Source organism: Chanodichthys erythropterus, chromosome 1 (genome assembly GCF_024489055.1).
Source record: "Chanodichthys erythropterus isolate Z2021 chromosome 1, ASM2448905v1, whole genome shotgun sequence".
NCBI classification, from domain to species: domain Eukaryota; kingdom Metazoa; phylum Chordata; class Actinopteri; order Cypriniformes; family Xenocyprididae; genus Chanodichthys; species Chanodichthys erythropterus.
Window position 1 is genome coordinate 8643071 of NC_090221.1, and position 60948 is coordinate 8704018.

Genomic DNA, 60948 nt, shown 5'->3' on the forward strand with positions numbered 1-60948 from the left:
CAGATCTGGCCAAGGTTACAAAAAAAAATTCTGCTGCACTTAATGTTCCTAAGAGCACAGTGGCCTCCATCTTTCCCAAAAAGACTCATGGCTGTATTAGATCAAAAGGGTGCTTCTACTAAATACTGAGCAAAGGGGCTGAATACTTAGGACCATGTGATATTTCAGTTTTTCTTTTTTAATAAATCTGCAAAAATGTCAACAATTGAAAACAGTGTTTTTCTGTCAATATGGTGCTGTGTGTACATTAATGAGGAAAAAAATGAACTTAAAAGATTTTAGCAAATGGCTGCAATATAACAAAGAGTGAAAAATTTAAGGGGGTCTGAATATTTTCTGTACCCACTGTATTTCTCTGGATTTAAACATTCTTGGAAACATTTGGGATAATGTACGTATCCCAAGATTTTTGGATATTTTAATCCAAAAATCCTACATATTGTGCCTTTAACTACTTCCCAGAGCTCTGAGCTGCCTGTATATTTGTAACTGGTGATAGTGATCCTCACTGTAGAGTCCACTCTTTATGAAACATATTTATTGGTCTGCAATGGTTTTAATTCCTAGTGCAAATTGTTTTATTTGGCTGACCTGAAAGTTATGAATTTTTTTATCAGAGATATATAAGGTTATAAGGTAATAAAAAGACATACGATTAAATAACCTTTTATGTAAGGCTTGTTTAAGGTTTATAGGTCAGTAAGATTTATATATTTTTTTTAAAGAAGTCTGTTAAGCTCACCAAGGCTGCATTTATTTGATCAAAAATGCAGTAACAGTATTGCGACTATTATTACAATTTAAAATAGTTTTTCTTTTTTTTTTTTTTTAGTTTTTCTGTTTTTATCTACCATTGTGTTTTCTTTAAGAATGAGGGGCAGCTGAAAGACGACGACTCCGACCTGATCCTGAACGACGGCGACATCAATCTGACGTACGGTGACATCACCGTAAGCACAGATGCTACAGGTGCTCACACGAGCGGTACGGCCGTCGGAGGAGTGGCCGTGAACTCTGACGAGGCTCTGGATCGAGAGCTGGCATTCGGCGACCATGAGCTGGTGATCCGAGGCACCCGATTGGTCCTGCCCATGGATGATTCGGAGCCCCCGCTGCCTGTTGACTCCCACCGCCACCGGCACAAGTACGAAACGATGAGTTGAACGGGGCAAGCGGTGACCGAACGAGTCTCTCTTCTCTCTATCATCTCTCATCCGGAGCGATCTCTCTCAGCACCTCTCCTGTCTCTGAAGTGGCTGGTTTGATGTCTCTACCTCATTCGTCCCTCTTTCTTTTATATCATCACAGAAATGTAAATTATTTATCCACTTCTCTTCTGCAAACCATTATGGTTTTTTTTTTTCTTCTCGTTTTCAGCGACTCTTCTGCTAACCAGACCACTTAGCATCTTACATCACGGATTGGAAGCATGCTTTGGTTTCTCTAAGGTTATCATGACAACAGAAAAAGCATACGTTTATTGTCTGTATAGCAAGGCGTAAAATTGCCGTGACCTGGCCTGCATGCTTATTTGTGTCCTCTCTTGACGTGTGAGCGCTTGTTTGGGAGATGTGAAAAGAGTCTGTGGCACATTCCTGTGGGTCTGAAGCTTTTTACTGCCTTCTCTCGTTGTGATGACAGAGGCGTGCTGACCGGTGGCTCTGCGTTTGCTGTGCAGTTCCAATCAAGTGCCTGTCGAATGTAGTTTTCCCCCTTAGAGCAAAATGACACTCTTTGTCGTCCACTAGAGGGAGGCCTTGTATTTTCATACTGTTTTGTTTGTGCGGCAGACGCCATTCACTCAGAGTAACTTGTGATTGGCTGCAGAGACATGCTTGGATCTTATATTGTGACCTTTGACTGTGAATCTATGGAGGTTTTTTACACCTTGTTGTTCGTGTTATTGTTCCGCCCAGTCAGAAGATAGAGAGCCATTCACATAGTGCAATTTCTTTTCTCTTTTTTTTTTTTTTTTGATGATGTTGTAACATTTTTCTAAGACAACTAATTGCATATAGCTTTAAGATATTATTTTTCTTTTTTTTAATATAGTTAAAAATGTTTCCTGTACAAATGTCATGTTTAACTAAGAATATTTTGACATCTAATACATTGGCATTACCCAAAATATAATAATAATAAAAAAAAAAATTGCCCATAACTTTTGAAGTTGGGCTGTCTAGCATAATGCATTAAGAACTGGGTGATCAGTTTAAGAAAAAAAAAAAAGTAAATGGCAATGGGATTTTTTTTTTTTTTTTTTTCCTAATTTGTGCATGACTTGTTATGTGGAGAAGCATAACGCTCCACGTTTCTTCCCAAAGTTGTTTTTGTGTGTTAATGTTTTCTAACAAACAGAAAACACTTTATATATATATATATCTTGATCAGTGTAGAGCGTCGCACCGGCACTGTTGTGACTTTTACATCGGTTGAAATAAGAGTAACTCTGTAGCTCTTCAGATTTTAGATTAATTTTAAAAGGGCTGAATGAATAAAAGACGTTTTAATGTTCACACCTACATAAAGAAAAAACATTTTACGAGGCATCTAGTACGGTCTAATAGGTTCAGGCTTGACAACGTGACAAATTGAAAATCACATATTTGGATTTGTATGCAGTTGGAAACGCAGTGAAATCAATCTGCGTTAATGGTATCTTTACATTTAGACCTACATCCCAATTTGCATACTTTCCATTATCCCAAATAAGTATGTGAGTGACTTCACATACTTGCAGGATTAGTAAGACGTTTAGCGTTTTTTTTTTTCTTTCTTTTTTCATCTGACGGATAAGGAGCTACAAAACTTATTTTTAAGTGTATTCCACTTAAATTATACACTAATTCTGTTCAGAAGTCTACATTCCCTTGATTTGTCATATTGTTTGTTGCCTCATTGATCAACAGTGATGGATATACTTAAATCTGTTATATCAGGTAATGCTAATTAAAAAAAAAAATATATATATATATATATAATTTCAGATTCTGCAATGGGGCGTATAAACTGCAAATAATTATTTTTAGGTTATGAATTGAATATTTGAATGCAAAAGTAAAGGGTACATGTAAAGGGGTCTGTGATATTAACACCCAAATTTCATGATGTCCAAAAACTGTACTGTTTTACTACAGACTTCATAACGTACTTTCCCATCATCAGTGAAGTATATACATCAAGTGTGCACTAGAAGTATGTAAACTGGGATGCTGCAAAGATGACGCAAGAAGGCAAGATCCAACACGATCAGAAAATGAAGGAACAGATCTTTTGTAAAATTCAGTCTGTGTGTTTGTTGTTTCTCTTTTGCTTTTTGGCAGTTAGTGGACTGTAGAAACCGCCGTTGTTTGGATGAGGGCCAGGGTGGCATCATTAACTGTGGAGCAGGAAGTGTTGATAAGACACCGCCCTGCCAACAATGTCTGTGCGCTGGAAAGTTGTACACGCTCTGGAACGAGAGGATGGCGGTTGGTCATGACAGTGGCACTGCACAGATATCTCCTGCTGTGCAGGATCATGTGATGAGAGGCCACAGTATTGTAATAACAGTGTGTGTGTGTGTACGTTTGAATAGATGCGGTAGAGTTAAGCATTATTAGCAGATTTGCACTTTTAATTTTTATTTTGCATTAAAAGAGATATCTGAGAAATGTCTATTACAACTTTATATTGTTTGTCAGAGCATCATAATGTCACTGCTTTTTGTCCTTTGAATAAGAAATCCAGACATCCTGGTAAATTCTTCTTTTGGGGGAAACAAATGATGTCAAGAAAAAAAGTGTTCAGTATCTGTAAACAGCAGCAGGATTTCTTAAATGTTTATATTTGTCGTACTGGAGAATGACGCTTATTCCTTTCGGACAGCAAATGAACTTATGAATATGTGAATCTATGAAATTGGAGTGTTACTAAATGGTACAGATGCACTAGTTTCTGTGCGTTGTGAAGGTGTTGTTACAGTAATGACTCTCATATATTCAGAGGTGTGATTACTTTGATTAAAACATTCTTCTTTTTTAAACACTCAATGCTCCTCCAAAAATACTTCAAATCCGAGCAATGAGATCTTCAGTGTAAGAGTGGACAGAACTGTGCATCCCAGCTAGTCCAAAGTAGCAGAAGCAAGTTGAATGGGTTTTAATGATGGTAAATGTGCTGTTTGTTCTGGTGCGTAGCTGTGTGTTATTCACACTATGTGCAGCTCTAACTCTGTTTTGCAGGTACTGACTGTTTACATCTGTGTAAATATTCTCATCTGTTCATGTGCGTGCAATGGTTAATAAACAGAAGCCTGTGCTTTCAATTAAATGATCATGTATTACTGTTTTTTTTTTTTTTTACTATCACCATATTCCTCTGACATTTCAAAACTGAAACACTGCTAAAACTCTTCTTTGGCGTTGACATCATTCCTAAAGCAGCTGTTTGGAAGCTGTGTAAATGAAATATGTCTGATACAACAGGACTAATGGTCCCTAGTTAAAAGACCCTTTTGATTTATTTTCTTCTACAACACTAAATAGCAACAAGCACCATCACAAAAGCTTTCTATATACACATTTTCCTTAAATTTCCTTTTAGCGTGTACCATTTACTTCAATGTCTGTTGACTTATCACCATAGACCCAGAACAGCTCTCACTTGTTCTGTCCAGTGTGAAGAAGGATCAGGTAACGTGTTCCTTATATGGTCAGAACTCTTAACAAGAGCACATCCTCACTGGAATCACATCCAGTCCAACATTTACATCATAGTCCGAGAGCATTGCAGAAAAAACTGATTTCCGTCGGTTTATAGGGGAAAACAGCAACACTTTCACCCAATCACATTGTTATGCTTAGCAAAGTTTTTGCAAAGTCAGTTTCTATTCTTACATTAAAGTCATCATGAAATGAAAATGGCCAAATATTTTTCTTTCTTCTTCTTTTTTTTTATTGCAGTATAAATGATTTATCCATGCACATCATTCAATTCATGTACCCTCAAAATCTTTAATCAAGATAACTTCCCTTCCAACAACATCTGTTTGATGATGAAGGCGGGTCACTCACATGACATCACAACAATACACTGTAAACTCGAATGCTCAAAATACTTTATTGGTTTGAGTAGGACAAACTTAAATTGAAAAAATTAGTTTAGTTAAATTAACTGCTATGAGTATTTAGAGCTTTCTTTTTCTTATGAGTTCACAGCACTGACATATCTCAAGTATACTGAACTGGTTCATTGTTTTGAGTTGTATGGACACATTTCTTTTAATTTAGACTAACTTAAGTTTAACAGAATCTGGGCTGTGATTTCTATTTCCTAGCATGCTTTGCCCATGGCACTCAAAAGGGGGAGTAAATGTTGAAATTAAGTGTTATATAATGTTATAATGTTAAGGGAGATTTAATAGTGATTCATGTTTTGTTATTCTAATTTAGAAGAGTTTCTGTTAATGTGGGTCTTTGGAGAATTACCATCATGGTGACTCTTCTCACCATGGTGCCGCTTGTCACCATGATGGTAACTCTCCAAAGACCCACATTAACAGAAACTCTTATAAATTAGCATAACAAAACATGAATCACTATTTGAGAACTAAAAATGTTGTTAATTGCTATCAAAATGTATGAGTTAGATAACTCAGTACTTCAAGTTAGGAGAAATTAACAGGCATGAGTACTACAAACTCAAAACTTGATAGTTCTGTTTACTTAAAATTGGGAACATCATAACTCAAAAAAATTGAGGTTTACAGTGTAGCAAAGCACAACCATCAATCAATCTCAGTGGACCAAATCATGTCCATGTTTCATGCTGACTTTAGTGTCTTAGTTACAAAAACTTTTGAACATATACACTGCTATTGCACAGGAAAAAAAGATGCTGTTTCTTGTCCTGAACACACAGTTCAGCCTTTTAAGTAATCATGTAATTGACTGAATGTATCTGTGGTTTTATTATTCATTTCTTTACTTTATTCAACAACTTCTTTACTCAAAAGCTGTTATGAAAAGTGCTTGTTTGGAGATAGATTTCACAAAAATGTATGCAACTGAACTTTTGTTTGACAATCTTTCTGGGATATTGCTTTTGTGACAACTAGCCCCTATCTTCCTATCAATAACTACTAATCAAAATATGGCAGAAGTGTATTTATTGGCTCTGTGACATGCCAGGACATAAATAAGCATAAATGTGCCTGCTGATGCCAGACCGTTCACAGTGTCTGTTCTCCATGTCAATGATGTCTTTAACTGTTTGGAGGCTCTCCAGGGACTGGAGGTTGTCTAAAGGTGATGATATTTGTGTGCTCTGTTAATTCCACAACACTGTATATGTCACTATAGTGTCATATACAAGAATGTAGATCAACTGTCGAGGACTTACAGCAGTAAAAACTTCATCATCTCTGAAAGCTATGAAATCATCTTAGTGGTCTGGGTCTTTTTTCTGGCATGTAAGGAATGTGTTCTAGCATAAAGCATCTGAAGTGATGCATTAGAAGTCTGAGCTATATCATATAAACATACTAGATTATTTATCACTACACACTTCAATAATTTGACATTCTCTGTAGGCTTTTATACACAATTGGTTAAGCACAAAGAGTGAATTCCAGTCTGACGTCATTGTTGATATGAACAAAGTATTTGGATCATATCCTGATTTTTTTTTTTTTTCACTCCCCCTTGTGGATCTTTTTAAGCCCAGTGATCCTGCAGACGAGGAGGAGACCATCTCTCATCACCACTGCGGAAAGCTGCCATCCACACTGCTCAGTGCATACTGGTAAGTGTGATCTAGGGTTTATGGTAGATAAATGCAAATAGCTCTTTCTGAGGGATTCTTTAATAGAAATATAGTAAGTGATCAGGTGAAAGACTAAACTCCAATGAAACTGTGTAACAGGTAAACTAATCTTACTTATGTCACATTTCTTTTTTTATGACACAGTATAACACAAAAAATCTTCTATTGTCAACAAAATGTATGAATCTTTTTGTTATGGAAATGAGTTTGTGCACATGGGTTGTCTTATATGTTACTTGTATCCAAACAAATGCTAAAATTAAGCATTGTTCTTAATTAGACTTTTCCCTGAGCCACATGTATAGAATTGTACTTTTATACTGTAAAGATATTATCCATTTTGGGTAACGATGAGGCGTTTAATGCTGTTTGTCCCATGTGGAGTGTTTTGAGTGCCAGGAATGCTGATGGAATTCTTATTGGGATCAAATTCCTTTACACAGATAAGATCCTACATGCTAAAGGGACAAAAATGAATATTTTTTTTGGTCGGAATTTCAGTTTATCCAGTAGAAGACCATTTTATAATGTCATTAGGATATTTTAATATTGTTTATGATTAAATGAAATGAAATTTTTTTTATGTTTATTTATTTATTTTAAATATAGTAGTTTTTTTTTCTTTGGAAACATATTTCTCCTTTTCCATCTGACTCATATCCTGTGCAACTTATCCACTGCATGCACATTACATCCTCGGTTTTGTTTTCAACCTGAAAGTGCCAAAAGTGAAGTACCTTTGCAGAATGTTAGTGTCAGTAGAAATCATCCTGCCATATAAGGACAAAGTCTTTTTGGATCTCACACACCATATAATCGGATACTGAAACTCTTCAGCTGAACAGCCTCAGCCTCAACACATCTGCTGTAATCCACTAGGTGGCATGAATATGTCTAAAACGCAACATTTGTAAGCTTTGGAGGTCCTAATTAGGAAATGTGTTGCTCTGTGTGCTCATTCTGTCCACTGTGGGCGCAGTTGAGCGGCTGATGCTCTCCTGTCCTCCACAGCTCTCGAGAGGCTACTCACTGCAGAGGCATAACCTCCAGCTCCCCCTCTCTTGACCTACTGTGAGCATGATGGGTGGAGCTGCATCCCCCAACCACACCCTAATCCTACCCATAACCCCATCTCTCCACCCATTAAACAGGTTAAGCTCCACCCTTGAGCTCCAGAGAGGTGGAGCTGGAGGTCATTATGCTCTGCAGCGAGCACTACTTGCAGCTCTTCCTGATCTCTCCAGTTGTGACTGGTGTCACAGTTCAACCAAGACTGTGAGCATATTTTAACCCTATGAAGCCTACTGGATCATACTCTTACTGTTGTCTAATTGAGTTTGTAAGTAAAAGGCCTTTTATGTATAAAAACATCCACCTTCAGGTTGTGGCACAAGTGTTTTTAGCTTTACTAATTTTTATAAAGTAAATGTAAAAATGACTTTTCCATTTTTAGAAAAATCATGTTAAAATGTAAGTATCAAATCTAATTTGAGGAATATCAATTACAAGCTATTATTATACATTACAAGCTATTATTATATTATAGGTTAGGGTTAGTACTAAGTAATTAGCATATTATTATTCTCTTGTGGAAATAATATAGATGCTCACTCTTGAGATTAATTTCAGGTCATTTTAGCAATTCTTAACTTATTAATTCTCAGTCTTGTTCTTGAGAACATTTAAAAATGTTGGTCATGACCCTCTAATAGTGATTTCACATTTTATTTAATATTCATTCATGTTTATTTTTAATGTTATTTAAAAAAAGATTCAGATTATTTGATAGTTTGCTGTTAAATTTCGATTTCAGAGAAAGTTGCATAGAGTAAGATAGGCACAGACTCAGACTGATTCATCCACTTGAAGGATCAAATGGTAATATTTTGAGGCAAATGTAGAACACACATTGTTTTCATTTGTCATGTGTCTCCTAACAACAAGGTTCATTATTCTGCATGAGCTTGTTGTGTGCGAAATGACCTGAAAGTCTTGTAGAGTGTGATCCTTAGTCATCCCCAGTGGGTAATCCACAGGTTTTCTTTTTAATCATTTTCAAAGTCTGCAAGTATATAATACCAATGTTTTAAAAGTTGTGTAGTGTATTCCAGCATTTATGTAGTCTGGCTATCTCCAGACCAAAGCTCAATTTAAAATTGAACATTGGTCTGGGGTGTTTCCTATGTATTTCCTACTGCACAAGAGACGTGATCAACGAACATTATTCACGCAATTGGATAGTCCTTCAACCAATCAGATCAACAATCCGGGTGACGTCTACTTTGAAGAGCGATGAGAAAACTCCAGACAGGTTTACCAAAAAAAAAAAAAAAAAAAAAAAAAAATCCAGACACGTTTACCGTGTGTCTCAATCAGCTCCCTAGTTCAGTAGTCAGGGCACTGATCAGGGGATCAGCCACATTCACTTGCATGATATACTGCACGACCTAGGGAACTAGGGAGGTAATTGAGACGCAGGTTTAGTTTGTATTGGTTTGTAGCATTGATCCGCGGTTTGCAGAAGCAGCAATGGCATCAAGCGATTTTTGCAGGTTGTGCAAAAAACATGAAAGTGAGTGGTATTTACACCCACTCGAGCAATTTGTTTGCTAACTAAAGAAGTCATTCAGCATCGCCGAGAGTTTAAAAGGCGACTCTGATACTGTTCTGGTTCAATGTAAATGAACGCGGAGTATCCGCTTGTTAAGTCGTGACGTAAAGAACGCCGTTTCCGGGTCCAAGCCTCGACTCGTTTCACTTAAGAATGACATCGACGGCCGTTTATGAGCGCTATTTATTCATATTAAACATCAATCATTTAAAAAAGTTAAACATTTTAAATACTTACAGTCTACACAACAGTCTCCGTGCTCACAGCGTCACAGACATTCATATTTTAATGATTTATAAAAGATGAATCACTGTCTGGCCATCTGGAATTTTGATATGGAGATAAAGGTTGTAATTATATATATATTTTGTAGTATTACACCACATTGTGTATGTATATTAGCACCATTTGTTGTTTTCTTGTGGTATGGATAGAGCGTTTTTTTATTTTTTTTTATTTTATTAAATCTGTAGGTATGGATAGAGCGTTAGGACCCGGAAGCGCTGCTGCGTGACGCCAGACTTAACAACCGGATAGCTGCCCTAAACTACGTCATTGTCAAGACAACCAAAAAGAATTCCAGTCAGCTCAGGCGGCGCGAGATTCAAGAAGCAGGGAAACGAAACATATAGAGCAAATATTAATATTGTCTACCATCAAGGGGCATTGAAGTAAAAGAGTCCTGTACTCACATCGTGAAGCAAACCACCAAAATAACAGCAGAGAATCATTGTGTCATTAATCTCTGTTTGTAATCTTCCTTTGAGGAGACTGTCGGATCAACGCTCTGCTACATTTCTTTCAGATATGGTAAATGCTTAACACAATCGGCGTGACTCTGCATTATTATTTTGGAGAGACGGGTACATCAGATAGAGTTTGAAAGTTGCTTGCCGTCGCTTCTCTATCGTCATCGTGTTATACCCACCCGTGTTATACAAGGTGGATAAGCCAGTCTGTGATTGGTTCCCGCAAAAGTGTAACAGCGCAGCAGAAATGAATGCACGGGTTTCCAGACTGAGTTGCCGAGCGAAATCAAATCGCCGGCAGATCAGGCTGGATTTACCCAAACTAGCATTTATGTACATTTTATAAACCAGAATATTGACTTAAAGGTTTAGTTCAGCCCAAAATGAAAATTAATTCATTTATTACTCACCCTCATGTCGTTCCACACCCGTAAGACCTTCGTTCATCTTTGGAACACAAATTAAGATTTTTAGAGAGGCCTCTATTGCCAGCAAGACAATTAACACTTTCAGATGCCCAGAGGAGAAATAAAATAATATTTAAAACAGTGGTTCAACCTTAATATTATAAAGTGACGAGAATGCTTTTTATGCACCAAAAAACAAAATAATGACTTTTCAACAATATCTAGTGTTGGCCGATTTCAAAACACTGTTTTGAAACACACTTTGGCAGTTGAATAAGCGATCTGAACCACTGATCTGTTCTGCTAAGTGGGACTCGAACCCGGATACGCTGGCATGGGTGTCGGGTGCTCTAACAAGGAGGCTAAAGACTGCAGTCTCTATTGTCAGTCGCTAGAGCGCTTCTTGAGATCAGGGGAGTGAGGTTTATATGCACAGCTCTTACCGGCCTATGTCCATTACAGATTCATTATCAGAATATGAGCAATTCTGCTGTTAATCCCAATTTTCATGCTCACTAAACAAGGTCAAATTGTATAACGGTTACAAGTTCACTTGTGTTTCACAACTCCTCACCACAGAGACATGAATGTGGAAATCTCTTGTCTAATCTCAACATTCTCAATGACAATGATCTGTTATGGCACTCACTTAATTGAGTGAAATGGATGTTTTCTCCAGAACCGGAGAAACCATGTGATCTGAAACTTGTCTGTCAACAGTCAAAAATTGCATGTATTTACACTTAAGAAGAGTTGAAAATCTTCCAATGCGCTCTACTAAGTACATTGTACGTTGTTGATCAATGAGATGGAAAACACTGGTATGCTGACCTTCACATCGCTGACCGCACACGTTGTCATGTTCCCTAACTGTGTACACTTGAACGGTCATCAGATGAGTCACTAGCCTGTTAATAGTATTCTGATAAATTGAGTGGATTTATCTTTGTAACTGAGAGGCTTTTAAGAAACATTCCTGGAAAATCTGAAAGTGCAGATGCCTATTTTGGTTACATTTAATTCCTAATGAATAGATTTGATAGATTGCTGAATCCAAGTAATAACTGAATAGCGCAAGATCTCTGATGAGAGATGAACTTAATTGCTTGCATGTTTAGGAGAACTGGTCCATTCACTTTTATAAACCATAGTGCTGTTTTGTTTTTTGTTTTTTTCAGTTCGCCCCAGACTTCCTAATATAACTTGTTTCCTCACTGACCCATTATTTACTCAAAAAAAAAAAAAAAAATGCTGGGTTAAAAACAATCCAAGTTGGGTTGAAAATGGACAAACCCATCGGTTGGGTTAAATGTTTGCCCAATGTGCTGGGTAGTTTTATTTAACCCAACTATTGTTTAAAAATTACTGTATGGCTGGTTTAAAATGAACCTAAAATTGGTTGGAAATTAAAAATCAATCACATAATTACTAGAGGCGACAGTAATAATCAAAAGATTTAATAATAAATGTCTGCAAATTCCTGTGGCAGACCTTCAGCTGTGATCTGCTCTCTAGCAGAGTTTAGATAAGAGAAGAGAGGGGGTTGTTTTAGCGTATGATGCCAGGTTGTTTAAACAGGGCTATTTTAGGCCTCCCACAAGGCAGGATCTTAGTAAAGGACAGGTGGATCTGTTTCCATTGTCCACCATGCCTCAACGCTGACCACCAATGAGTCATTTTCTCAACATTTCATCCAGACACACAAAAACACTTTTTCTCTACATATTTCTCTACATATAAAGTGTCCCCAAAAGTATTTGGACACTTTCTGAAGTGCAGATGCCACTCTTTTCCATTTAAAAATGGCTGGATGTAACCTAAAATAAATATCAAACCAAGTGACATCTGCAAGAAAAAGCAATTCACTTTTCTCAAGACTTTCTGAGATGTTTTAAGTGGTAAAAATATGCATTAGTTTGGTGTGCATGTGTCTAGAAGCCATGTCGTGTTTATCTTCCAGGTGAGATGTTTGTGGATGAGTTCAGACTGCTTCGGACCTTTCATGGAAATCATATGTTCTCGTAGCCTTTGCTCAACTCTGTCTGCAATCATTAGTATATGCTTTTGTATAATATCATACATAGTTGTTCATGAGTTACTCCAGGAATGTTGGCTGGATCCAAACGAAGCATAGTTTTCTTCATACATTACTATCAACAAACCCAAGAACTTTCAGAAATGAGAACAGAACGCTCCGTTTTATTCCAAACATGGTTTAGCTGAGATGGTCTAAAGTCCAAGTTTATTCTTAAGGATCAAATTGAGAATCAAAGAACACTTTTTTGTGTTCTTGAGAAGCAATGAATCTTTTAACGTCCACTTTTCCAAGTTTTAACACAACTATTGTTTAAAAAGAGAAGCCAAATGCAATACGAAGTGTACTTCACAATATAAGCACAGTTGTTCTTGGTGAACTCATAAAGTTTATGCCTTTATTCTGCTCTCTGATATCACAAGCAAGGAATTCAGATGAATTCAGTTCCCTCTCTCTGGCTCCCTCCCCTTATCTTTTGCAGCATAACCTAACATGGAGAGGGCAGCTGATGCTTTGTTTGGGATTACTTGGTTTGTGATTCAGGAGGAAAGGCCATGGGTGTGGTGGACAACTGGGGGGCAGGGTGTAGGCTGGGGTCGTATATATGACAAATACCTAAAAGAGAAGAGTGGAGTTCCCCTGTAACTCTTTGGCTGTTTGGTTCTCTCCATCCACCCTTCCATCTCTTTCATTACCTCAAGGCTTTCCTGTATATCCCGAAAGCAGACATGACTTTCTACAAGCACTCAGGTAAAGATACACTGTGTGATGGACAGGGAGTCATGAAAAACTTTTGGTGGATTCTCCTCATTGACATTCTCATTGCTTTACTTATCATGGGACCTTTTTGCTGGATATGATTTATAGCTGAACTTACTATTTAAAATTTTAGCGTCAGTAAGATTTTTATAATAAGAAATTATTCTTAAGCACCAAATCAGCATATCAGAAGGATTTCTGAAGGATCATGTGACACTGAAGACTGGAATAATGATGCTGAAAATTCAGCTTCGACATCACAGGAATAAATTGCATTTTGAAATATAGTAAAATAGAAAACAGCTTTGTAACATTTCTCAATATTACAGTTTTACTGTGTTTTTGAGCAAATAAATGCAACCTTGGTGCATAAGAGACTTCTTTCAAAAGCAAAAAATCTTACTGATGGTTAATGGCCAATAGAACGCTTTGTGGTTTGTCCATGAAAATGGCGGCATTGGTTTTGCATGCATGGCTTCTAGAGGATTTTCTGTAAAGTTTGCTTTATATTTCCAGTATAAATCAATATTAATCTTAAAACCTGTGCAAAACTAGCCCAGTATAACCCAATGTATCAAAAGCAATCATTTCATTATCTGTGTAACTGTGATGGTGAGCTGAGGTAGCAGCTGCAGTCAAGACATAGTGCTCAAGCTAATTCATGGATTTAAGTGGTACAGAGAGTCTGTTCTTGTGACTTTTTTTGGACTACATTTGTTAGTGTCAAATTTAGGTGCCTCAATCAATGTTTGCTTTAATGTGGACATGCTCTCTTTGGTTACCGTTCTCCACATGGCTGAATTTGATCTCGTGTTGACCTTTCAAGCAGCATTTGCTCTTCGCTTTGGGACAAAGCGCTCCATTTGATAACACTCTGACAGAGCTAGCTAAAAATGAACAGCTGATGGACGGTATCCCAAAAGGCTTAGGGACTGGGCATACTGCTCAGGTCAGAAGGATGTTTTAGTTCACAGAAGCCACAACACTGAATCCGTCTGAAGTCAGGAAAAAAAAAAAGACTTTTCAAAAGATTTTTTACAAACCTGGTCAATTTTGTTGGAAGTTTCACCTAGATTGTCTTATCTCTCTGGTAATATCTTGTCATATATATTAGGATGTATAGATTTATTATAAGGTTTTTAGGTCAAGGCTTCATCTGTGGATTTTCTGTGGCATCATTCCCAAATATCTGTTTTTAGGAATGGTGGAAATGACACTAAAATATTACAATGTAAAAAACAAACTTTTTCACTATTGTCAAGCTGTTTGTCAGTGTTGGCATTTCTCTTGATGCTGTGATCAGTCTTTTGTGGTTCTGACCTTCAAGAATCAAGAATCATATTGTTGTTTTGATAAAAATCTGTGGAATTTAATGAATGTAACCATGGAGACAGCTATTTACCTAAGTGCTAACAATAGGATGTTGACAGAGATAAACTCCATTGGGGAGAATGAGTCATGTACTTCTAAAAATACAGTTTTACTTGTCAACGGCCAGAAAATGCAGCTCTGGCACTATCGGGGATGAAGTGTGGCCACATCTGTGGGGTGATTTGGCATCTGTCTTTTCAAGCACTTTCCTAAGTTGATTGTTATGTGGTTGCTAGGTTGTGTTTACAACAGATGCTGAGGTGCAGACAAAACATTTATCCCAACAATATTTTACAGTCCAGGGGACAAAGCAAATATCAATACGAGAAAGAAGTATATATGTGCCGAATCTGATCTATGCTAAGTGCAACACTTTTTATGCCCTGTTATAGAAGAGTAGCTATCCACATGTCCTGTTCATTATTCCAAGAGTATTTAGATGTTCTTCTGTAATTGAAACAGGAAATGCCTGAGACTTTGTCCATTTAGAAGCCTTTTAAAGGGATAGTTCACCCAAAAATGAAAATTACCCCATGCTTTACACACCCTCAAGCCATCCTAGGTGAATATGACTGTGTTCTTTCAGAAAAACACAATATGAGATATATTTAAAATATCCTTAGTCCTACGTCAAATGCATATGGCTGTCGTGCCGGAAACTCATTATTTTACTTTATAAAGTTTTAAATAAGGATATTTGTTTTACACAAACGCATCGATTCACTTCAGAAGGCCTTTATTAACCCACTGGAGTCGTATGGATTCATTTTTATATGGATTGGTTTTTGTCTTCAAAATTTGGGCTGCCATTCACAACCATTATAAACCTTGGAGGACTAAAGATATTTTTTAAATATATCTCTGATTGTGTTGGTCTAAAAGAAGATATTCATATTCAATTAGGATGACTTGAGTGTGAGTAAATCATGGGATAATTTTCATTTTTGGGTGAACTGTCTCTTTAAGTGTCCAAGGCAAATCAGTCCCTGAATTTACACAGATTCTTGTTACGTTATACTGGTCCCTTGTGGTGGCTTGATGTATTGCATAAATCGGGAGGCTACTGTATGTTCACAGCGCTGAAGAAAAAAATGATGAATGTTGAAGTGTTATATAACAAATATAAATCCCTGTTTCAGTTTGGGTCAGTTCTCCACAGGTTTGATAATGTGAATAAAGTATGTGTGGAATGGTGGGGGATAGAGACCACAAATTTGATCTATTCAGTTTTGTTAATGGAGTTAAACTGTAGCCAATGAACAATTCTCAAATTGTTTGTAAGCTCATAATAAAATACATACAAACAGATCACACATTTTCCATCAAATCCACAGCATATCTATGGGAATGAGAATGACCCAGGTGTCAGGTGGTGTGACACTCACAACAGTGAAGATCAATAGTGAAGGCTTCGCTCGGTGGGTGTCAAGATGGTGTCCAATTCAGCGTCCTGCGGGAGTGCTGACTACAGTAATAATAACAGGCCTAATAATATATTTTGCAGCTGAGCGATGCGGGCGGCGACTACAAGTCGAAGTACAGACAGTGATCTGTCCTTGATATGTTTAGATACAGCGTAAGAAAGAAGATTGAAAAGAAAAAAGAAGATGGAGAAGGAGAAGATGAATACAAAATAAAATAATTTTATAAAAATAAAATATTTTAAAATGAACTGCTTTTGTGTTTGTCGTTGTTATGTTGAGTTTTTGGCTGTTTAGCATCTCATCTACTATGTTCACCAGTGATAACACCCTCTGCTAATAGCTCCGCAAATTGTGAATATATTTCTGTTCTTTAAAAACTTTATTTTTACAATAGCCTGACTTCGTCATACTCATATTCTAGGCAGAATGTGAGTCTGATACTGCTCTCCCAGATCTGTCTGTGGCATACCAATCAAAGATAAGATCACTTATCTAGGGATTACTATAATGAAAAATGAGGAGGAGAGATGCTCTGTAAACTTTAATTTGATTATTGATAAGACAAAGAAAAAGCTTAATCATTGGCTGCAGAGGGATTTATCCTTGAAAGGACAAGTATTGTTGACAAAGGCAGAAGGTTTATCCCGTCTTACATATGCAGCTATCCCCTTGTTTGTCAACAAAAAGCTCTGTAATTCCATTGACAATTTACTTTTCAATTTTATAAACAAAACACATTATGTGAACAAATCTGTTATCATGAACACCTTTGAACGTGGTGGTTTAAACTTTATTGACTTTACAACCCTTAATAATACTTTTAAAATTAATTGGATAAAGCAATTTCTAAATAATCCCACATCTACATGGAATTTTATACCTAACTATATCTTCTCTAAGGTTGGTGGTCTAGAATTATTACTTTTATGTGATTATAAAATAGAAAAAAATCACTTAATTTTATTTAAATTCCATAAACAAATGCTCTTAGCATGGTCATTAATTTACAAACATAATTTCTCCCCACAAAGGTGCTTCATCTGGAATAATCGGCTTATTAAATTCAAGAATAAATCCTTATTTTATAAGACTTGGTTCAATAATAACATTATTTTAGTGTCCCAACTAATAAATGATAGTGGATCATTGCTGAATTATTCTGAATTCCTTAACACTTTTGGCATTCCAATCATCCCAAGAGAGTTTGCAATTGTTTTGGATGCCATCCCATCTGGTATTTTAACTCTCTTAAAAGGGGCTGGAAAACCAGCTTGCCTACCAGATCTGGACCCTAAGTTGACCTCAGTTGGTAAAGTATGTTTTGCAACAACAATGAGGAATAATAATCGTAATATTCGCTCTTTATTCCAGAGAGATGTCACAAGCATACATAATGTTGTTTCCTATTGGTCTAACTTTGTTGACAACCTAAATTGGGGGAACATTTGGAACCTTCCTTACAAATACCTCCTTACGAATTCTAAACCTTCTTTTATAGCTTTTGGTAAGGAGACGGAACAGTACATAAATTCCATTTATGATTCAAAAAATAAGAAGGCTGCTAAAACCATTCAGTTATGCTCTATCTTTAATGTATTTATTTGAAATTCCCCCTGGCTCTGCTCTTATCTGATATTTCTGTATTAATGACTCTATTTGTTGTGTTCTTATTCTTTGTATCGTACAGATTTAATAAAAAAAAAAAGAGTCTGATACTGCTCCATTGCACTTGAATTATGGGGCGTGTCTTATCCGAACCAGTAAAAAAAAAAAAAAAAAACCCTCTGCACTCAATTGGATAGACCTACAACCAATCAGAGCAACGCAGTAAGTGACGTATGTTGAACTTGTACTTAAACTTTTGCCGAATCCCGTTAGAAGGACGGCAAACACATCTTTCCCATCGACAAATGCCTTGATTGCGGTTCGTATGTCTTTTAAAATGAATGCGCTGTCGATTTCTTTTATTACAGACGTGATTTATTACAGACATCTTACTTCTCCAGCAGTCATCGTTGGTGAAAACCAACCCTGCGTTCCAATGTCCATACTATCCATCCTAAATAGTATGTGAGATTAAAATAAGTGTGCCCCAATTTAGTATGTTGAAAAGAGTATGCCAAAAGTCCCCGGATGGTCTACTATTTCCGGTAGATTTTCGAAGTGTGGATTCGTGCACACTATAGAGGCTAATATTGCCCACAACCCATTGGGCGTTGGACGAGGATTCAGTTCAGAACTACAAACACGAGTAAAAAGTGTTAAAAAAACTACAAAACATGGCGGATATACACGATCAACGCTGAGAGATTTGAGTGACTAATAATCAGTTTAACCTGATAGAAAATATATATTTAATGTTACCCGTGTTATTTTTCAACTGCAAATACCAATGTGGACTTTTATAAAGATCCGAATGGCAATTAACTTTTAAATGCATCATTATGCATTAATATGAGGAGAGTTCTCCACATGAAAGTATTCTCTCCGATACGGTAGGAAATTAACTAAATGAAATGTGGAGGATGTAAGATGATTGACAGGCCAGTTTACGGTGACAGGATGCGACAGAGAGAAAAGACGCGATTGTATGACATGTTAGTATGTCCCAAAGCTTGTCTACTCTTTTACTACACTCTCAAAAGTAAGTACTTTTTGTTAACAGAAAGAGTACATACTTTTAGGGCGTAGTATAAGTAGGCGAATTGGAACGCAGCACAATTCAACCCAAGCGCTCTTTGATGACGTAGGTGGTTACGTAACCGCAGATAGCCTGTCCATCATCGATTAAAGCCCGCCCTAGCAATTTGATTGGCTCGGCCTTCTGGGAGCCGAGCATAATTACTCCACAATGGATCGAGTCCAGACCGAACTTCCCGTCCAAAAAATGTTGTGGGCGGGGTTCGGGCTGGCACCCAGGCTATTTTTACAACATACGTATACTAGATTGCTATGCTCAGACTCTGGAGTTTAAAACATCTCACAGATCCCTCATTAGTTTATTTCATTAGTCTACTAACAAGGACTGTTACCTATAAAAAACAAACTAACGTTATAATAACGCTCTGGGAACATTAGAATAACGTTCTACAAAACAAAAACTAACGTTATAATAACCTTCTGGGAATGTTAGAATATCATTATTATAACGTTCTACAAACCAAAAACTAATGTTATAATAACATTAAGGGAACGTTAGAATAGCGGTCTAAAAACCAAAAACTAACATTATAATAATGTTAAGGAAACATATTTTTTGGTTTGTAGAATGTTAATCTAACATTCCCAGAAGGTTATTATAACGGTAGTTTTTGGTTTGTGGAACGTTATAATAACGCTATTCTAACATTCCCAGAAGGTTATTATAACATTAGTTTTTGGTTTGTGGAACGTTATGATAATGTTATTCTAACGTTCCCCTAGCGGTATTAAAACGTTAATTTTTGGTTATTCTAACGTTCTCTTAACGTTATTATAACATTAGTTTTTGGTTTGTAGAACATTATTCTAATGTTCCCATAATGTTATTATAACATTCCACAAACCAAAAACTAATGTTATAATAAGATTAAGGGTATGTTAGAATATTCTAAAAACCAAAAAAATAACGCCATAGTAACGTTAAGGAAATGTTATGATAACGTTAGAATAACCAAAAAATAATGTTTTTAATGTTAGTTTTTGGTTTGTAGAACATTTTTCTAATATTCCCAGAATGTTATTATAACACTAGTTTTTGGTTTGTAGAACGTCATTCTAACGTTCCCATAACATTATTATACCGTTTGTGGAACGTTATACTAACATTCCCTTACCGTTATTATAATGTTAGATTTTGGTTTGCAGAACGTTATTCTAATTTTTATCTATAAAAATATTTAGATATTAGAATAACATTAATAGAACATTAGATTAATGTTAGAATAACGTTTTACAAACCAAAAACTAGCGTTATAATAACGTTCTATATACAAAAAAACGAATGTTATAATATTGTTCTGGGAATGTTAGAATAACGTTAGAATAATGTTCTACAAACCAAAAACTAACATTATAATAACAATAAGGGAACATTAGAATAACATTCTGGGAATGTTAGATTAACGTTAGAATAACGTTCTACACACCAAAAATTAATGTTATCATAATAAGAAAACGTTCCTAATTAAACAAAAACTAACGTTCTAGGAACCAAAAATTGTTATCTGGGTTTGAATCCTTCAGTCTTGTTCCCGGGACCACTGATGCTCTTAATTTGAACATTTTAATCTGACTTCATTGTTTAAAATACCAATTTGGCAGTCCTTTTTATACTTTGTTTTGTCTCTGCAGGCCCCCGCAGCTATCTGAGCTCCACAATGACTGAGCGTTTTGACTGCTTCTACTGCAGAGACAACCTGCAGGGCAAAAAGTACGTCAAGAAAGATGACAAGCCCGTGTGCGTGCGCTGCTTCGACAAGCTCTGCGCCAACACTTGCGCTGAGTGTCGCAAACCTATAGGCGCTGATGCAAAGGTGGGGGTGAATTAAGTTCATTTAAAGAGCATTTTACATTGTGCAGTGCTCACAGTGGTCTCTCTATCCAGGAGCTGAACCATAAGAACCGCCACTGGCACGAGGACTGCTTCCGCTGTGCCAAGTGCTACAAGCCGCTGGCCAATGAGCCCTTTGCTACCAAGGATGATGGCAAGATCATGTGTGGGAAGTGTGGAGACCGTGACGGATCGCCTCGCTGCCAGGGCTGCTACAAAGTGATTACGCCAGGTGTGTGTACAGTTGTCACAGCACACAACAGCCTTTTTCGACACAAAATATCTTGGCCACATGCAGGGTGTTGAAAATGAAAGACAAGTTTTTGTGTTTCTCTTTTAGGATGTAAGAATGTGGAGTACAAGCATAAAGTCTGGCATGAAGAGTGCTTCATCTGCTTTGAGTGCAAGCAGCCCATCCGCACCCAGAGCTTCCTGACCAAGGGTGACGATATGTACTGCACTTCCTGCCATGAGAAGAAGTTTGCTAAGCACTGTTTCCGCTGCAAAGAGGTCAGTTAGGAAAACAACATTATACTGTCAAAAAGCTTCACGGATTACCTGAAACATAACCTGAACTCTATATGTGCGGTTATTAAAGTGCAGTACACAGCAAAATCCCTATAGTTAAATCAACTCTGCTCAGATTGCATATGGTCCCTCTCTATATAGTGTTACAGTAACACTGAAGCAGAGTGAAAGTTAATGAGATAATTAAGTGATTGAGCATTAGTGATGAACACCTGCTGTTAACAAGCATAATCACTGAAAAGAAACACAATAACTACAAAGGACTTCCAGCCACAGCCTTAGATGAAAAGATAAAAGACATTAAATTTCTCAAGAACTCCACAAACAGCATGATCTCATTAACTTTAACTCTGCTTCGGTGTTATTTTAGCTCTATGTAGAGAGGGACCATATGTTCTCTGAGCAGAGTTGATTTAACTAAAGGGATTTTGCTGTATACAAAGTCGTTATTATAAAATTAAGTGGCATTACGTCACAAAAGTGTGAACTTGGAGGAAGATTGCGAGGGCTTAGGGTTCCATTTGGGACAGGTCCTAATTGGACTGATAATGTATCATCAATTAGCCAATTAAATTAGACCAGAAATTCCTATCAGGCACGTTCTGATTCCTCTGTTTATGTCTAAATCAGGCCATTACCAGCGGTGGGATCACCTATCAGGACCAGCCGTGGCACTCTGAGTGCTTTGTGTGTAACACATGCAGGAAGCCTCTGGCTGGAGCTCGTTTCACGGCCCATGAAGATCACTTCTACTGTGTGGACTGCTACAAGACCGATGTGGCCAAAAAGTGCTCTGGATGTAATAATCCCATTACAGGTATACATGTGCGTCTGTCCCAATATTAAATGATCATTCTTTTTCCCACAATTGCAGAAAACGTACACTTTTATGTGTACAACTTCAAATTTATTCAGAATCAGATGAATATAAAGCAACACTAATAATTGCAATTATAATGGAAAAACGTCCATAATTACACCTGTTGTCTTTCTTCGTCCTAGGATTTGGCAGAGGGACCAACGTGGTGAACTACGAGGACAAATCCTGGCATGAATACTGCTTTAACTGCAAAAAATGCTCACTCTCCATGGCCCACAAGCGCTTTGTCATCAAAGGAGAGGACATCTACTGCTCTGACTGCGCCAAAAAGCTGTGAGGGCCTGATGGGATGTTACAAGGCTGATTAACAAAAGCAATTAGGATTGATGATGTGTCGAAAACTAGCAAAGCTTTGAGTGTAAAGAAACCAAACTAAAGAGAAACCAGTGAGGGTGTTTGTGCTGAGAAATCACTGGAAGTTTGAGATTATTTTTATAAAGTTATTGGAGCAAATAGCGAGTGCTATGTGAAGGGCTTTTCTTATGCAAAACATGTAACTGCAATCGTAAATGTAATCGCTGGATTTGCAAACCTAACAATGCATTTTAAGCTTCAGTTATTGCAACGCTATGGTAAAACTGTGTGATGCCATAATAGGAATACAACATACATTGCAAGATTTAAAGGTTTAGTTCACCCAAAAATGAAATTTCTGTCAAACCCCTTAGACCTTCGTTCATCTTTGGAACACAAATTAAGATATTTTTGATGAAATCCAAGTTTTTTTTTTTTATTATCACCCATAGAAAGCAACATAATTACCACATTCAAGGTCCAGAAAAGTAGTAAAAACATCATTATGAAGTGACAAGAATACTTTTTGTGCACAAAAACATAAAAATAACTGTTTTTGCACACAAAAAGTATTCTCATCGCTTCATAAAATTTTCAGACCTTAAATGTGGTAATTTCATTGCTTTCTCTTAGGGATCAGAAACCTCTTGGATTTCATCAAAAATATCTTAGTTTGTGTTCCGAAGTTGAACGATGGTCTTACGGGTTTGGACATGAGGGTGAGTAATTAATAACAGAGATTTCATTTTTGGGTGAACTAACTCTCTAATGTGTTAAAATAATTCAGTAAATTCATTTTTGCTTTGTGGAAAAAAAAAAAATGTTTTGATTAATTTTTTTTTCTGGATAATTCCTATGAAATGTTGCGATGATGTGTCATTTTATTAACACAACTGTAAGAAACAAATTGAGCATGAAACAATAAATGACTCCAAAGAACATTTTCTTTTATCTTCCAAAACTTTATTTTAACAATTTATACTTTTCCAGTACATTTTTTAGATATATTTACAAATATAATTTGTGGTCAGGGCTATTTCAAGACAAGAAACTGCTCTAACAAAAGCAGATCCTATTCATGACCCTGGTCGAGTAGAATGATTGTCATGGCCGAGGTAAGCTCACGTGACACGTTAAGATATTAATATATGAAAATAATATACAGCCCATTCTGCATCTAAGGCACCGTCCTATTCTACCCCTGTATCGTTTACAATTGACATTAAACAGTTTCAGTTCTGATGTATACAGCACAAAGGGCTCCAAAGGTCCTGTTAGTGGAAACAACATCTGCATCGGAGTGAACTCGTCTGAAAGTGGCTGTGCTAGTATATTACAAAAGCAAACGTAACTAACACATACACACATGCCTCAATGATTGAGTCTGCAGCAGCTACAACACAACTTGAAGCAGTTTTAGAAGTTTAAAATGAGTTCATATTAAAGGCCAAACCAAGGGGTCACAATGATCTCAAACCCATTTCTGAATCGCACTGAACATGTACACAAGTCTCATGCCAAGCGCTTGTCATTTATAACCTCTGCAAACACTTTTCCACTGAAGTCTAAGAGCCTGAGTCAAAAAGAAATCTGGAAAGTGACTATTATACAACAAAAGATAAAAATAACAAAGCGGATGCATATAAAATAAAAGAAGAAACACATTGAGGGATCTACAGTATTTCTAAACACGGATGGAATGATATAAATAAGGAAATTTACTTATCAATTGACCAGCTGTGGCCATTGAACGGTAAAAAAAAGTCTGTAAATAATATTTTAAAGGATACTCTTTAGCAATTTACACAACTACAGTACACAAAGCCAACTGAACTCTTCAAGCATATATAGACCAATCATTTATTACAAACGTCTCGACATTTAATTCAAGTCAAACGCTCAATGGACGAATGCCAAATCCTTACAGATAAAGTCTAGTGCACACATCACTTAAACGTCCCTGAAAGTCCAAACGAGAGGCGACATGCTCATCGGTTTCTCTGCAAACATCCCTGTTCAACCTCAAAGCAGCTTCACAATCAAAAAGCCACCCTTGACTTCGCTTGCGCCCTCAGTCCACATTCTTTTTCCCTACTCTCGTCACTTTACACTCTGCTCAAAAAAAGATAAACATGCACTGCTGCTGTAACTTGCTGTGCACTAGTAGTTAGACCAGGCCCATAAGTGTGGAACATCATTTCATCTTATAGTATACTACACTATACAGTACACCAACCTGCAGCCTAGCTCTTATTCCCATCCACAAGCATGGCTAGACAGCCTAATACTGATTTACATAATACTTAGAAGAGTTTTAACTATATATTTATGCATTTTCAAAGAGAGAACCAAATTTAGTGTGGTTATTTATTCCATGAATGAATGGTGAGAAGTGAACTAACAGTAACTGTATACAAAGGAAAACATCAGGACTTGATAGTACAGTACAACCCTGAGGGGACGTTTGGGAATTTGAGAACATTAAGTCATTCAAGTTTAGTTACAGAAACACGTTTCTTCAAACTCCAGGGAACAGACATCAGAAACATGCAAAAAGTGTGCAAGGATGAGTTACAGTAATTGTATATTATGCAATAGATTCATGCAGACATCCAAAGTTATTGAGGGTGCACTTAAATTAGATATTTGATAACTAATCATACTTATGTACATGTTTATTTACTACAAAACAGGAACGTACAACATAAAAACCTCATTAAACAGAAGCCACAAGTGTTATGCCAGTCTGCATTGAGCTCCATCATCCTTCAATCTCAGAGCTCAAGGCAGTATGAACACGTTTGCACTCAATTTGAATTAAACAGTCTGGTAAACGGATTTAATGAAACATCTTGAGAGGGATTTGCTATCTGCAAGTGTTACACAGTAGGAATGCTTCTCAGCGGGAGTTCTTTCACAGGGAATATGGTGTTAAACACTATACAGTGGTGATGTTTATTCCTTTGGAGCGGAGAAACAGAAGCTCAGATGTAAATATCCTGAGGTCACATTTAAAAGCACATCCGAACTCGAGTGTTGCTGCACCAGCAGGTCACATTCCTGAGCTCCGCTCACAGTTCAGGCACAGGGTTTTAATTATTAGTATGTCTGTGACTGGAACCGCCATGTCAGCTGAAAATATGCAAGATGTTTCCTTTCTAAAACACTCTGCACTGACTCAATAACTAATCAGATCCTTCTACAAAACGCTTAAGATGAAGTTATAATGAATTTGTATGTGCCACGTGAACACCTGAACTGGAATTTAGCAAAAAAACAGTGCACGTGGTAACCGTCATGAGACAGCAGCCGTTTAAATGTGGAGAAGCCACATGAATAAATAAAGTTGTCTCCACATTTAAAAGACAAAAAAAAAAGAAGAAATTCAAATGACAATATTATAAAGGTGAAGAGCTGCTAAACAAAGATGCAAGCACACTGAAGGAATCTATCAATTTCCCTGAAGCATTTCTTTAGCTCGTTTCTTCCAACTTGTGTTTATTTTCTCTTGCTTTATCCGTCTATTATCTGCAGAGGCTGTGCGGCACTGTGCGCTTTCCCTGGCTGTCCAGACGAGTCTGAGCTCTGAGGCTCAGCTGGACGTGACTCGTGGAGTGCAATAATCAGCAGGCCTTAAACAGACCTGCGCATTCACATCTCTGAGAGAACAAGAGAAACCAGGTCAAATTCATATAAATACATTCAAATTTAACAGACTTAAAAGAGAAAAAAAAAAAGCTCTCACCAGACAGGGTTTCAATAGACTGGGCTGGATGAATTGAGCTGGTTTTCTCTTCAAAGGCCACTCTAGGCCCCTCAGGGCCCCCATCGTCCATCAGGGGTTTGCTCTTCGCATGAACACCCAGATCGATCAGCTCCTCAAAGCTCCAGGGTCCTCCTTTACCATTCAACCCAGGCACCAGGCTCACTTTAGAGTCCTCGTTCACAAACTCAGAGCCCTCCACCAGACAGGACTTGGGAGGCGGGCTGCTGGAGATAAAAGCACAAAATTAAAAGGTGAAGTTTTTTTATGCATCACTAACCTCAGAGTAAAAGAGGTGTTTTTTTTTACCTGTCCACTGAGGGATCCTCTGAGCTGGGTCCATTGCTGTTCTCCTTATTATCTACATCTGTTTGTCTGTTCATACTAACATCTGGCTCCTTTCGTTCAGCAACTGGCTCCTCCACGGGTGAGTAATGCTCCTGAGATGGCTCGGTCTCATAGGCACTCTGCTCTGACTCATCCTGATTCTCTGTAATTTAATGAGACGGAGGAGTTATTCCATCCTATATTAGAGCTACACGATATATCAAAATAAAATTGAAAGTGCAATAAGGAAGAGTACAATTATCAAAATGTGAAAGTTGTTATTAAATTAAATACATGCGTAGTGTGTTTCAAAGTGAAGCACATTTACAAGTATTTTTAACACTTTTAACACTTATTCAGTAAATGTTGTGTAAATAAGTGTTAAATTTCATTTCAGCAATTCGCTTGTCACTTCTCACTTGCTTGTTTGTGAAACATCATTCATCCGCTATAAATAAACTCACTATTGTTGTCAACAAAGCAATATCCTGCCAATTCTGGCATAAAGATACTGACCCTTATTTTCACAGTTTATTTGGTCCTCAGCATCCTCTCCATTTTCATCAGGAATGTCTCTCTCATCATTACTCTGAGAGGACACACACAGACACAACATATGAAACTTTTTGGGAAAGGAAGTGTTGCACAACATGCATCAACGCTATATAATATTGAGCTGTGTGCTATACAATTAAAAGTTGTTAAACTTGCCTTAAAATCTATTTGGTCTGTTTTTCTGGTTCTCTTCATAATTTCTTCAATTCTCTGCAGATGGAGAAAAAATATTTAAGCAACTTGTATGATTCTTTAATCTACAGCTGTTACCTGAAATGCAAACTGTGTAAATGTCAGTGTCATGTGATGGTGTCCACCTTCTTTCTCTCCATGCGCTCCTGTTGGTTCTGTTGCATAATGCGTTCTCTCTCCTGACGCTGCTTCTCTGCCTCCTCTAGGGCCTTTGCTTCAGCCTCCTCGCGCTGCCATTGGATGAGAAAAGTTAATTACTCAAACTAAAAAAAAAAAAAAAAATCAATATCCGTGCAATGGGAGAGTCAAGTAACCTCTTTCTGTTCCTCAGCCTGTCTTTGTTGCTCCTCCAGCTCTGTCCGCTGTCTGTCCTCCTCTGCTATACGAGCCTGCTCCTCCTCTTCTCGCTTCTTCTCCTCCGCAAGCCTCTTCTCCTCCTCAACGCGCCTCAAGCGCTCCTCCTCTGCCAGCCGCTTCTCCTCCTCCTTCTTCAGCCTGTTGAGAGAAGATACCTCAGGGCCTTTGACACTTCAAAGGTAAATAGTTTTAACACAGATGCAGGGTTCACTTCAGCTTAATGACTGCTTAACGAACCTGCTCATACAAACAAGAAAAACAAGAACATGACTACAAACTTATGCCAGTGTGTTTGTTCCTGATTTTGCTGATTAAATGGGGGTTAAAGATAATAATACATACTATATTAATGGGCTAGTATATTTGGAAGCAGTTAAAGCGAAAGACTTATTGATACAATTGCACACTAAAGTGTCAAAGCAGACTCCTGATGCTAAAACACACCACTGAAACTAATCAAATAAACCCACCGCTCCTCTTCTTCTTTCTGTATGCGGAGTTGTTCTTCTTTCTCCTTCTGCTCACGTGCCAGACGACGGTTCTCCGCCAGGATCTTGGAAGCCTCTGCAGCCGAGTTGGTTCCTGCGATGGCTTTGGAATTAGATTCTGAAAACACACACATATATTATGATTATTAACATCAAAAGTACAACATTACCTCAGTTATTACAGTAATACACAATAAATTGAACTGTAAGAGCTAAAGTGCCTCTTAAAAGGCCGGATTAGTGATTAGTAACGCCCAGCAGAGGGCACTGTGTCTCAAGGATAAACCAGCTTGGCACTGTACTGTATACAAACTCATTAAAGGTGCCCTAGAATCAAAAATTGAATTTATCTTGGCATAGTTGAATAACAAGAGTTCAGTACATGGAAATGACATACAGTGGGTCTCAAACACCATTGTTTCCTCCTTGTGTAAATCTCATTTGTTTAAAAGCCCTTTGAAGAACAGACGAATCTCAACATAACACCGACTGTTACGTAACAGTCGGGATCATTAATATATATATACCAATATTTGCATATGCCAGCTCATGATCAAAGCATTAGACAAGGGCAGCCAGTATTAACGTCTGGATCTGTGCACAGCTGAATCATCAGACTAGGTAAGCAAGCAAGAACAATAGCGAAAATTGGCAGATGGAGCAATAATAACTGACATGATTCATGATAACATGATATTTTTAGTGATATTTGTAAACTGTTTTTCTAAATGTTTCGTTAGCATGTTGCTAATGTACTGTTAAATGTGGTTAAAGTTACCATAGTTTCTTACTGTATTCACAGAGACAAGAGAGCCATCGCTATTTTCATTTTTAAACACTTGCAGTCTGTATAATTCATAAACACAACTTCATTCTTTATAAATCTCTCCAACAGTGTGTAATGTTAGCTTTAGCCACGGAGCACTATCAAACTCGTTAAGAATCAAATGTAAACATCCAAATAAATACTATACTCACATGATCCGAAGCATGCATGATGAACATCGTGTAAAGATCCATTTGAGGGTTATATTAGCTGTGTGAACTTTGTAAATGCACTGTATTATAGTCGAGAGCTCCGGGGGCAGGGAGCGCGAGATTTAAAGGGGCCGCAGCCTGAATCGATGCATAGTTAATGATGCCTCAAAATAGGCAGTTAAAAAAATTTATTAAAAAAAATCTATGGGGTATTTTGAGCTGAAACTTCACAGACACATTCAGGGGACACCTTAGACTTATATTACATCTTGTGAAAGAACATTCTAGGGCACCTTTAACCCCAACAGTACTTGTCCTTGATAGTACGTATCTAAGAAGGCAATTCATCGTTCATCACAAAAATGGTGCTGGTTTGCTGTAGTAATAACTCAAAGGCTTTGTTTTAGCCAGACATTTGGCAAGTGGTTAAAATGAGCTTTTCAAAGTTTATTTCATATTGAACAGATGATGACGAAATAAATACGCTTTAAAATCACTACTACAGCACATGGCAGAGGATTGTATATGTATTGAAAGGAACATTAATTATAGAGCTTGAAAAGCAGTACTGTACCGAAGTCCTTCACACTTCATATTCAACAATTATTATCAATTGTACAAAATTGTAATTGTAATTATACAATTCAACTCTAAATGCATCATTCAAACTTTGTTTAGCAGATATTTCAGCCTTACACGTGTTACGTATTACACACTGTTGATAGACTTTACATGTTTTAAAGTTTGGAAACCTCCCATTGATCCTGATAGAAATGTCAATTAAATTTCACAAATGTTAGAATTTAAAATCTAACGGCCAGAGAAGGCATTTAAAGTGTGACTATTTAAATCGAGTTCTGAAAGTAAAATTCCCATTCATTTTCTCCATAGGGGAATTGATTTTTAACTTTAGGCATTAAAAACAGACATACTGTGAGTGGTTTGTGCTTTTATTAAAGCCATCGGTCCTCATTATTTAAGCTTATTTTTTCAAATTTGTGTTTAACAGCAGAACTCATGGTAAAAAAACAACTATATTATCCATGATTCTGCAAAGACACATCCACCAATCAGAGAATTGAAACAAGAAAGTCATGCATAAAGAACTCCGTAGCGCCCGCCCACTACCAAGTTTGTAGATTTAATTGAACATTTCAATGAAATTTCCAGATATGGAAATCACAATTTTAAAAATCTCTTACATTTTCATCTCTGTTTCTCTATACTTGTGTTTTTGAGTTCACTCACCCTCTTTGGTCTTGGGTGTAGGTGTGGGTGTCGGTGCGGGTGCCGTGCTGGTTTCTGGAGACTGTGGCGCGATAGGTATCATGGGAGACATTTCTTTTGGTTTGGAATCCCTCCTGCGAAGGGTGGGTGGGCCGGTGGGGGTTAGAGCAGGTTTCTGGATGGGTGGAGGTTTGGATGCGGCAGAGAGCTGAGGGGATGGAGGACGCTGTTTCAAGCCACTGGGGGAAGGAGGACGGAAGCGTGGACTTTGCCTGAAGGAGACAAACATAACAAAATATAGGCTTGTAGTAAATACAATGGGAGATTCATTTTGAGCAGATTTTAAAGGTTTGAAATCAAACTATCAGTTTAAAGTGAAACCACTGTAACTAAAACTGATCTCAGGGGTCTTACTTGGCTGCTCCAGGTGAGGGCGCTCTTGAGGTGTTATTAGCAGCAGGAGCAGGAGAAGGGGATCGGTGACGACTGGAGGGTGAGGCAGGGCGTTTCCCTACTGGTGACGTGAAGCGCTTCTCCTTCTCACCCTCCTGCTTTAACAAATGCAAAAAAATGACAAAATGAAAGATGACATCTCATCCACACTAAGAACTAATAAGTAACACCCTAAAACTAATTTTAAAATTTAAATTAGATTTTGTGGTATCAGACTTTTGGACTAAACAAACATTTGAAAGGCACTTTGATCACTATATAGTGACCATCAAACAATGTTCAGCCTAAATCAAAGCATGGTGTATTTATCACTCCATTGCAGCTGGGAATTTACTGCTATCATCAATCTGAACCAGACCAGAGTAAACATTTTCAATCTATTTTTAATCATCTGTCCTCATGATCAGGATGTCAATGGGACAAATTAACTAAATGTGGGACAGGCTCATAAATGTGAAGATGTCTTTTACTGGAAAACCTCCACCGCATGAACCCAGTGAAGCAGCTAGCAGTGAGTTCACCATGTTTTCAGCTCTGACCCTAGACCAACTCTTCAAATGATTATCGAGTAGATCAGATATAGTGAACTATAAGGCCAAGCCACTGGAGAAGCTAGAGCACAGTATGACCATAAGAGGGAAACATGTCAGTTTCAATTTACATTTCTCCAGTGAATATACCAATGCAAGCCCTCCTTTCTCTCTGGGACACACACGCTCAGGCTCGCCAAGCGTTCATTATATGTAGGGCAATGCTACAAATTAACTGTGTCTGAATGAATCACTGAAGTGGGCATTTCTAAACCTCTATATGAGGGATCAGACTGTCACATGTAGTTCATATCTGATTGTACGGTGTCCACCAGTCTCGGGAAACCGTGGATCAGATGAGGGTCACCGGTGCAGCATCGGTTGTGACTCGAAAATCCAATTTGGGAGGGGCAGTCTCTGCCGCAGAACTTGAGGCAGGTTGGATAGTTCGGCTCCTAGCCTTTTTCCGTAGCCGCTGATTGCTTTAGTATAAAAAAATTAGAAGCTCTGTGCAAGTTAAGAGTCTGAATATTTCTAAAAACTTTAAAGTTAATCATGGTTGTTTGGAGCTTGGCAAGCACACTGCTGTGATTGGGACTGGGATTTGCAGCATTGTTAAGAAGCGACAGAAAAATCAGAATCAAAAGTGTTACCGCTGTGATTTTAACATACGAGTAGGATTTTTTTTTTTGGTACTACTTTTTAGAACTGAATGAAGCTGAAATGTGTCCAAATGCAATTGTACTATGGAACTTTGGTCATAATGAACCAGGAGTTAAAAGAGAAAACTGACGCAGCTGAGCAAGTTACTTAAATGTTTGACATTTATAACGAGCTACCTAAATTACAACATGTCGGTTAAATGGCAAAAACATTTGAAGGTTACTCTTTTGACGCTTTGTGTACTGAGGTTTGTTACAGCCACAGTAATGCAAGAATATATTAAGTAGATCCAACAGGACTTTCAATGCTTTGGCCAAGCATGAGCATCTGCAAACTTGCAAACAATATGTACCTGGCCTTGGATGTTTTACTACCCCTTCATTTCTGAAGTGAGGAGGGCTTGGTATTGGTGTCTCTTCAGTACACGCTGCTGCTAGAACGGACTTAAGCTGGGATCAGATAGTGTTATTCAGAACGAACAGCTCACTGATTAACATCAGGGATAAATCCCATCTGTTTTGCAAAGCAAACCATAATATACGGACATATAAATGTCTGAATGAGTACATATTGTTTTAAGGCAATACAACTAACGAAGACACAGATAACGCACAGGCACTGTAGTTCCGTTAATCTTATCCTGGTAATGAGATTATTGAGGACGCTCGAGATCAAATTATATACATACACCATGCAGCTCTCCTATAAGTTTTTCTTTAATTGTTTTTGTGGGGTCTAAATATCTGAAATACTAGTGAAAATGTATAAATTGTGTGTTTTTCTAATTTAATATTTTTTTTCCCAATCACAAAGTACACTACTGTTCAAAAGTTTGAGGTCAGTAAGAATTAGCAAGCATAAGAGACAAAGATACAAACATATTTCCACCCGAGAAGAAAAAAAAAAATTTCATCCATTTCAAAGTGCAAGTTGACATGCATTATCTGATCACCTGTGTCATACTGGAGATGGCATCCGCAGACACAGAAGTAGGCGGGCCTTTCTTTCGGTCACTGCTGCGACTGCGTAGGGGTCCGCGGCCCGGCGGCTGCATGGGGCTGGCAGATGCTGAACGAGGACACAGGTGAGACTCTGGTAAAGCACACAGTCAGTGGTGCACAGCCAGGGACAGCAGGGAAGGGACGTCACAAGCAGCCGAGTGGGTGAGCAAAGCAAAGGTAGAGGTAGGGACAGAAAAAGGGGGATATAAAGAGGAAGAGAGAGAAAGGGAAAGGGATGATAAAAGCACAAAACATTGGTGTATGTTAGATTAGTCATACTGGTTGATGGGGAACTGTTGCTGATAAGCACTGATGGCCTCAGGAAGACTGGGTTTAATGGGTGGGTTGGTGGATGTGAGACAGAGAGAGACATGGCAGGGGACAGACAGCATCATGGACAAACAATACACTGGTCACCAATACACTAAAGCACACCTTCGTCTGCACCAAGCAAGCACCTTAGGCTGCAGTTTTAGTCAGCTCAACAATACCGCAAATTTAACAACATTCATAGCCACATCTAGCACATTACACAGAATAACATCATGTCAAATCTGATGTTAAACTGCCTTTTCACCATCTACAACATTGGCATACAATTGTTGCAATTCGCCCCCATAGTGGCAGTCCTAGGAGCAAATCCCAGTCGGTTCCCAAAGTAAAAATCCCATTCATTTCTCCATAGAGAAATTGTCAATAACATTTCTCTCGACACAGATCAATAATGAGCTTTGAGGTTGCTAAGCATTAGTATTTTTCTGCAGAAAGCAATCAGTGATTTTGAATACGTGTTTCATTTTTAAACTGAATTTTTTTAATCAAGTTTAATTGCAAAATTCTCAACAGACAATCAGAGAACTCACTGTTACCATGAAAATGTAAATTGTAGCAAATATACTAGAGCATTAAACTTATAAATTACTGACAATAAGTAAATGGTTATAAATTGAACCATCATTCTGGCACATTATTGCTAGTACCTTTGTTTTTTTCCAGTTTTCAAATACTTTTTTTCCTTCAAATTGAAGTTTGTAATGTTAAGCTTCATCTTGAAGCTGGTTGGTTTAGTTAATGGCTTCAAAATAAAAAAATCCCTAGGAAGAAAACCAATGGGAAAAATACTTTTGATATCAAAGACGATGAAAATGTGGTTGGTCATTGTTGTGGTCTATAGAGAGGGTAACTGAAGGGATGCCCAGTATTTGTTGGTAAAGCCCAGGTGAAGTGAGGTGAGCAGTAAGGGCTGACCTGGCGAATGGGTCTGCTGTAACAGTGGGACTTCTGGGCTAATCTCCACCCACTATAATTAACTCTGACTGTTAGCATCATGGAAAGCCTATAAATGTAATTGATCCATAAGCTGCTGATTCATAATAATCTCTCTGTCTATATTAAGAAACAAATAATGCAGTTCAGATACTATCAGACTCAGCAATGCTGATAGCATCTTTTCAACATCAAACCCCATCAAACAAGTTACACACATGACCTTCAGCCTTTACAGGTTGCTGGGAATTTAAAGTGAGTTTGGTAGATGTTTAGGTTTAGGGTGACGCTGCTGGTCGGCAGGGGCCGTGAGCTGCCCTGTGTGGATCAGCTGGGGATTGAAGCAGCAACAGCAGGGCGCAGATTCACTCTACTCATTCCCTCTCACACACACAACCGCTCGGCTAATCAGCTTATAAAAGATCCCTCAGCAATAGCCCTGAAAACCTTGCAAATGTTGATGTGTGCATGTGTGTTTGTTTTTGAGATTGATACGTAAAGACCAGTGATGCACCGAAATGAAAACTTTCAAGTGACTTCATACATCTAATGCTTGAACTGATATATAATGGAGTAATTTGTACAACTGTATACATTATGGCATTACCCTAACTTATCCATCTGGATTTCTCCATGTGAATCATGCAGAGAAGGTACAAGTACCTCGTCAACTGTAAATGCTATCTAATTTCCAATGTCATCAGATGGCATCTACATTTAATCCAATTAAACCTGGATCAATTCTCGTGCACTGCACACTGCTTTGATTAACATAACAGTTTATGTTAAATGTTTCAGCTTATTATTCCTTTCGAATGAAAACGGTCATGAAAAATTAAATGGCATTTTGGTAAAAAAGTTCAATGATAAAACATTTCTGTGCATCTCTAGAAAAGACTGCTAAGCTTGTAAATTTAACATCACCAAATTTGTTTGTAAAACTTGATGCATGTGATTCAAGTAAACTTCCAGCATGCCCAATATTACACGCCAACCAAGCACCCCTGCAGAGCGCCTTATATCTACACACAAGTGGAGGGTTCCGGTACGAGCTGGGCTTCCCTTTCTCTCTAGTGTTACCTTGGGCGTCGCCTCCTTCGGCGGAAAGGGCCGCGGCACTCTTGCTTCTAGCTAGCGAGGACTGGGTGGGTGTGAGCAGCCGACTGAGGACACCGCTGTCCGCGGGGGCCAATGAGCGGCGAGCTATAGACACGGTGTGCCCAAACAGACACGAAAAACAGAGCAGACAAAAGGGAAAAGAAATAAGCGGTTGAGGAATAAACAAAGGAGGAAGGTGAGAGGAATGACACCAATGTGATTTAAAATGCAAGAATCAACACATAAACCAAAGAGAAAAGTGATTGTGGTTCAAACATAAATGGTGGACACCTGATGCAATCAAGGTGAGACTCTCAATGCTGGAGAGACAAAAAGAATATTAGTGAGATAAGGGAGAGCTGATTGGGAACAGGACCAGGGCTGTGGAAGTGGAGGTGAAAACAAAAGGGAAACATAAAGCCAGAACTAAAGAGTAACTTGAAGAGCTTTTTGAGATCCTTTAGGGGAGTCAAATGCTTGCAGTAAGACATTTTAAATTTGAGGTATACATCAAATTTAGTATTAGCAATTTAATTCAGTTTGGTCTCTACTGCACTTTTAAAGAATGCAAGGAAAACAAAAATTCTGGTGAAACTGAACTAATTTGATTTTGTATACCGCAAAACTGTAGCAGAACATGCTAACAGGCGCAAAAAGCTCTTGCTGTCATGAAATTATGTTTGTAAACCGAGTTACAAATTCACAGTTGGGAAAAACAGTTGGGAAGGAGTAAAACTTAAAGTCTCTTTTGAATGATCCTTTTTTTTTCCCTTTTCCACTCTGGCATTGTATAGATTCACTCAAAGCTATGAAGAGAGGGTGAGGCTGTGAAGCTTTTGATGATGTGGCTAAGTGAGCTCAGTAATGAGGAAGTGCTCTAAGAATAGAGAAAGATGGTGTCTACCTAAACAAGTGTGCACTGATGGGCAAACTCTAAAAGGGTCCATCACAACACAATTCAGGAGGTCATTTAGTTTTCAAGAGTGACTATATAACCAGGAGTTTAAAGATGTCCTGCAAACATATCTAGAAGTAAATACAGCCTTCCTGTAAAACCAGTCAACATTCTGCAACACTCACACACTGAAAACAGCCATTGCACCAGGGGCCAAACTCATTGGTTCATGTCATATGGGATGAAAAACACCACAACAAAAACACATTGTATTAACATACACAAAGAGCTCATTCCTGGTGAGTAGGTCAGTTAGTGAGAACTCCCTGAGAGAACGAAGCAACAAGGAAATGGTTAAGATGAATTGGAAGCTCAAGGCAGCAGCAAGCACCAACTGATTTGTGGATAAAAGAGCATCAACATTAGCGGATTGTTATGTTTCTTGATGCATGATGATTTGATGCACGAGTAGAAGGGCGAGGCAAGCAAAGAATGTAGGGAGAGAGACGCAGCACGTTTACAACCGCAAACCAATTCTTTAAACCCCATGCTAGCCCCAACATCCCTTTTAAACCCAACATCATGTTCTGTTGGTTGCGGCTCAAACAAGAGCAAGGCGGATCATAGAAACAAACAGCGTTTGCGCTCATTTATTAGTAAACAGCGAACAGGCACATGTGAAATGTCCCAGTTGGGACTTAAGCACCTGATTCATCTGCTGTGGATTTCTCTGGTTTGGTGGCAGGCTGTGTTTTAGCCCCTACTCGAGAGAGGGAGGAGCTTCGCTTCTTCAGGTTTGGGCCTACAGACAGAGTGGACATGTCAGTGTTAAAATCAATCAGGAAGCAGGGCTTTTTCTGCCTCAGCTTACACGTGCCGTTTGCAGTGAATGAGGAAATAGTTATTTTGATGAGGACAATGCAGCTAGACTCTGCTTTATAACTGTGGCTCTATTTACAGGAGGTTTCAGTGGATTTGGAGAATAGTAATTGTAAATGTTTAAGAGGTGCATGCTTGCGAATGCCTGTGTAGTCTCCTTGTCTATGCCTGCTTAACTGCATATTTGCATAGAAACTAGATTTTCAGAATGACAATGTGCAAACAGCTGAGCTAAAGCAAGTAAATAAAGGCTCACGCCCTTTATTTCATTAAAAATGATGTAGGAGATTGTTCTCTATCTCTGAGCTATGTGCAGAAATATGTTAAAGTGATAGTTCACCCATCATATTACTATCATAATATTATAATATTACTCACCACTTCAAACCCATATGACTTACTTTCTACTTTGAAACACAAAAGAAGAAATTAAGAGAAATTACTGATATTTTCATAGTGCTAATGTTCCTTCTTGGAGCTTGAAAGCTCCAGCCCACATTCATATAATTGAATGGGGAAATTAATTGAAATTGATTTCTTCCTTTTGTATTTCACAGAAGAAAATAATTAAGGTTGGGCATGACATAAGGGCAAGTAAATAGAGACAATTTTAATTTCTGTCTAATCCTTTAAAAGAGGAGCAGCACTAGTAGTTAGGCACCTGTCTTTTCCACCTGAGGCTGCTTATGAGCTTCTTTATTGGCCTGAAGAGCATTGCTAGGCCACCGGTTCAAAGATGAACTTCTCCGCTTTGCACCTGAGGGACAAAAGAGAGCTCAGCTCCTGAGTCGAGAACATGGGTTTCACTCATGAGAGACAGAAGACAGACTTCAAAGATAAAACACACGAAATTGACACAAAAGTGATCTAAAAATTTTTGGCACCATGCTAAAATGTGCCTGCACAGAAAGAAATTAAGAGGTGACTCCATCACAAACAGTGTCTGTTGTGAAAACGCCTGAGTCATGGCTGGCTGCTCCTGTTAGAGGAAAAGGAAACTGTGGGGAGAAACATCATGTCTGCAAGTATTATAAGCTGCCGAGATGGCAAAAAACACTTATGGCCCCTTCAAACAAACACAATGCTGTATTTGCATTTAAATAACACTATAAAATTAAAATCACCAAGTGCACCACAGGGAGAGGCTCCTGTGTGAGACATGACTTGTGATTAAGTTCTGCTTAGAACACATGACCAGTCCAGCATTAAAGAGTATGTACTCATGTACATGTATAAAAAGGATAAGGAAAAGGCAGGAGAGGGCAGGGAGGACACTTACTTTTATCAGGAGAATTAATGAGGGTGGCAGAGGATGAGGAGAGACGCTTGCTGATGACTGAGTCAGTCTGTTTCAGGTTCGTAGTAGAGGAAGAGCGCTTGTCTACAGGGGATGGTAAATACGCACACAGACAGAGACAGACAAGGAGTGGAATTAGAGTTACAGGGGTTTGCACGTGCTAAGCTATTGTTAATTACTATAATACAAGCTGGTTCATCTACATTTTAAGGACGGTGTAACACCTGGACATAAAAAAAATTAGTATGCTCAACAGCCAAACCTGTAGTCATGGGGTTGCCTTACGTGTGTGCATGTCGGTAACATGCACATACAAAACATTTTAGAATGTGTGTTTATATATATAAAGTCTTTTTGTACCTGCATCAGCAAATTATTTGCAGAAATTAAGCAAACAAGTTTAAGTTTGCTTGTTACTTGTTTATTTACTCATTTATTTAATAACTTGTTAATTTTATTCTCAAGGGGAATGACGAGCACGAAATGTGAATCAATGCCCATAATTTTGCGAGCAACTGGTGATAAAGAAAAATTGCAATATTTAAAATATATCCATTTTAAACCATGAAGGCGAAGAAGTCTCAAAGGTCAGTCAATTATTCACTACAGAAACTGAAATTAAAAACTGACCGAGCGTCCGCCATCTGATGCTGCATTAATGGTGCATATTCTCTTAGAGACAATGACAGATGAGTAATTTATTTTCTTAACATTTTTATTGTGGCCCATAGTGAAAAAATGATTATTTTCGTGAATCAAGAAGTATTTTGTGTTAAATAAGTTGTTTTTGAAATGAATAAGTTAATTCTTTTATTATCCTCTCTGCGCGTAAATCGGTTAAGAGCTATGAAATTATTGCAGGACGAATTAATTGTAATATCAATTTAATAATAAAAGGTAATATAATAATAGTAATAATAATTATTTAATATGGCCTGCGCACCATAAATATACCCTTGTCCCCCACCCCACCCCACCCCACCAATGACACCCATGTATATATAGCTCTCTCTCTCTCTCTCTCTCTCTCTCTATATCTATCTCTATCTCTCTCTATATATATATATCATAAGCACTGTGCAAAATTTCGAACTACAGCGAACCCAATCTAAAAAGGCAGGCATAACATAATGTTAGTAAACATCCAAACAGTCAATACATCTGGATAAAAAGGAGGAAAATCAGGTAATACGCAAAGCAACATGCATTCCCAGAAAACAAGTAGGTGTTTTGGAGAGAAGCCTCTTTGTTACAATCCCTGGCAAGTGAAAAAAATATATTATTCTAAACAACTGAGTGAGTGAATGAGAAACAGCAAGTACAGCCCCAGTCAGATTAGTGCACGAGCAAAGAGGAGGAGTGGGCACTTTGTGTCAAGTCACGCCATGGGCAGGCAAACAGTATAAAACCACCTTGTGACGTCTGATTCCTGGGTGGCTTGGCGACTGGAGAAGCAGGGGAGATTACTATAGCAATCGGGGAGGAGGTGGAACCACTGTCACTCTGTCCTGTGGGAGGGGCAGGGACAGACAGGTCGCTATTGGAAACTGACTCTCTCCATGGAGAGGGTGAGAGAGTAGGAGAGGTGGAAATACGCAGCTGACAACACACTGATTTCCAGTGATTTCCATCCCTAAGTAGTGTTTCGCAGAACCACAGCACACAGATCAACAAACAAACATGACTTATAAAAGGTGAAGTGTGTAATTTTTTGGATGTTTGGGAAATAGTTTCTCCAATCCCAGTTCAATATATTATTACATTAATATATATTGTAAACACTGTGACTCATATATATATATATATATATATATATATATATATATATATATATATATAAAAAAGGCATGTGTGTATTAGAGGCATTATTTTTGCAAATCGGTTTGTTCTATCTAGTGGTGCAAAAATTCCACACTTTACCTTTAACATCAAATAAGAGCAATAAAGATTGTCAAAAAATGAATATTTATAGATAGATTCATAGGGCAATCAGTGAATGAAGGCTGTTGAATGTATTATCAGGTGCTTCTGATGTTCTGGCATTTAGGAAAAGCACTCGTACCATTTTTGTTGTCAGAGTCTGAAAGTCCACCCCAGGACCATCTCTTCTGTCTCTGTTCTACTCGGTGGCTGCGCTCCAGGGTACGTCTCATCACAGCCTCATAGTGTTCCTACACACACACACACTTTGTTAGACAAATAGAGCCATGATACATCCTCTAAGCTTTGTAGCAGTGGACCGTGGCAAAGGTGTGGGTGTCAATGCTAAAACAAAGTCCATGATTCCTGGCTCTTTTGCATGTCAGGGACTGAACAGTGCACATGACTTTTGCTGTGTGACTGCAAGACTAACAAAATCATTTTCATTTCGTTTCATTTCATCCATTTAAGAGTGTTAATGATGCCATCACACCCCAAAATAACAGGCAGGGGATTAAAAACATTGACATAGCCCATCTCTTTCAGTCAGTAAAGAGGCCAGTGAAGCTGTTGACTCTAGGGACGTACAAAAATACACATCTTCAGAACAGACTAGTTGGTGGGCTGTCTGAACATCTAGTCGATCTTAAGAGAGTCCTGTATAATTAGGCTGTTTTGGATTCAGACTTGGCATTTAGCATGGCTTTAAAAAATTACACTCTGTGTGTATAGGATTATACAGCCTTTAGGAAAAGCCTCTTTGGCATTTTAACTGATATACATATACTGATACACACATAAGCATAAATCGCAGGGGTCGGGGGGGTCAGGAGTCCAGGACCCACACTATCTGAGGGTTGAACACCCCCCCCCAAATATCATAAAAAAACACGTTGTGTATTGTAAATAATATAATATTGGCATTTTTGACACATAAGTGTAAGTATTTGACTGTTCAAGCTCAATAAGGTGGAAAAAAAGAAAAACTCACACGCTGTATGTGCAGCACCTCTCAGAAACAGTCTCTAAGACAGCACACACATATACCGAAATGAGTTCTATTCCGTTACTTATTGTGCTTCAACTTAAGCAACTTAAAATGACGCATTCAAACAATACACTTTTTTTGACAGCACAGCGCGGCAACATGTCAGTAGACACAATAAACTGGTTGACATTTGTCAACCGGTAGAGATTTTATACTATCGTCTCTATCACGGTGAACCAGTCAACCAGTTTATTGTCTCTACTGATATATCGCCCACCCCTACTGAATAAAATAATTTATTTCTTTCAAATAAAATATTACACTGATCTGAACCTCGACTTTAACACCGTAAAAACACAATACCTAAGTAACAAACAAAGTTTACCTTTTCTTCTTCTAATTTCTGCTTTCTTTTCTCCTCCACTGCAGCCCTCCTCTGTTCCTCCTTCCTGCGCTGCTCTTCAAGCTTCTTTTGTCTCTCCTCCATCTGTCGCTCCACCTGCAGCCGGGCCTTGCGTTCTCGCTCCAGGAGCTGAGTCTCACGGGCCGCTGAATGGGCCAAACGCAGTGTGTTAACCCAGGTGTGTTTGTGTGATTTGTTAAAATGTAAAAGAATTAATTAAGTGTGTGCAGGGTTTGGCAACCTTTTTGACATGAAGGGCCTTTTTTATATTTAATCACTGTGCATCACCATGCAAAATTAATGCAGTATATACTGAGTTTTCTTTGAATGATTCCACCTAAGCATGAACAAATTATGCAAATAACCGCCTCATTGTTTGTAAACACATTGTTTCTTGTTGTCTTTGAGCTATGTGAGCCAATGGTGGCACGCACACCTAAGGTTGCCAACACCTGTTGTGTGAAATATTTTGCTTTGTCACCATGTTGCTTTTCCTGCTCTTCTCTCCTCTCTTTGGCCACTCGAAGTTTGTCATCTATCCTCAGGGCTGCCCCATCAATGACTGAGAACACGTCACAGAACACAACGTCACACAACTAGCGTATCAGGTGAAATCTGAACACTTCCTGGACCATGAAAAGCTCTCGGCAGATTGCACTAGTATCCAATGCGCAGATAATCCTCTGGCATGGTCTTTACCTGAGGCTCAGGTTACAGATTCCGCTATGAGCTCACCACACCTGATATAGTATTGACACCGAGTCATGGGCGTGTGTGAGGACATGCTACAGTGCTGTAATGGCCTTAATAAGTGTAGAGTCATATGACAACACATTACTTAACCAAAGCAAGACTGCGAAAAAACAACAACAAAAAAATCTTACAAAAATAAGTAATGTTTTTAGTTTTTTTCCCTCCCAAAATGTCTTTTTTTGCTACAAAACTGTTACCTTTTGCATCTAGGTAATTAAAACAAAATGTGTGTAAGCAAGAAAGACAAAAATAATATGCTATAAAATCAGGTTCTAAAAAAATATACTACTGAGACTTAAAAAAAAAAAAAAAAAAAATGTTTCTTTCGGTTTTAGTGTCATCAGGACCTGCAATACTCTGGGTACTCTTTCAACAGGGCCTGCAGAAAAAAAAAAATTCTTGGTGATCCCTGCAGTGACAGAGATCATGTTTGTTACCTGGCCTGGTCTGGCTCTTCGATGTGCTGGCTGGAGCTGCTGGTGTTGGGCTGTTCCCTGCCTGGCTGCGCCGTTCCTCTGCCTGCGCCTGCGCAGCTGCAGCTGGAAAAGCAATGAGACAAATGCATATAAAATCTACTAGGTAGCACTATTAGGGCTGCACGGTTTGCAGGGAAAAAAATCTAATTGCAATTTTGTGGTTATATATCAATAATAATAATAAAGAATATTACTATTAGAATACTTAACTGTAAAATAATAAAATAGAGTATTTCAGAAAAATAATAATATAATACTAATAATATTTTATTTTACAATACAACTGTAAAATTACAATACTAAAATTTATGGCTGTCTGAAATTCTTCATTTTCAAATCTTAAGCCATCAAACTTTCATTTGACAAAAACAAAACATTCGAAAAAGATTCTTTTTCGTTGATAAGTGTTTATTTCAAGTATTGAAGATGGTTGCCGCAGCCCTAAACACTACTAAAAAAAGAGGTAACAAGCAAAGTCTATGGGAATATAGTTTCATTTTAAAGAGATTTGGGAATTTTTGATTCTGTGAAAATGATTTAAAATTCCAGCACAAATAACCTCTGTGCTTCTGACTGACCAACAGGATGGCTTGAGATGATATGTTATTGTACAATAGTGTTAGGTATATAATGTTAGGGAGCATGTCTATCATAACGATAACTAAAATATTTTAATTAAAACACTATTACGAAAATGAATGATATGACATGAAAATATGCCTAAAATGGTGGCTAATTCGTATGAATTAATACGATCACATTTTGATCACACACCGCCCAAAATGCCATAATATCCATTCAGAATTTTTTTTTTTAAGTCACGGCAATCATCATTTTCTTTATCGATCATTGCTGTCACGTCCAAATACTCGCAGGGCTCCAGAGAAAAAAAATTCACCAAGGAGCCATTGACTCCTCTAGGGGGAAAAAACAGGCACCAAATAATTTTTTTAAGAGCCACACAACATTGAACTTAAATTTTTAAATCACTTAGGCTACTTTTAATCATCACGTTGTGTTTATATATCTCCCGTTTACAGTTTCAGCATTTTCATCTTGTGACTTCTGAGAAATGAATGTCACTATTTTCACTTAATACTATTTTAGTTTTTGTTAACATTTTAAATCAGATTTTCATATTTTCTGCTTTCATTTTTCGTTAAGTTTTAATAATTTTTTTGTTTTTAGTTTTATTTTTTGTTGTTTTTAAACATGTCTGTTTAGATTGTATACATTTTAATTTCAGTATTACATTTATTTCAAGCAATGAAAAAATGTTTAATGGTTTTAATTAACTAACTATAATAACCCTGATGCTAGTAAAATCTTTATATTGAATAATATGTGTCAAATAATGTTCTTAGTCTTTACTTCCTGAAGCTACAATGGTTTACTTTGAATCCAATGAAAATAAATATAAATATATGGAAATAAATATATTAATATAATTTGGTTTGTGTAACCAAATAACAAACTGGGGAAATTGATATAGATACTACTTGACTTTGATTAATGAACTGGCCGAAATACAGCGGGACAATTATTTTGAAATGTCTGTGGTTTACTTTTGCTACTCATTCAAGTTCAGATGAGGAAGATAAAAAAATGCCGTTGTTACAACCGTTTACAACACATTATAATATAAATAATATAAAGTAAACTTTGTCATAAATGGTTAGCATTAGTTAATAAGCAATCGGCTGACAAATGTGCGCTAATCATTGATTGAGAGCTGCTTGACTTTAAAACATGCAGCGCTCACATTTATTTAATGAAATTAAAGTTAAAAATCACATTAGGGAGTACCGTGATTTGTTTTTCCATTCACAAAATATAAGACGCCTTATGGTGCATTCACACCAGACGTGAATGAAGCGTTAAGCGCGAGTGATTTACATGTTAAGTCAATGCAAAGACGTGATAGACATCCTGCGGCGCCATTCGTGTGAATTGAGTGTTTCTGGCGTTTGATTCGCGCAAACAGCACGAGTTGAAAAATCTGAACTTTGCCAATATTTGCACTGCGTTCACCAATCAGAAGCGTGCTGTAGTAGTGACGTGATTACGATGTAGCGGACGGAGGCAGAAATCTGAAACAACAATGGAGGACAAAATCATTGGAGCTGTACAAAACATCTTCGTACTTTTATGAGGGACACATATTTCCATGACGCGAATTTGCGTCTGTTGTGAAGTGAATTTCATGCGCGAGTGAAGCGAGTAAACTCAAACTGTTCAAGCATCCAACTATGCGAGAATAGCGCGATTCATCCGCGCAAGTCGCATCTGGTGTTAACGCCCCATTAAAATGATCATTAATACTCGTTATACCATTTAAGGTAGAAGACTTTTTATGACCTTAAATTTATCTGATGAGCGGAGTGGAATAATGAAAGTGATCAGCATGATTGATATTCAAAACGGAAAGCACGCGCTGCATTGTGTGTGTATCTGCAGTCTGTAGAGCCAGTTTCCCCTTTTGAATGATAGACTAATTTATATGAAGAAATAGGCAGTTGTCTCCTTTACAGAACGGTATGTTCAAATGCAGCTTTTTTGCACCGATGTGAGGCGACAACACAGTCGGCTTTCATCAGCACTCGTTCTTTGGCATCTGTTTGGTGTGTGATATTTTCCCTACCCATTCATATTTTGGCGCACTAACTCAGAGCGCCAAAATTTCACATGCAGCATCTCATTTAATTACGTCAACACAACAAATGATGTGATAGGCTACTGGTCACAGAACACGCATATAACATTTTTACAAATTTTACAAATTTTACAGTCATAACGTTAGAATTTGTATGGCAAAAATATCACTTGCAAATTAATATTTTTAGTTGCAAATGCCACCGTTTTAGGTGCAGTCTGGAGCCCTAACTCGGGTACTTGTGCACATCCGTAGTATACAATGTATGAGTCAAAGTAACAAAATACTGCTTCCATCTCTGATCAACGCAAAACGCCTTTCAAATGCTCTTCAGCAGTCTTGCAGCAAGCAGGAGAGGAGGAAGGAAGGATATGGAAAAATGATCAACAAGTCTGTGTGCCTTTGTAACAGTTCTCTCCCTTCAGAGAGAGGAAAAAAGAGTGTGTTTGTTAAGATGGTGATGAAGAAGCATGTGATGTCTGTATGGTGAAAATCAAGATGATGCTGATAAACTGTCAGCTGAATAGACACATATCACTGGCTGAGAATAAGCCATCTCTTTACAGTAAGTTCCTGTGGCTTAAGCAGAGTGCTCATTATTAGGAATGCGTTTTGATTTGTTGTTGATCATGATGTCCGCTATGAGACTGAGAAATCCACAGAGACTCTGAAGGCATCACACTTGCTAGAGGGATTTTTGTGCCTAGAGGCTGGCACGTGCTGCAGTGTGAATACCCATAAAAACCAAACAGCAGAAAAGCATGACGGAAATGGGGCTCCACTGGAAGACTGACAACAATAATACAGAGAGGGTTATGAACTGCTGGAAATTTATATCACTAACATAAAAAGCTCAACAGCTGACCAAGAGTTTTTTTTTACTTAACTATAGTCAGCACTAGAGAGTACAAAACATTTTAAAAATCAAAATCAAAAGTAGAAGTGGGAATACCGAAGATATGAAGCATTAATGGACATGTTTATTAAGGACTAACTGGTTGCATAGAAACAAGCTGCAAGTGTGAGAGAGCCATATATCAGCCAATATTTCATCATCTTGAGATTATATCAGCATAATATTAAAAAGACTGACAGCAGCTATACACAATAACCATGTTTGCTTGGCTGATTAATGCAAGTGTTAGCTTTCCCCAGCAACACTTCCAAAATATACTAACAACCGCATTGTCAGATAAAGTATATCTTTCATTAAATATTTTGATTGAAATCTGATTAAGTGTTATTACTACCGTTTAAGCATTTTCTGTTAAATTGTATTTTTTTTATAGTATGCTGCCTCACAAAGGCAAACTGCAGTGACAATGGCAACACTAATGTGAAATTACAAAAATTACTTGTTAAATGCATTTACTGATTGAATTTCAATTGATTTTGAAACTGTTTCTGATCACACTCATGCATAGATGAGACATACTTCTCTCTTAAAAGGACAGATCTTAGTCTAAATGACCTGACTTCAGTCATATTAGTCAAGAGAAAGATGTTTTCTTGCAATTACTTTACAGTACAAACCTATCATTTAATCACAATTTAAATTTAAAATATGGTTGTTCATCCAATGAAATGAGACATTATATACAGAAAGCAAGCAAAGATCACTGCCATTTAGGCCACCCTTTAGGAATTTAACCTGTTAACTGTAGGGCTGCACGATTAATCGCATGCTTTTCTCACGCGCATTTCCTCAGTAAAGCCGGTTCCCTGATTACCGCTAAATCGCCATCACCTGCTTTCAAATGAAGCGGCATTTAATAGACAGAGCCGTAGATCACTGAAAAGCCACGCAATATCGCGTTCATATCGCAGATGAATCGCCTGCGATAATGAACGCGATATTGCGTGGCTTGTCTGTGAACTACGGCTCTGTCTATTAAAAGGCGCTCCGTTTAAAAACAGGTGATGGCGATTTAGCGGTAATCAGGGAACCGGCTTTACTGAGGAAATGCGCGTGAGAATAGCATGCGATTAATCGTGCAGCCCTAGTTAACTGTCATGGGCCCACCGGTGGGCCCACAGCCATTACATATTTAAAACAGTAATATTCTATACTAAACCTAAACTAATCTTGACAAACTATATATCATTTGAAAGCTTAGAATCTCTAGTTTACATATTTGGAGACTGCTTTTAAAAATAAATTACAGAGGAGCAGTAATTTATCAATTTGCAACTAGCATATTTTCATACTCATAAGGCATGTTCAGACCTTTATTTTGAAATAGCGATGAACATGAAAAATCATTAAAGATTGGTTGAAACATGTTTGTTTTCATGCCAAAAGATAACATCCATTCAATTTTTTGAGAAAAAAAAAAGGTCTAAAAATGTTTTTAATAGAAAAAAAAAAAATACATTTATGATTGTGGCGGCGATCTATAACCCACATGCATGTTATTTTAACCGAAATTTGGAACACAACTTGTTCAGATTTTTGGCTTTGATTTCATTGCAGATTTAGAGTAAAACTTGTTTTGTAAAATATATATTTTATATAAAGTATAAAATATTATATTTTAACATTTTATATTTTCATAAACAAACTTCTATAACTTTTTTTCTGTTTCACTTACATAAGTTATTTCACTTTTACAATAATCTGCCAAATTTCATCTTTAAAACAAGACCAGCCTTATGTATATACTCCAAAGAATTCTTGAATTACAACTAGGGCTGCACGATTAATCGCATGCTATTCTCACGCGCATTTCGTCAGTAAAGCCGGTTCCCTGATTACCGCTAAATCGCCATCACCTGTTTTTAAACGGAGCGCCTTTTAATAGACAGAGCCGTAGTTCACAGACAAGCCACGCAATATCGCGTTCATTATCGCAGGCGATTCATCTGCGATATGAACGCGATATTGCGTGGATTTTCAGTGATCTACGGCTCTGTCTATTAAATGCCGCTTCATTTGAAAGCAGGTGATGGCGATTTAGCGGTAATCAGGGAACCGGCTTTACTGACGAAATGCGCGTGAGAATAGCATGCGATTAATCGTGCAGCCCTAATTACAACCATTTAAGTTTGGATAGTGCATTTTCTTGTCTAAAACAAAAAGTGGGGGTGACAGTTAACAGGTTAAACAAATTAGCATATCGTGATGTCACTGACTGGGTCTTTCGAACAAAGGCAGAGTTTATTTGTGTGAAGACGGAGGCGCCGATGATTACATGTAGGTTATCAGCTAACACCAGCATTAAAGACTTTTAAAATCATTTCAGCTCAAAACTCACTTTCAGACAGCAGCAAGTTTTTAAATAACTTGTTGGTGATCCAATGTGGATTCTGATCACCAAGACTATGCGCGCTATAACCACAGTAAACATGGTAAATACGACGGCTTGAAGAAATCAGACAAATATACATAGGTTATCACAATCATGTAATTATTTTATCTGTCAGCACGTCTCATCTCTCAACGGGTTGAGACCACAGTCTATGGTTGAGACGAAGCGAACGCACCGGCCATAGTGTGACATCCGTTAACCAATAGTGTAAACAGATGACATCACAGGTTTTTATTTAAAAGAAAGAACGTAGCCTTCGTTTGTATGTAGGCCTAGGTTATTTATATATTTACAATACTTACTAAAATATAATTAGTATTATTTTATTTCTTTTGTATTAGTTGTTTGAAGAGTAAAAAAAAACAAATTGGTCGGTCTTAACGCAAATTTACAACCGGCAAGTCGGTCGGACTTAAAGCAAAAAAATAAAATAAAAATTTGAGTCTGTCCTAAATTGACAGGGTCGGTCGGGTTACGGCAAACAAGAATATTTTTAAGGATGGCCTTATCATCATGTTTGTGGTCTCTCACATTTTGAAAATCTGATAAGATTTTAAAAATCTTTTAGAGTGGGCTAGCCATTACTGCGATGCATCATGTTGTAAAACATCGGGAGGATCCTAAGGATTATGCCAGGTTGTTCTTCTTTGATCTGAGCTCTGCTTTTAATACCATGCAGCTATCCAAACTCAATAACATGGCTGTTAATCCATACAGTATTAAATGATTCCATTCATTTCTTACTGGTAAGACTCAACAAGCTCTGAGTGCAGGTCCATTAGTATTGGTGTTCCCCAGGGGGATGTGTGTTCACCGCTGTTATTTACACTGTACACTAACCCATCCTTGGAATATTGTTGTATAATTTTCAGATGATACTGCTATTATTGGTTTTCTGTATAAGGATAAGTACTAGAGGTCAACTGATATATCGATCAGCCGATATATCGGGCCGATATTTTTTTTTTTTTAAATTTATCGGCATCGGCTGATATCCATGTTTAGTAGCGCCGATTTAAAGCCAGGCACATCCGAGGGCAGCCCTGTGTTATTGGTGCAGTAGAATGTGCTGCTGCCGCATGTGAATTGAAACTTTTGGAAGATTCAACAACAGTCCTGGGAGATAAAGGTAGCCTAAGGCTTAAATTCTGATATTTCAAAATCCTATGGCCATATATTTACTATATATTACTAGTAAACTATGAAGTGTTGCTTCACTTAGTGAAAGAAACAACGAATAGCATAAAACCGTTGGGAACTGCTTACTTGTAGTTAACTTTAGGATTGTAGTCCATAACTACCAGCAGCTTGCTTGCTAACATATTTGCCCCAATACTATAAGTTCTGTTTTATTTTTCCTGTATCGGAGTCAGAGAATTTCACTCTATGCTCGGGGTGGAGAAGGCGGCAGCTCTCACAAACACTGCAGCGTGATTGAGGGCTTCGTTACTCCGACAAATATTGGCAATATTAAGAGGATTTGGCATTTCCAATTAATATAAGCCTGTTACATTCTTCTAGTCTATTATTGTTACTATTAGGTAAGCTACTTATTATTAAATTAATATTATAATGCATTTGCCCCGCAATAATTTCACAGCGCATCACCGCATAACTGACGTGCTGTGAGGACAATAAAAGATTAGCTATCAGCTCCTCTTTGAAAATGTTTTAAACATTTTTTAGGTATATTATACAATGAATTAGACGTAATTAAAATTATTAACAGTCTATAATATGTCCTAACACTGCAGTCAAATGAAAATTAAGAGCAGCTTTAGGCTACTTTAAGCACCAACTTAAACAAAAAAAACCCAGTTTAACACGAAATACTATTCTTCTCATTTGTTTCACTATATGTACGGGCCACAAGAGAAATAATGGAATAAATTAAGACGGTTATATACCGTTATCAGCATATTATGTTGAAATTCGTCTCTGAGAAAAAATGCTCCGTTAATGCAGCGTCAGACAGCTCTGTCACTTTTACTTTCACTTTGAATACTGACTTTCGGCTCGCGAGGGTGCCTAGCGGATATGCGCAACGCCAGTGTGCAGAAGTGTATGACATTTGTTCGGAAGCATGGTTTGATGCAGACAATAGCCGGGTTTCCATCCAACTTTGCATTAATGAAAATTTAGCTCAAGAATATGCGCATCTGCGTGTGTTTCCATCAACTGTGTAATGCGAATAAAAATGGACATCAGACTAATAAAGTGATGTGTTCCGACCAATGACTAGGCATATGTCGCACAGTTATTATCCCTATTAAACCTGTCTAACGTTAACCGTCAAGAATGTCAGAAATCGCTAAGAGTTTAGCACTGTCCTTGCATACAAGGCTGTGCAACATGACAAAGTTTTTAACTGATATTTATTAATAATGTTGTATTTATTTTATTTAAATCTATATTTAAATATAGTTTACATTTATGTTCCAAAAAACTTGAAAAATTCTGCTTGATAAATGCTCTAAAACTTTTATGTAAATGATTGACAGATTTTTTTTTATATTACCTGTTTTATATATTTAATACTTGGTCAGTTTATTGATTTGTTTTGTTAACTTTGGATAAATATTTTATTTTAATACAGTGCATTGCACAAAATTAAGATTCGAGAGATGGTTCCAGTCAGTGTTAAATAAATTATGTTAAGTTTAGAAATGTTGTGCATCCACTTATTATTAGTGTGACATTTTAGCATGCATCGGCTGACCCTGACCTCTAAACATCGGCATCGGCTATAGAAAAACCCACATCGGTCGATCTCTAATAAGTACAGTCAACATTATACAGAGATTGCCAACTTTGTCACAAGGAGTAAAGAACACAGTCTTGTAATTAAAAACAAACAAAAACAGGAAATGATGTTTGATCCCAAGTTAGTGGGCAACTAACTTTCAACCTGAAATACAGTGCAATCATCAGATGTAGGACATACATCTCTGTGCTGTATTTCTACAACACAACAATCTGAGGATCAATTAGCTACATTTGCACAATCAATGAAGGAATATGACTCATATAGCGATCAACCCATATTGTCTGATAACTGACAAAATGATGTTATATTTAATAACATTTATTATATTCATATATTTAATGATTGTCAGTTTACAAATATCATGAACTCTGGTAGACTGATTAGTAAGACTGACTAGCTTTATTCATTTTACTTTAACTTAAATATTTCAGATGTGTTAATATTATAATAAAAATCATCTTAATTATTATCATTACTGCTTTTTTCAATTATTACTATTCTGACGCATTTGGCTAGTTGTTCAGACAGCCAACCAACAAGCCATTATGAAAAAGTGCAGTTTTACACATCACTAGATTGAAATAGCTTGAGCTTTTCTACTGCATAGTGACATCTAAAACAGCAGGAGAAAGAGCAGGCTGTGTAATTCCTGCTGAAGTTAAAGTACCACATACACCTGCATTAAAAGCTTTCTTAAAGTACATGCTTACATTTTAAGCAAGCTGCTCTGAAATGAACACTTTTTTGTTCTTTTCACTGTCTTAATGTCTCATGTAAAGCTCAGGACGACCTACAAGGAGGGATGTATCTGTAGAGCACTCAGGCCATAGTCTGACTCAATGAATATGCAAACACCATCTGAGTCATACTCTGTCTCTGAACCTCACATTGTGGGCTTTGCGACACGCGGCATGCAAATGACCACCAGCCCTACAATGGACAAACACAATGGGGACATTATCTAGGCCTCACACATACATTCATGATGTAAAGACAATGAAGGCAAGCCCAAGCTGACCTCAAACTGTTTCTTAGTGCAACTCCAATTAGTCTGCATGTTTTTTTATGGGCCACTAAACAATAATCTCTCGAAGAAATAGACAAACATACATATGTGGATCGCTAGCAGCTGCTAAGACTTTATTTTTACCTTACAGAGGAAATGAGACAGGTATCAATGAGCACACAGCATGGTCAAAAAGGAAGGCTTTTTTTTTTTTTTTGAGCAGACAGTCTCAAATGCATAAGTAAAATATGCATGCAAAGAAAACAGGCATTTGGTCTTAATCTGTACCAGAAGGAAACAATGCATTGTGCCACAATGCACTGATGTGATTAAGATACTCAATTATCTGGTGTCAAAACACAGTTATAACATCAGCTATCAGATCTTTATATCACTGTTACAGCCAATCGCCATTGTTATTCAACTGTGATTGTTGATCATTGAGCTTTAAATTTTGAACACTAAAAACAGACACGGGTTGCATCACCCCTACTGACAACAGCTGCCCCATTTAAACTGTCAGATGACAAGATGGGCTGTTCAACAAACCTTCATTCACTCAGTCTGACAGAAAACAAAGAACGGTTATACAAATAGCAACACTATGCTCTCTATGTCCTGCCGTGCACATCCAAGGAGATCTAGCAGTCAGGGAGAGTCAGTGCTCAGTGGGTCAGTGGGGTCCTGTTACCGCTCACTGTTTGCCTCACTCTTTTTTCTTTTTGCTGCAGTAGCAGCCTGTTATTGGGACAACAGGAAGTGCTCTAGGGCAGATGCCTGGGGAGGAACGTGCCTGCACTTTTCAATTATTCAGGCCTGAAAAAAAGGCACAGCTGTGATTTTACATACACATATTCAAACACAAACGCATACCAGCGTGGTACAAAAATACATATCAAAATTACCTAGTTGGTAAGATGCCCGAAAGACTATTTGACTAACTGAACTTAATTAAGTCACTTTAATAGGCTGGTTTCAGGATTCCTTGACCCAACATATTGAACACATTCTGGTGATCTGGAGAAAAACAGAACAACAAAGCAAAACAAATGAATCAAATTGCAATGGTCTTAAAACATGTTTTTTAAATTTTGATACACAATCTTAAAAACACAACGCAAGTGCCTTAAATATCTTAAGTAGCAGTTCTTAACTCTGGACCTCAAGGTCCACTTTCTTGCTGAGTTTAGCTACAACCCTAATCAAACACACCTGAACAAGCTAATCAAGGCCTTCAGGCCTACTAGGCTGCGTTTACCTCCACTTTTAGAGAGGCCGTTTCTCAATTCCAAGAACGCAATGAACGGACTTGCGTTCTCATGGAGGCTGGTCTTGCTAGGCTGTCTTGAAAGAAGCTCAAAAGTGCTGCGTAACCAGTGAGGTTCATTCTGGGGGGTTATGCCGCACGTTTGAGCTTTCAGAAGAGGTTTGTTCTCGTGCATCATTCACATTCGGTTGAGCTTCTGCTTATGTTTGCTGATCAATGTTTACATGTGAGCAAAAGCCTAAATTAAATCTATTCATCATAAAAGCAATCAAGTCTCTTTGGAAAATTTGAACTAAACCACTTGATTCATATGGAATAGTTTTCCAATCTCTTTATGAACTTTTTGAAGTGTCAAAGTAGTAATTGCAAAGGCGGTCAATGGAGGGATAGACATCTTTCAGATTTCATCAAAAAATCTTAATTTGTGTTCCAAAGATGAACGAAAGTCTTACGGGTTTGGAACAAAATGAGGGTGAGTAATTAATGACAGAAATTTCATTTTGGGGTGAACTAACCCTTTAAAGCTTACAGGCTTCCGTACGTCCACCGCCTGCATCGTCTTCTGGGATTTCTAACAGTTCGATTTAGGGATGCACTGATCCGCCTTTTTCGCTTCCGGTACCGATTCCGATACCTGGGATTCAGTATCGGCCGATACCGATCCGATCTTCAAGTAATAAGAAAAGTGCCAAATTACCTAATAAACTGTATGCCTCACATAGGGCTGTGACGGTCGGCATGACAACCGCGCCACAGCGGTCATGGAGTGTCACCGGCGGTAGTGTGGCGTGTATATAATATATAATCTCAAAGGTCGCGTTAACCGAAAATTTTCCGTCATTGATGGAATTTTTTTTAGCAGTGACGGAAAAAATCTGCAGCCTGTCCGTCATTTTGACTGATTACTGAGGCTGATGTTGCTTGTAATTGTAATTCCCACCTCTGTCCAGTTGCTGGTGAGCGCGCTCCACTGTGGCAGCAGAGCGCGAGTTCAGTGACAGTCTCCAGAATCAAATGAGAACGATGCGTTTGATTACACGCACCCAGTTTGTCCATTTTATTATGTATTATAATACTTATGCTTGCATAATTAAGTTTCTAATCCTTTTTGTTTTAAATAGTTTTTTTTATTTTTTTTACTGCTGACTATAAGTTTATGGTCAACGAATGGCTTTTCTGAGGTATACGTGACATTGTTTACAACACTGATTGAACTGACGTGATACAGATTTCGGTAAGCTACTGCAATTTTCAACATTCATTGATTTTCATTCATATTTATTTCCTTCTGTAAAGTAGTAAAGAGGAAGAGATCATCGCGTTCACTCACGATCCTCAAAAAGTGTTCAAGATGAAAACTGAGAAGTGACGCAGTCTTTATCTTCTTTTCATAATATAAATAAATGCATAGCTTAGGCCTATTTGTTTATCCTATAAGTTTGTGAATAAATATGAAAATGCGAAGCCATTAAATGTCTTAACATTAAAATATAAAAATTAAAATGATGCAGCAACATATGATAGATAGGACAGAACAACAAAAAAATGCTATTAACAGTCGTTCATTGTGCAAAAGTATTATAATATGAACGGCTCTCATACAGAGCGGCAGAAAGCGCTTATGCGCATCCCGAGTGCAGAATGATGTGCTTGAAGCATCATGGAGTCACAGCGCTCCGCATTGAAAAGTTCAAAGCACAAAGAGAAGATATATTGATGGGTATTGTATTACCGGTATCTTGATGAAGTATAATAATAGAAACATTGATTCATCTTGGAGAGTGTTTCATTGTGTTGACTGTCATAACCGAACGCGACACGCAGTCTGAATGCTGAATGGAGAATGACTGACTGCCGCAGTGGAGGGAGGCATTTACGTGAACTTTCATTTAACGACTTAAATATTTATATGTACCTCAAATTAAACTATGGAATGGCTTCAGAACACTTGGAATATAGTGCACAGAAACTTTATGGTGCTTTTTTAAATGTTTTTGTGCTTTTTGTGGAGCTTAACAATAACAGAATAGTACACGCACAGTATCGGATTTGGATTGGTCCACTCCGGCCGATACCCGATCCGGCAAAAATGGCAGTATTGGAGCCGATACCGATCTGAATATCGGATTGGTGCATCCCTAGTTCGATTCTCTAAAGTCTGCATTCGACGCATCCTTGATATCAAGAACACATCTGGGTACTTTCATGTGTCCTCTGAGTAATGGAATCAACTTTGATGGTTGATGATAATGTAGTACAAGGACACAAGAGTGCTTAAGAATGCATACTGAGAAAGGGCTATACACTCACAAATTTCACCCAAGCACTTCCCAGCGGGGGGATCCTCGCCACCATTTGGAAGTGCGTTCAACTTCGTCAACTAGGCATTTGGACAGACACTGGACCTCCTCGATTTTGACTGAGGAAGCGAGTCTACTCATTTGTACACTTCAGGCAGATTCAAAGAACACAGTGCAACAGTAAATTACAGTGTGTGCACTTAATTTACCCACAAGTGATCAAGGGGTTTCCAGTTAAAAAAGAGGGAAGTTAACGAGGAAAGGGCATAAAAAAGCGGACTTAAACGCAGCCCTAAAGCTATAGGCAGGCGAGTTTGATGAAGGTTGGAGCAAAACTCTCTTGACCCCACAATGTAGTTCTTGTAGAGATTAGTGGGGACACCTGGGCTATGTAAGCTTGGGCTATTTCAAGAGGTAGAGCAATGATGACGTATGGACAGTAGGTCACGCTTGCTTCCGGGAGGCTAATAATAACGTCATCATCAGCTCTGGACCTTTAAATAAGTGTGCACCCACATGTGCACTAACACATTTGCAACATGGGCTCATTGGAAATATGCGCCTCTCCCTACATTTTTGCGACACTCCAAAATCTTACCTATACAACTCAAAACGCTTTTACCAAAGTGCATGAATTGTAAACTATTACATTTATGTTTGCATCACATAACCAACTCCATATGAATGGATTTTCTAAAGTAGTAAACTTGCACAATAGCTCACCTCGTACAGCACTGCACTGCACAGAGCGCTCAGGTATGAGTACCATGAAACACGTGTCACAATAAAAGATTTGTAGAAGCAAACTAAAATGACATGGTTGCTTCAGCAAATGTGTTTTTATCTAATGTTTGCTTTTGTTAACACTATCGGTTAGGTTTATGGTAGGGTTTAATTTACTCACCCTCAAGCCAACCTTGTATATGACTTTCTTCTTTCAGCCAAACACAATCAGAGTTATATTAAAAAAGGCATATCCATACAGCTCCAGGCCTTCTGAAGCTAAGCAATACGTTTTTGTAAGAAAAATATCCATGAGTATAACTTTATAAACTGTAATCACAATCAGGTGGTACATTATTTTCAAATGCAATAGAGCATTTTTACCTTTTAGCGTCACTTACCAGACAATTCATTTCCCAACTTCTGCAATATGTACAACAACCAACGCAATAAAACATTGCCAGATTCACAAGAGGTACATTATTTTCAAATGCGATAGAGCAATAACCTTTTAGCGTCACTTACCAGACATTTCATGAACAATAACCAATGCAATAAAACATTACCAGATTCACATTTATCTATTTTAGTTCAAACTGAATCACATTTATAGACACTCACTGGACATTTTACTTAAAAGTAACGTAAATATAATTTTACAGAAATGTTGCCACAGGCAGGATTTTCCAATAAGGCTGGGTTGCACATTTGAATGCAGCAGCACTTAACCAAATGTCTCTACTAGAAAAGACAAAAAGCTCAGCAGGTCATGTACAGCACCTGTAGGACTGAAATACAAATACAAGCCATTTTGCTTCACAAATTTGCCCCATATTTTGGTTTCACTAAAAGATACTGACTTCAAAATAACAACTCAAGAGAGGAGAGGCGCTGACTATTTAATAATGAGAATTACAGCCCTCATTCTGACAGCCAAGAATGATGAGTACGCCTGATAAACAAAGGTGCTACCAGTTTAATATTGACTTATAACCAGCCTGCTGGAATACGATAACAAAACAGCTCAAGATCACATGGCTCTAACTGGCCATGCTATTTCTTCAATAATAGCTTTAAAAATGCAAGGGACAAATTAATTAAAATAATGACATACAAAAAACAAAACAAATATGTGCACTTTTTGGTACCACTGGACTTCACCCTACACTATGCTTGCAGTCTGGCCAGGGTTAACACTGGCAGGATGCAGATCTTGATGTGAAGCCACTTTGAAGTTTCTAACCACAATGTGACCCGCTTTTAACAATTAAATGAATTGAATTCAAGCTCTACAGCAGAAAAGAAGAAGCTAAATGACATACAAAAGCAGAAGCCTTTCAGGACTGTTATGTTCCTTACACAACAGGCCCTAAGAAGTTTTACAACTCTATAAGATTAACCACAGGCTACAGTAAAAGCTATATCTACTAGTCTATTAGTGGCATAAGCTAAACACAATACGTCAAAAGTGCAAATCATTCCTCATTAGCAAGGCAGAAGAGCATGCAAAACAGGCAACCCATGCATGTTTTTGTAAGAAGCAAGAACTAGTAAATAGAGTTTGCTGCAAAACTGCAATTATGTTGATAGTGATCAAATGACAGTTTATATTAATCCTGAACGACCAGATGATACACAACCTAGTAAAGGGTCCATCTCAAAGTGTAATGAGAGTCATACGTGTAGACAGACATCCTGTTTAGCAATTACTGACCAAGATGGCAACAGCATCTGCAGCACAGAAACTCAAATACTCAACATAATAGGATATCAAGCGACAGATGCTGCTAAACAATCGATCAGTAAACACTAGCTTAGTTCTGCATGCATATACAATGCAATAATAATAAACTACACCTTGATAGTTTCACTTATACAGCTCAATTCAATACAAAATAGTCACCTTCATCGAACATGCAGCTCTCCAAATGATTCTGGAGTTTGTACATGAAGTATTTCGACATCAATGTCAGTGTCTCTTTTTGCTAGTCAAGATAGGAAGCGAATATAGAAACCAAATTATGAGACTGCAAAGGGTTTATACACATTCAAAATCACTTTATTAAGAGAATATTTAGTATAATGCGAAAATAACAACTTCAAAATAATAAACGAATAGGTTAGGTATGTAGATAAGAGCGCCATTCAAAGATGTGATGATGATGTATCCCTGTCAAACAAGACATCACTTATCAAACCTCCCGGCAAACGTAACATTAAAAACGCTTTGGACTTCGTAAATTCATCCCATCTAAAGATTAAACCCCACAAGAACATACTAGCGAACAAACACAAACTTGTTGCCTGGTTCTGGAGTAAGTTTAGCAGTTAGCTGGCCGTTATCCGTCCATCTGAGCCCGCTAACTCTGCCTCTCAAAAACCCCCTCAATGAAAGTAATGGATTTAAGTCCTCAACCGTCCAAACAACCTCGAAACAAACCCATAGTACTAAAGATATGTCATGTGACTGATTTTAGGCAACGAGAACTTGTCAAAAGAGCCTGTAAATCAACAAATTCTTACCCAATTGCGCCCGCAACCCTTTCAGAGACGTTGCACCCTCCGCCATTTTTGCCGAAGTTTTTTCCTGCTGTTTGGCGCTGACACATTAGAGGCGCGCGAGGACGCCGACTGCTCAACCAGTCAAGCGCTACAGACGGTGACAGCGACATCTAGCGGTCAACAGCACACACTGCAAGATACAGCATGAGCGCTTGTACTCAGAGACAGTGGTTTTCAAAATGGTGTCCGTGGCCACAAGAGGGAGCCATGCAAAACTTCAGAAAAGAAAAGATTTAATTTTAATCCTCTATGGTACGCAATATGATATCAATGAGGAAAAAATATTTGTGTTGTTTTTCCTGCTTAAAATTGGACACTTTAACAATATCAATAAACATTTTCATATATTTTTTTTTATTTATTTAATTTTTATAAGTTTTCAACTGGTGTATTATTTTATTAAAAACAAACTAAAATAGACTATGTTGCCTAGAGGCAACACCGTAGATGGTTAAATGTATTTTAGGGCTGTCAAAGTTTCATTACCCTAATATAAAGTAGAAAAATTTGTATATATAAAAGTTGTAAATATAAAAGAATAGCAGTGTCCACACCTATAACGATAACGATATAGAGATACTATTCAACTTACGGAACGAACGCGGCGCCAATTCCGTTTTTTTCCGTAAGTTGAATAGGGAAGGCGTATGTAGGACATACAGTGTAAACTTTTTGAAGAATACGGAAAGCGGAAGCACGTGCAAGGCGATCATTTGTGTTTATAAAGCATATAAAGTTGTATTTTTTTTTCGAAAATGACCGATCGTTTCGCTAGATAAGACCCTTATTCCTCGTCTGGTATCATTTCAAGCCCTTCGAAGCTGCACTGAAACTGTAATTTTGACCTTCGAAGTCCATTTAGGAGAATAATCCTGGAATGTTTTCATCAAAAACCTTAATTTCTTTTCGACTGACGAAAGAAAGACATGAATATCTTGGATGACATGGGGGTGAGTACATTATCAGGAAAATTTTATTTGAAAGTAAACCAATCCTTTAAACACTGACAGCCAATCAGAATCCGTTCTAATGTAAGGGCTTGCGCATTTAAAATGGCAGAAGACATTGTGAAGAAGTTAATCGCCAAGGTCCAGAAAAAGCCTCCACAGTTTGACAAGTCAGCTCCTCTTTTTAAGGTACTTTAAAGAAAATGGATATATGGAAAACAATCGGTCATACTCCAGGAATTAATGGTGAGAAGTATTAACGATGAGATCATACCAGGCTAGCAAACAGCATAACATAAAATTACCTCAGGTATCCAACGCTAGTTTCGACAACATTGTCTTGCTTCCTTTGAAGTTGCAGTGAAAATGGCTAGGTGTTGTTTTTATTCCACTATATTGATTTCGTCAGCTAGATTAGTTCAATTACATTAGCTATTTACTCGAAACATAGCATGCTGAGGACATCTGCTGGTTAAAGCCGTGTAAATGCAACAAGAACAGCAAAACAGATAT

General features: G+C 37.7%; 3 protein-coding genes across 18 annotated transcripts in view; 2 read left to right on the forward strand and 1 right to left on the reverse strand.

The window, feature by feature from the left end:
- The window catches only part of slc9a6a (solute carrier family 9 member A6a), a 17187-nt gene extending 15893 nt beyond the window's left edge, over positions 1-1294 (forward strand). Inside the window, exon 16 of the mRNA XM_067386605.1 lies at positions 870-1294. Coding sequence (XP_067242706.1) covers positions 870-1163 — 294 coding nt within the window. The 3' untranslated portion in view covers positions 1164-1294. The remainder of the gene's footprint in view (positions 1-869) is intronic.
- A 5405-nt stretch (positions 1295-6699) lies between these two features.
- On the forward strand, positions 6700-23327 carry fhl1a (four and a half LIM domains 1a). Of its 2 annotated transcripts, none has more exons than XM_067386763.1 (6): positions 6700-6783; positions 20493-20674; positions 20746-20923; positions 21032-21201; positions 21850-22036; positions 22222-23327. In XM_067386763.1, the coding sequence occupies exons 2-6, from the start codon at positions 20519-20521 to the stop codon at positions 22374-22376; spliced, it is 846 nt and encodes a 281-aa protein (XP_067242864.1). In that variant the 5' UTR covers positions 6700-6783; positions 20493-20518; the 3' UTR covers positions 22377-23327. The 2 variants fall into 2 exon arrangements, with proteins under 2 accessions (XP_067242864.1, XP_067242855.1); XM_067386754.1 differs by lacking the exon at positions 6700-6783 and adding an exon at positions 13191-13356 and having other exon boundaries at positions 22222-23326.
- On the reverse strand, positions 23203-59566 carry map7d3 (MAP7 domain containing 3). Of its 15 annotated transcripts, none has more exons than XM_067386645.1 (21): positions 59450-59566; positions 42864-42965; positions 42155-42235; positions 41656-41819; positions 40425-40533; positions 39775-39870; positions 38345-38446; positions 37727-37822; positions 36893-36988; positions 35274-35396; positions 32879-32994; positions 30695-30831; positions 30302-30552; positions 28058-28193; positions 27545-27725; positions 27356-27460; positions 27195-27248; positions 27000-27072; positions 26466-26646; positions 26139-26383; positions 23203-26052 (listed from the first exon to the last, which is right to left on the reverse strand). In XM_067386645.1, exons 1-21 carry the CDS (start codon positions 59493-59495, stop codon positions 26045-26047), a joined length of 2502 nt encoding a protein of 833 aa, XP_067242746.1. In that variant the 5' UTR covers positions 59496-59566; the 3' UTR covers positions 23203-26044. The 15 variants fall into 15 exon arrangements, with proteins under 15 accessions (XP_067242746.1, XP_067242737.1, XP_067242727.1 ...); XM_067386636.1 differs by having other exon boundaries at positions 30695-30828; positions 32879-33018; XM_067386626.1 differs by having other exon boundaries at positions 26139-26380; positions 32879-33018.
- Positions 59567-60948: the final 1382 nt, after the last annotated feature.

Bases quoted from the DNA above. Each gene is read 5' to 3' on its own strand.
- fhl1a (XM_067386754.1), top strand. From the start codon at position 13,335: ATGACTTTCTACAAGCACTCAG. The intron at 13,357-20,492 runs GTAAAGATACAC...TTGTCTCTGCAG, and splicing joins GACTTTCTACAAGCACTCAG to GCCCCCGCAGCTATCTGAGC. The intron at 20,675-20,745 runs GTGGGGGTGAAT...CTCTCTATCCAG, and splicing joins CTATAGGCGCTGATGCAAAG to GAGCTGAACCATAAGAACCG.
- map7d3 (XM_067386617.1), bottom strand. From the start codon at position 59,495: ATGGCGGAGGGTGCAACGTCTCTGAAAGGGTTGCGGGCGCAATTGG. The intron at 36,989-37,726 runs GTGCCTAACTAC...CTCTGTCTGTAG, and splicing joins GCCTCAGGTGGAAAAGACAG to GCCCAAACCTGAAGAAGCGA. The intron at 27,726-28,057 runs GTGGGTTTATTT...TTCTCTCAACAG, and splicing joins CAGAAAGAAGAAGAGGAGCG to GCTGAAGAAGGAGGAGGAGA.